Source organism: Triturus cristatus, chromosome 7, assembly GCF_964204655.1.
Source record: "Triturus cristatus chromosome 7, aTriCri1.1, whole genome shotgun sequence".
In the NCBI taxonomy this organism is placed as follows: domain Eukaryota; kingdom Metazoa; phylum Chordata; class Amphibia; order Caudata; family Salamandridae; genus Triturus; species Triturus cristatus.
The window spans coordinates 812,156,962-812,229,050 of NC_140590.1; positions in this window are offsets into that span (position 1 = coordinate 812,156,962).

A 72,089-nucleotide genomic window follows, 5' to 3' on the forward strand; every position below is an offset into this window, starting at 1 on the left:
GTGTGTGAGCTTCTCAACCGGTTGCAAGTTTAACACGCTATACCATTCAGTGGCTACAAAAGTATGGCAGTAACTAATCCTGCTCACCCAAGCTGGATCCACACCGGGTTAAGCTAGTACCACTTTGTTAGCCGGTAACGCTACCGGTTCGGCAGATGGAAAGACAGAAGGCTGCATAAACATGTTAAGCAGTGCTTTTAACCCCTAAACTGCTGCGCCCCCCAACCTTCGCCACTGGGAACTCTGCCTGCTCACGGAACTCCGCGGATGTCACAGAGTTTTCCGTTAGCTCCGCAGAATTCCGCAGAGTGAAACTCCGCGAACTCCACCCAACCCTACTCACAGTGCATGGCGCTTAAGGACATTGCACATGACATGGCATTAGGACACATGGTCAGTGACTGGCTACCGCCCTCCCCCTATGTCCACACCACCCCCGGGCACAGCACCCTAGACGTGGTATCTTTGGAAGGCGGGAGGTCGAGAGACCCCCCGGCCGTATTTATTAAGTACAAAAACAATAAATTTTTAAATTTGCATGATAAACAATTATACAAAAATTCAGCAGGACATTAGATACATTATTGTCAACAGGTGTGAGTGACTATCCTTAACAAAGACTCTAATACAGATTGTTTCCTAACCGAGTCTAACATCCTCCTCTGCATTTTTGTATACTAACATTTCTGGGCCATATGGCAAGGTCGCTAACCGGTGTCAGGTCCTACTAGCTGCGCCTCCCCTACAGGTGTGCGCATGCGCAGCCGGGCCCGGTAATTACCCGGTCCACGCCGTGAACTCCATTTACCCACTGAAGGAGGGCCCTTACTCTGCGCCATCCGGTGACGTCATGAGTATGCGCGCGCGGGGTGGCTACCAGCCTAAGGAAAGCGTGACTCCCCAACCCGCGCCCCTTTGAAGCACCAGTTACCTTGCCCCTGAAGTTCTAGGAGGAGCCAATGGCCCCTCCCCCTGGGCGGGCACCTCCGTAGGATGATGCCCGCCCCCTCAGACCTTCAAATAGTTGCTCACCGGTCATGACCTTACCGCATGCCCCCATACCTAATAAATACGACGACCTATGGGAGAAAATTCTAAAGGACAACTACACTGACTAAAATCACACGTCATGTATAACACCATAAAGCTACAAGGGAAAGAAAGGCCTAAACACGACTGCATCAGTTACACATAATACAGTATCATTCACTACCTTGGGAGAACAAGGCCTACAAGAAAGCATAGTCAAAACATAACTGCACAATACCATATTGATCACTACAATGGGAGAAAAAATCCTAAAAGAAAACCTCATCAGAAACTAACATCTCATAACAGTTTCACGCGCCCAATGCCCGCTAGTTGGACTAGCAACGCATCAACCACGTACTCCAGGGATGGTGGGTGGGGAAAATTTACCGCCCTGCGCGCCAGGGCACGTCCGATGTGGGGGAGCGTCCAGGGAACAAGGGGGTCACCTGGGCGCTCCCCGCCGCTTTAACCCCCCAGAGGCCCGCCCCCCCCCCCTCCCCTCCGACCCGGATGTCGATTAACGTCATTCGGGTCACGTAGGCAGCCAATCGGTGGTAGGGCGCGCCCCCAGTGAACACGCCCCACCACCGAGAAGTCCGGGGGAGGTCGCCGCACTGCCATGCAGGCGGAGGGGCCAAGGGCCCCCCCTTTCCACATGGTCAGTGACTGGCTACCGCCCTCCCCCTATGTCCACACCACCCCCGGGCACAGCACCCTAGACGTGGTATCTTTGGAAGGCGGGAGGTCGAGAGACCCCCCGGCCGTATTTATTAAGTACAAAAACAATAAATTTTTAAATTTGCATGATAAACAATTATACAAAAATTCAGCAGGACATTAGATACATTATTGTCAACAGGTGTGAGTGACTATCCTTAACAAAGACTCTAATACAGATTGTTTCCTAACCGAGTCTAACATCCTCCTCTGCATTTTTGTATACTAACATTTCTGGGCCATATGGCAAGGTCGCTAACCGGTGTCAGGTCCTACTAGCTGCGCCTCCCCTACAGGTGTGCGCATGCGCAGCCGGGCCCGGTAATTACCCGGTCCACGCCGTGAACTCCATTTACCCACTGAAGGAGGGCCCTTACTCTGCGCCATCCGGTGACGTCATGAGTATGCGCGCGCGGGGTGGCTACCAGCCTAAGGAAAGCGTGACTCCCCAACCCGCGCCCCTTTGAAGCACCAGTTACCTTGCCCCTGAAGTTCTAGGAGGAGCCAATGGCCCCTCCCCCTGGGCGGGCACCTCCGTAGGATGATGCCCGCCCCCTCAGACCTTCAAATAGTTGCTCACCGGTCATGACCTTACCGCCACAGGCCAGTATTGTTAACCGACGATCTGGCCTCCCCCCCAATCCTACAACTCAGAAAGGTCATGCCCCTGCCTCAATTCCCTGACCACTCCTATGAAATTTCTCAACACTATGTCCTCACCCACCCTAGTCGAGTGAACCACGACTTCTATAAAGCACAATTCGCCCTGACACCCCCTGTAACCAGACTATGCTGCAGCCCTGTTACCCCTGTGCTAACCGGCCAACCTCGAAGATTACCTCCTCCCGCAAAACCCTTCTGCCTAGTGGAAACAAGCCAATCCTCTACTAACTATAGGAACTATTGCGGCGAAGGACTGTATCTCCTCAGAATATCAGTCCTAAAGAAAACCCCGAGACTGACTGAGGCCAAGGACCTATACTTGAAAAAACCCCCTGTTCTCAGCTCTGTCTGTCTAGTGTGCCGGTGTAAAAAACGCTAGCCAGCCTCCTCCCTACTGGAATCGCTGCACTCCATGCCGAAGTGTACCTCGGCATATTCATGTCGCATTCCCAACCCCATGCGAAGTATTTCCCCGTTCTACCCAGTGGGTAGGGTACGCAACCCCCCACCCAGTGTGGGGCAACACAAAAATCCCAGAGCTGACTGAATCTGACAAAACGACATACCGTCAAGGAGCCTAAAAATTGGTCTTGATTGACGCATCGTGATATACCACGTTGGAACCCAAACCCCCAGTATTATTAGCACCCTGCTCTAAACCTACACAGTTGACCAGCCACTCACATAACCCGGTATTCATTCCTAATGTAATTGAACAATTTGTGATACAACCCAGAAAAGTGCCCCCCGGGTCCCAGATAATTCCCATGAGCATCCCCCAGGGCCTCATGTACTGCTGAAACTGAACCAATATGCTCTAAGCTATGTTCTGTGTTGGCTGCTGCCCCTACTCCGGAGCCTCCCAACCCACCCAGTGACTAATGTAATTACAAGGTGCGTTGAGGAATAATTCCACACCCGGGCACTCCCATTAGCAGGACAATAATGCTACAGTGCTGGATTCATCATAGGGAGTGAACCTCCCGTTCAGGACCCCCTAAACCGTGAACTATCTGCATCCAAGCCCAAGGTTCTGGGATAGGCCCCGTGCCTGCCTATCCCCCTACACGGAGCATCCAGACTCTACTCCATGTCCGCATCGATAGGCGCCCGCGTGCATGCGCCGTAATGGCAGTTAACCGTTCCATCACACAGGAGTTGTGTCACCTCTGCCCCTGATACTCGTGTTTTTTACCATTGCTGTCATGCCCATGCAAGTATTGGCCACAGGGTTTGGTCTTCCACCGTGCTCTGTGTCCCGCATTTGTGGTTCACAAAGCTCAAGAAGTTTGTTAAACTATTTTAATCGTAAAAGGGTGCCCTAACGGTACATATTGGCCTGGTGACTGAGTTGTGGCCTATGCCAAGTGCCCATTGCGCATGTACACAGTATCTAGAATGCCATTGCTATGGAAGCTTCCCATGGACATTACAATCCATTTCAAATCTTAATACTGTATAAACTCTCTACTAACCAAGCACAACCAAACAGCAACCAAAGGACAGGCAATGTCAAATGTTACATGGATTTTGTTGGGCGCCTACGCGCATTGCACCGAGTGCCCATTGCTGCTGTACATGCAGACATCACTGTGGAAGTTCCATTGTTTTAAACTATTTAAGTGCTTGAACCGCCCCGTTCCCCGCAATGCCCTCTCCCACCTCACACTTTCCCCTCCAGCTTCGGTGTGTGCCCCATCCTTCCGTGGCATTTATATTTTGTGCAGCCTGTCTGCAAATTACCCTAATATGTTTTTATCTTCCATTAATCTGTTTGTTACACAATTGGCAATATGTGTGTACATTTTGGGGCCCCGATTTTTTTTCAGAACTGCTCGACGAATATATGTGTTTTTAAATGACTGCGATTGGTGTTAGTAATGATGTCATCGCGCAGCTTAGCATGGGGCATGCATCCAATAGAAAGTCTTTGTTAACATTTGCATAATTATTATGGGGCGGTGTATTCTTCTCCTAAATGCTTCTGCTTTGCAAGAAATGAATCGCCCCGTCCCTCTGCTGCCTCTCACTGGAGCAGCGCGTGCCATCTGTGGGATCCCACTTCCAATGGGGAACTCAGAGGGAGGATTTCGGGCCGGCTCGCCTTTTATCTGAGTCTATTTTTGGAAACACTGTCATTTCCATATTTAGAAGTCATACCAGAGAGGGAGAACGACAGTAAGCCCGGGTTACAAAAGGAGGTGTGCGTGCGTATGGGTGCGCGCGCCTGTATGCATGTGCGCGAGAATGCGCGTGTTTTTTCTGTGCAATATGTGTGTCCGTGCGTTTCTGTGTTTGTGTAGGTGTCGAGGGCAGAGGTTCCGCATTCCTACCTCTGTGTGCATGCTTCTTTGTGTGTTTATCTCTCCAGGGCTGCCTCGATGTAGGCTTTAGTGTGCGTGTGTGTGTCTGTGGACCTATTAATGTCTTTCTATACGAGCATTCGTTATTGCTCATCACCCCTGCGGTTCATTTGTGCCCACACGTGTTTGTTTGTGCTTGTATGTGCGTGTGTGTTTTCACAGAACCGGCACATGCTTGGCCTGGACAAATGCCTCTCTTAAATGCCGATTAAAGTGGAGTTAAAAATAAACTTCTTTTCCACACGATCCTTGCGGCCCCCGCCCAGATAGGCACGTTCTTGGCATGCCTCTGGCAGTGGGTGGGGGAAACGTCTGCTTACCCACCGCAGCCGCATACCCCTTGGGCAGCACAGGTGCCCCGTGAGAGTTCAGCTGCCAGGAGAGTGGGCGGGAGATACTTATTCAAACACGGTTCTGCTGCAGACCCCTCTAGACCTGGGATTTAGACGTTTCCTAAAGCCGCCCTCCTGCAGCCTCTGTAACTGGAGCAGACGGACACACACACTCTGTAATATATCCTCTGGGACAAAGATCTACCAGCACATAAAATAACTTGCATTTGTAAAGCACACATTCTCCTTAGTGGTGAAATATTAAATGTTTATTGGCATCCAACTCATTGGTGCTATCTCTTTAGACTCAGCAGGATGAAATCTGAGTGGACCCACCAGGATTCGAGTCTGCGGCCATGTGGTCAAAAACCAGATGCTTGCAATCAATACATTAGTCTACTGAGTTATCCAAACCAACACAATGCATCACTCATCCTCAACCCAGCTTCATTTCCTCTTTCTCCCTGACTTCATGATTGTCTTTAACCAGGTACTGTGTTCTGCTGCCTTTTGACTAGGTTCGCGCTATAGAAATATCTTATACAGACATACATACAGACCCGGTATGGAAGAGGAGACCCTTGCAAAATCTGACGAGGGGCTCTTAAAATGGCACGTGCCACCTCACAGATAAATAAAAGACTTGGACCCAGAAGAGGCCCCTTGGGTGGGGACACCACTTTACTGCACAGGGGCTGCAGGACGCCATGTTGTGCCACTAACAGATCCCGGGCTCAATTGTGCCTCCATCCTGTAACCTAAATCCAGGACTGATGCGCACAGCAAAGGTTTGCAGTGGAATGAAGCATGTCAGGTGCGTTTGCTACTGATATTCCCTCCATCTCTGTTGAACCTTTGACAGAAATAAGGCTGAACGTGAACAGAGTTTGGGAACATCTTTCGGATGCATTGCCAACCCTATGCTACATTGTAGGGTATTACATTTGCTCCTCTCCTGATACCTCTGCGCCGCAGCCCTGAAGCATGATATGGAGGCTGCTTTTCCACCTTTCAGCTGAGAGAACAACCAGCAAGAACCAGAGTAACGGTGCAAAGTGCATATTTTGGTACTTTGCCGGTGCCACGCAGACTATCCAACTATTGGAGGCAGGGCTGGGAATCCTCTGAGTTCCCAGTTATGCCCTTTCAGTTAGCCTTGTTGTGATCGCTATTGGATGCTCTGGGCACGGGGGTGGTTGGACCTCGGCTAAGCTCTCCATGGCTGCAGGCTGCACCAGGAATGCTCCAAATTCTTTCTCTGTTAATAGCAGTTCAGAAGTTCTTTCATTCTTTGCAACCACCCTAATGCAGCAGAGCTCTGAGCCGAAGCCATGAGCCATGAGCCAGCCAGTCACCAATTTCACCCCTCTGATCAGTATTTGTCATGAAGAGTCATCATTGCAACTAGCCTCTGGCTGATAAAGGATTCCTGATTACCACTGAGCAGGGCTTAATTTGTTACGGCCCTTGTCAGTAAGCCACTGCAACTTTCACTGCCCATTGCCCCTGCCAGGGCTTCTATGACTGTGCCAACACAACTACTAACCATTACACTCCTATAAGTGTGACAATTCAGACTATTACTGGCCCTGAAAGGTATAAGAATGGCTTGAAAGACAGCTATTCATTTGTAATGTATATTGAATAAATAAATAGCTTATCTCTAAATTAGACAAACAGCACCACTTTGTGGAAGACTTTCACAAGTGCCGGTGTTGATAATTAAGTGCCGGAGTGCAGCACAGGAAACCACAGTCTCAAATTTAACACCGCCACTGAGGTCTGACATAAAAATGACGCGTGTGGAAAGAGTATTCTGACTTCTTGCCTGACACCCCTCTTCCATAGGCACTCAAATACAAAAGCTCATGTCACCTGTATTAGTTAACCCTGCAAAAGGCTGGCTTCAACCGGTTCCTTGTTTGAGGTGCTCTACTACTTTTACTCTGACACCGAGTTGTAACCCTGCAATGAACATCCCGTTCTTCTGATATGGAAGCCCAGCAACCTGAAGTACTCCCTGAACGCTTCAATGTAAGGTCGGCTCCCTCCTGAAAGCCATCATCTCCTCAGGTTCTGGATGGTCGCAGCCTGTATTTCCTCTGTGACCGCCACATCTCCCGCGTGAACGCTGAGTTACAGGCATGATTGTCCTAATGCTTCCAGTTCATGAATCGCTCCGGCTGCGCTTCCAAGTCTCTCACGAAGGAGTAGGGTGCTTCGATTACCATACAGCGCTTAACATGAGCTTTGGATGCCCGAAAGCATACTCCTGCATCCCTGGAGAATAAGACGCATTCATTCAGGCTTCAATATGGAGCCCAGCCTCGTCCCCTGTTTCGCAGAGCAATGAGGATATGAGTGCAGCATAAGTGGGAGGTACTAAGTCAGCCTTCAGGAAGTGGGAGGGCTGGTCTGGGCTTTGCAAGCAAGGCCTGGTTTTCTGATAAATTGAACTGGGTAATACTGCTCAAAGGTGTCAGGCAATGGAAGCCCGCTCCAGACCCCTAGCCTCTCTGTTAACCTTGCACTTGGCAATGGACAAAACAATGTCCAGTGACAAGGACCCTAGGAAAATAGGTAAACAAAGCAAGTGAAGGATAGATTAAATTAAATACTGGTAGTAGCACCGACTAATCTAAAACAAAAAGTGGAAAGTATACATCACTTATTGTAAACATAATATGGCATAATCGTGTTAAACTCTTGAAATACTTACTTCTCCTGGTCCGCAAGGTGGCAAGGACCCCAAAAGAGATTGTCTCCATGAGACAGAATCTCAGAAAATCATCTAAAGAGCTAAAGGCACCACAGATGAGAGAAACAGAGGAGAGAATTCCCCACAAATAGGAGGCTGAGGGAGGGAAGTGAGGAAAACAACAAAGGTATAATAAGAAAAAAAGGCCTGGTGGGAACTAAACATCAAATTATTAAAATCCACCAACACACACTGTTGACAGGCACTGACTGAATGTGCATACCAGCCACTTATATTGTCTGAGCCTCCCATGACCCGGAAGAGGAAACCATTCGGCTTTCCCTATTCAGGAAACCACTGGTGGGGTTATACCGGAGTGATGACAGAACACTTTATGACATATTCTCCAAGATGTAAGTTTACTTCAATTTAAGACGGCCTCCTGAGTTGGATATGGCACCTTAAGTACCATGTTTACCATGTGATAGATGGTATACAACCCCTGGCCTCCAGAGATGCCACGCCCTAATAAGTACTGAACTCGAGCCAATTGCCTCCTTTGGAATATAATGTTACTCTGCCCTTAAGAGGTGAGTTTATGGTAAGTGCTGCTACCACCCCTTAAGCAAGGGTTACGAGGAGTTTTCCAGGTCCTACTCACAACATGATTCCTGAGAGAAGGTTGAAATAGTAACTCAGCAGGGGTTCTGTGGCTGGCTACCACGTGTAGTGAAGTAAGTCTCCCACAAATGTGTCTATTAAAGGGCCCTTTTCAGTGAATTACATGTTTCATCCAGCAGGAGCTCCTCAGGGTCTCCTCAGACACTCTCACCCATTCCACCAAGATCCATTCACAGACCTACATGGACCACAGCACAGGCACTACATGTAACATCATCTCTGCAGACAAGCTTGACACCTTTACAAGACACAGCACACCTGCGCCATACACAGCACTACGGTGCCACATCTATGCCGTGTGGGCGTTATAGCAATGTCAACAATAATGACAACATATATGCAGGGAAAAAACAGCAACTCATACAGATTATCACTAGACAAAACACCTCTTCTGGAGGCTTGTGGGAGGCAGAAGGATGTATGCAGTACTGACTAACAGAGTAGAGGTCCATTAAACACGATCCAGACAATCCAATTAAAAAAAAAGTAACATTTAAAACATTTCAAACAAAATGTAGTCAACCCACAATAAATAAGGATATCCGAAATATATAAGAATAGAATATGTTTAATGTAAGACCAAGCGGGTGTCAGGAAGTTACGTTTAATTCTTAAAGTCAGGAAAAAGTAATTTACAATATAAGTAACAATCCCTAACATAATAAATACATTCATAAAAAACCCTGTAATTTTGAAGTATACATTCTGGTGAAAGAGTAAAGCAGGAATGCATTAAAAGGATTGGGACCTTCAAACCATCTCAAAAGGCACCCACAGAGATGAATGAAGCCGGAGTCGCCGAGGAACATATTTATGTCGAGACCAGGTCTATGGGGCATCTCTTCTTTCCTTCAACATCCAATCCCCCCTCTGGCATCTACTTCCCCGTCCTATCAGCCAATACAAAGCTCTACATTTCAAGTTATCAGCAGGGTACCCTGTCTCACCCAAGCACTCCCTAACAGCAGTAAGCGCCCAGTGCAGACGGCTTTGCTAATACACCTTTGCAGGCAAACACAGACACAACGGGCATCACATCTAGCAAGAGGAAGCCAGAGACACACTGCTTAATATGTCATGTAGTGTGCATCATGCACAGTCCTTATAATCATTAGTACCAATACCTTGGTTGGTGGTAGGAGAGCTCGTGGTTAATCTGTAAACGAAAACCCAAGCTAAGCTATTTGTGCCTATAGCATTGAGGCTGCCAACACAGTTTCTATAAAAAAACAAGCATTTGCAATGCAATAGGTCTCGCATTTGCGAGAGTTTAAGTTATTGGCATTGTAATATACAATGCCTTTTATTTATGGTTTGATAACTAACACATAAATAAAAGGCATTGTCATTTACAAAGCCAATAGCTCAAACTCTTGTAAATGGGAGACCTCGGTCACCATTGTTCCTGACTGCTTGGAAAGTGAAAGCGTGCAGCCAAATGCGATGCAGCGCGCGCAACGAAATTCGTTTTATTAATTTTTTTCGTAACTTACCTGAAATTGGCCGTTTGCCGCATTTTGCAACCCCCCACCCTGCCCCTCCTCTGCGCCACATCACCGTCCCAGTAAAACGCCCTATACGGGCCGTCACTGATTGTGCCCCACAGATCTTGCCCACTGCGACAAATGCAAGCATACCATGCATTACCAAAATTAAGTTTTAAAACCAAATATTACTATATGCTTGTGCAATCTAAAAACAAACAACAATAAAACCGATGTTCTGCTGTATCTGTAGTCCAACTGAGAAATATGCATTTGTCTGACTGAACACCTGCAGGAAGTTAAAAATCCTCTTTGTTTTGCTAATGCATGTATTGATATTATTGGAGTGCTGACCATCTCCCTCTTAGCTGTTTAAATATGGGGTAGAGTAGACATTCATATTTTCACAAAATTATTACCCTTCCATCCCCTGCACTTAACTGTTTACCTATTTTCAAGTTAGACTACTTTGGTTCATGAAATAATCGAAAACGAAGCATTTTGCTGTGGTGGTAAAAGTGAGACAGGGCGACATTAATCTATTGACTCAGCTGCACAATGTGCAACCACAAATCTTGGGGTCAGTCCCCACTTCCTCACTTGACTTAAGTGTGCCTCATTTTACTTGAGCGTCAAATCTGAACCCACCTGATGAAATTCAGGTCACGAAGTGTGCGATATGAAAACCTCCTCCGCAATACGGACAATAATGAGGCCCCACCTGGAACAGTACACATGACAAACCTAACTCTTAGTTTAAATAACGGAAATATTGTCAGGGCACTTCAGGTGGGAAAGCATTCTCGTTTAAAAAGTATTAGTTTAACGAATTCCAGTGTAGTGATATATTCTAACGAATTACAATTAAATAAAGGAGATAACCTATTTTACCCGGAAAGATTATTTAAAATACTTTCACGTTTCCTGTATCATTTACATGCTGAATCGTTTTATGGCTCGCTCCTGCTTTGGCACTTACACCCAAGCCAGACTTGAGGCTCAGCTCTGCTTGGATCTCGCTATGAATTTACGGGTTCGCTCATCTCTACCGTAATATCATGCTAAGGCCCGCATTGCCCGAGTTCTTCAATTTTGTGTAGGTCTGGGGGAGGGCAGAATCGCAAGTTCCTGCTAATTCTCCTGCCCCACGTCCCCCCCTCCCTCCCCCAACTCCCAGTCGTGTATTCACAATCTTTCTCCTCGGAAAGATTGTAAACCCAGAAATGCCATGTCTTTTTATGCGCATGTTTTCCTTAGCCCGGGGAGAAAACTGCTGACATTTTTCGCCCGGTCAGAGCAAGTGCAAAGTGTCAGCAGGGCTGCCGATGGGGAGTGAGGGGTGAGGTGGGGACAAGAGTGGGGGTTAGGACAGTAGGCGGAGCCTGGCATGTCCACTCTGACTGATCATGTCTCATTTAATGCCTGTCTGCCTGGGCTGCCTGGGGTCCGCAACTGAACGGGTGACTGCGTCAGCACTCGGATGTTAGGTGAATTTGAATGAGCTGCCTCCTCAGCCTCTCTGGGGTCTGGATATGTACTGAGTTTGCCAAGACAACTCTGCCTCCGAGAGAGGGTTTAGCAGAAGTGATGATAAGCGAGGCTGCGTTCACTGCCTACTGCATCCGATTCCCAAATACTTTGTCGTCTTAATCTCGGTCTGCTGTAAAGGACATTTCGGCGACTTTAAATAGTGATAAATCGGCAGCACAGTTGAGAGTAATAAACCCTTACATCTTTGAAGCCTTGCTTTGAAACATGATATTTGTGGGTTCCTTGGAGCAGCGCTTTAATGGATTTTCTGAGAAGAATCCTTTGTAGCTGTTGGAAGCAGTCCTAACACAAGCATTTGCAATGCAACAGGTCTCGCATTTACGCGAGTTTCAGCTATTGGCATTGTAATGACAATGCCTTTTACTTATGTTTTAAAAACGAAAACAAAAATAAAAGGCACCGTTATTTGCAATGTCAATAGCTCAAACTCACATAAATGCGAGACATATTTAATTACAAATGCTTGTTCCTAAAGTTAATACTTGCGGCCTCAAGGCTACAGCTGCCGACTTTGGAGCTGGAGAACCAGGTTCGAGCCTCGGCATCGACTAAGAATGCCGTGATTCTGTACAAATCACTTAAAATTCCCTTGCCTACCATAAATGAAGGTGTCCTCGTGTAATGTAACTGGTGCAGATGTAAAGCGCTCCACTACCGTGTTGTGTTCGCGTTGAAAAAATCTGCAAAAAAATACAAAACCTGCACCGGAGACGCCAGTGATGTCGATACTAGTTGGTTTCAGAATAAGGACTGGAACTGCGACAATTAGGGACGTTGTTATTAACAGTGGTGCGTTGCAGTGCCACTAGCTCCCACGGCACTCTCTTGATGTCTACTGTCTGTCTTTTACTATTCAACAAGGGAGCACGGGGGAACCCATTTTTCTGGGCTTTCCTTAGAGCCCATGTCACCGCCATTAGGTTGCTAGGACAAAGGGCTGTTGTTTTTAGCCTGGAAATAAAAGTTTGATTGGATGCTTCGGTGCATTGAATCCTTCTCACGCTCAGGCTGACAGGCCCTGGTCCAGAACAACGCTGCTGCAAGCCCGCCTCTTTCTGACATCACAACAGTGCATCCCTCCCCCCGTGACATCACGCCGTGCTAAAAAAGAACACAAACAGTATTTGCCGGTGAAGAGAACGGGAGGATAGAACACTGCGAGAAGCAGACCCCCTGCTGGTGGAGCAGAAATGGTGTCGCCCGTCACTGTGGTGAGTAATTCCGGTTGAAGAAGCGAGGATTTCAGGCGGGGCTCCTGTGAGCATGACGGAGCCCCGCGTGTTGCTGCGCTAGTGACCAGGTGAACAGGCCCCCCTGCCATGGGAAGCGCGTGTGCAGCGAGCAGTGAGTTCCCGTGAAGTAGCATGTTATGCGTCTGGGGGAGGGGGAAAGTGAAAGCAAGCCATGGCGTGCTGTGTTCATGCTGGGATAGGAGATGTGCACGCCTACGGAGTAGGGGACAGGAGATGTGCACATCGCGTGTCTGTAAGTGCGTGTTCACGGGCGCGTTCACATTTTCAGTCCAAACTGCGCGTGCACATCTCCTGTCTCCCTTCCGAAGCAAGTCAGTAACACTAGATCTTGCTAGCGACAGCGCTTTCGCGCTGCGTCGCTAGGCGAGACCTAATGAATCATCGAATGATAGGGGCAGGCAGACGCCAGAGACGGATTTTTACTGAAAGGCACACCTTATTAGGTTCAGCATAATTTCCAGAAATTAAATGAACAATCTATAGCAGCTCTGAATGTGTACCTTTTTGCGGTATTTTAAATAAGATAGAAGGTTCTTTGTTGTAAATACTTGTACCTTGATACCATATACATGCAAAAACCTTTTGTGATGTGAATTATCGTATGTGGGCTGAAAGGAGAACACATTTCCTCAGCCGCCCTAGACTTCACAGATCTGTGCCTATATTGTACCTCTCATTCACTGCTAATATAAGGATGCAGCAAGGTTAAAAATAATGCCCAGGAAAGCCGTATAACCCCAGGGCTGCAGGGCAAGGATTCCTGGCATTCTGCACTAAGAGGCATAATAGCTCCCTCGGCCGCCGCTTAGCCCTAGAGGGGCAATCAGGTGTTGGACTAGATTAATTGTGGATATGTTTACTGACTGCTGATGGTACCCTGCTTCCTCTTCCAAAGGCTCTTTTAACCGCACTAAAGGCAGAGGTCGGAGTGTGCGGGATCGGAGGAGTATGACATGCCCATCATTTTTTAATTTATGCAAAACCGTTCCCTTACTTTTGGTGAAAAGACAACTGTCCCAGGACAGTTAATTCTGGCAGTTAAAATGCTTCAGCTGAAGTGTAAGGCTGATAGTCTCCTGTGCTATGAAACCGATGGAAGGGCAGACAGCTAAACAAGCCATCTTGCCAGGGTGCCTGCTTGCCTGAAAGAAATGCAAATGTGCGCAACTGACCAAACTGCAAATGTAAAAGGTGATTGGGAGCCGGTACTTTATTTAATTGATGGAACCACTTGAAACTTTGCGATGACAAAGATTTATTCTTTTTGAATGGTAGTGCCAGAGAGTTACCAGCTGAGCTTTGAAGTGTGTGTGTTTAAGGGACAGTTATATAAAAAAAATCGCATTACCTATAATCTGGATAATACTAAAATCTATATTTTGGAAGCACCATTTTATCATAAAACGTTATGTGCATTTTGTAGCATTCCTTCTAATACGGTGTGTAATGCAAGTTAAAAATAATGACTTACATATTCACAGTGCTTTTTGTCACAGGCTTGGACCTCGTAGCACTAAAATACACACGTCTCTATTCTCTACTGCATCAACCAATATTTAAGACTGTTGCTCTCTGGTTACACACAGACTCTGCAGTGCATTAACTGATAGAGGTTTCATAATGTACTATAGTGCATTTTCCACCGATTAACCTAACCTTTTAAAATGAATTTCGCATTTAAGCTGCACATTATTTTAAATGTATCTACCTGAAGGTGAAAGACCAAAAAAATGTACATAATATTTTGGTTTTTTAGCCACACCTTTGAACCCGCCCCCATGGTCACTACCCCAGCCCCCATTGCATGCAGTATCACAGCTCCCAAACTTTTTTAATGTACGTCAACCGCTGAATAAAGGCATGTTTATTTAATGAGGATTTGATCTTGCTGTAATCGCTGTGTTCAGGGTTTGCTACTCTGTAACCATATGGGTTATAAATAAGGCTCCCTGTTTTCAGTTTTTATACAGATTTTCCCAGCTAAATACAGACAGAAAACAATGTGGTTTTTGTCTGCATTTATTTTTAAAAGTGGATAAATACAGAAAATTGTGCTTCTTTTAAGTGATTCTCCGTGCAGTCTTTCATGAATTATAGGCCAGCAGCTGAGCATATGGAGAGCAAGGGAAATTAAAAAAGAGGATGACATTTCTTTAAATAACACCATATGTCAACATACATTTATGGTATAATGCTAGTATTTACCAATGGATGTACTTTCATGTAATATTTGGCATCTGAAATAGCTAAAAAACGACAGACATCAAAGAACGAATGTGCGTTTATCAGTTAAATAGATATGGAAATCTACAGTTTTACAACTTCATTTTACACAAAACACTAAATAAATGTGGATAAATACAGATAAAATGGCGAAAAAATAAATATGGATAAATACAGATGGAATTGGCCCAAAAATAAATACCATAAAACCGGGAGCCCTAGTTATAAACATGTGGTTTTTTTCTTAAATTAGGTTCTGACCTCCTTCAACTCCAGAACGGTAATAGTCTCTATGGTACACCATTCGACATATTCACCAATATGTAGGAACAACCTGGAGGGAACATATCTACTGCTTTCTAGAACATATGCATATGACCAGTGTAATATCGGAAGGATCCATTCTGTTATGGCAACCTTCCTTCTACACATGGAACGTCAGAAAGCATTCCTGGTTGGCAGGAACAACAAGACTCACCAATATGCAGAGAACATGTAGCTTGACTTTAGGACCTCAGATTCCATGGATGAAGACCAGCTGAAAACCCATGTCATCCCTGAATACCTACACCACTGGGTAGAGATGGGTGTGCTGCCAGTGAAAGGAATCTGAGAAGAGATAGGGAAAGGGAGAGAAGGAAACACTGGACTGGCGCTCGCTCCTAAATGGAATTGTTCAGTCTAGAGATGTCACAGCACAACCTCTATGTAATAAAGATAGTTTACTCTCAGCAGCTGGAAAACAGAGAAGGGGAGGTGAATATATTAACCAGCTGGAGAAAATGGTAATTACAGATAAAGATACAAGCTTACCAGTTTTGGTAGCGGAGGTTGCCGTGTAGGGCCTTGGTTAAACCAGGAATCTAGCCATAGTCATAAGCCGCAGGAGGCTGCCATAAACACACTGGTGATAAAGAACTACAAAAGGCAACACACCAACAAAAGATAACGAGGCAAAAGGGAACCAAGAAGGGGAATAAATTAGAGAACTATGAAGGGAAAACAGAACATGCACAGGGAACAGCAAAGGGTGCGATCTGGTACATAAACAGAGTGAGCTAATGCAACTAACAACACATTGCCAGGTGAAGACTCTGGGCCCTCAATGATCTTAAATATGAGTCTGCCACTTTTGTCCCAGTAATGACCTTACCACCAGGTAGTGTGCAGGCGATTTCATGAAGTTAGTGGTTTAGAGTTCCTGATCTCATGAGTTTCCACTGACCTGTATTTCACCGATTCCAGCCCCGAGCATGATATACTGCCTGCTTTACCCTGAATCCTGAGAGACATCAACCTCCTGTCCACCTTTCAAGTCAGAATGTTAAAAGTCAACTTGGAGCTGAAGCACCAGAAAACAGAATTTGTCTTGATATTCAACAACAACAAACATGCCTAAGAAGGGATTACTACAATGAACCATGAGGCATAACCTCCAACTCATCAACATCGCTGAGTGCTTAGGATTCTGAGTCAAAAGCCATAAGGCGCTTATTGCTAAGAAGACACAGACAGCCTTCCACCAGCCCATACTTCTCTGCAAAATTAAAGTATACCATCCAGATCAAAATCACCAAGAACCCGGTGGTGTCACATCTAGACAGCAACAATTCAAGAAGAAAGAGAAACTTTCAAGCAATACGACTATTCAAGGGACTGGGAAAGTATGAGCGGATCACAGACCCATGTGAGGAAAAAGTTTGGATCCCCTAAAAGCCTGGGACATTGTCAGTCTTGAATCAAAAAATGAAAGAAGGAAACTATAATAAGACAAGTCTTTATTTGCTATGCACCGTGGATCAGAAAGTGCATCCCACTCAGATGCGATAAACGCCTTCACTCTTCTTCTTCAGAAAAAAGCTACAAATATTCTTCAGACCTCATTCAGGAGTATCCCACTTACTTATCTTGCATAAGTTCGTACAACAAATATAGGACTAACTCTGTTTTGGGTGCAAACTTCTCGTTGAGCCACAAATGAGATTCAATGCTGGGTGGCATTTTGTTCTTGTGCAACTTGAATGCCCAGACCTACTTGCCCACAATGTTATAACAGGTAATTCATGGGTGTGGATCTTGATGGCAATTATCATCAAATTCTGATTTGCGTACCCAGAATTGCATTCCAGGATGCAAAATTCCTACTTGTGCCATCGTGGAATGATTTACAAACTGTTTCCAGATTTTACATGCTGGGAATTTGTGGACAAATATTACAGGGTACGCAGTTTATACATTGGCAAATAGCACATTTCCAAATAGAGTATAGGCAAAGGCCATCATACTTGTAACCCGAGTTTGGGAGCAAAGAGAAGTTTTCATTCAAAACGGAAGTAACTGGTGGTGCCTGGTGCTAACCAGGGCTCAGAGAAAGGGTTGGGCGTCAGGATGTGGGGGTGTGAGTTATTATTAAAACTTATTTTTATTGTGGGGGTGTGAGTTAATGTGCTGATCTGTGTTTTAAGTGCTCCACAGGGAAGAAAGAGAGTGTGCAACGTAGCATGAGACAAGGGGACATGCTGAGGATATCGTTTAAGCCTCACACGGTATTTGGCCAAAATATTCAGTTGTAAGTATAGGGAGACAGAAGTATCCGAAAAATAATATTATGATACAAAAATATAATGATGCAGAAATATCAGTGTCAAGAATATCATTTTTTTAAAGTCAGTAATATTGATGTTAAGAATATTACTGTTAATATCGTTTTCAATAACATAGTTGTACACATTGTTTTTTAAATAATTTCAATATGTTTAGTTCATGTATTAATTTAATGTGTCACTATTGTTTGTATAATGGTTATACATTTTATAATAATTTGTAAGTTTAAGGGGCCCATTATGTTCACGGGCAGATCGCCACTGCCAGGTCGGTGGTGGTCACCGCCGGGCCGGTGGTGGCGATCCACCCGCCAAATGACAAATCTTCACCACCGCCATATTAGTATAGTGAGGGGCACCGCGGCGGACGGAAAGTCCGTCCGCCTCTTTTCCACCAGTCGGATTGCTGGCTGGGTGTAAAAGGGATTGGTAACGGTGGCGGTGCATTTTCAGGATGCATGCCTTTCCTTGGCGGAGACTCCGCCATGGAAAGGCATGCGGGAAATCACCGCGAGGGCCCATTGTGGGACCCTGGGGTGTGGGGGGGTAGCTGCACTGGGGGCTTCCCATGATACCCCCCATCATTGAGATGCACAAGGTGGCAGGCTCCGTGCGGTGCCTGTCATGTTGTGCATGGCAATGCACAGCATGGGCTTCAACATTGCGGCGGGCGCTGCTAACAGCATTGTCCGCCGCAATGTTGAAGTCGAGGAGGCGCCCGCCAGTGTGGCGGGCGCATCCTAATTTGCCTAGCGGGACCACCGCAACTTCGGCGGTCGGTCCCGTGCTCCATTGCGGTGGCGGGCAGACGGACTTTCGTAATAGGCCCCTAAGTGATTTAGAATTGTTCATTTGATGCTGGTAGTAATTTAGAATTTTGTAGCAGGTTGTTGGGTTTGTAGGGAAATCGGATGAGAAGTGAATTAAGTAATAACTAACTATTAATTTATTATGTGATTGATATTATTTATGTACATTATGTAATACTGATGTATTTCACTTATATTTTAGGTGAGGGTTGCTACTTTTGTAGAGGTAGAGGATGGAAAATTAATTATGAAATAATTAATTAACAATTAATTATTAATGTATTATTAATTATTGATTTATTTACTATTTATGCAATAATCATATATTTTGGTTATACATTAGGGTGCCGATTCCGAGCGGGTAAAAAAAGTTCCCATACGTCTCGTATCCGTATATTTTTACGTACGAATTGTACAAGTCCCGTCCCACCGGTGAAGTACGATTCGTACGTGAAAAATACATACGAATCGCTTCGGGAAAAGGTCTACGAGACGTACCCGGACAGTTTTACGTACAAATTGTAAAACTGAAGTACGAGCGCACAAGTACGATCCGTACCGCCCTTCCGAATACACAAGCGTATGGAAAATGTCTCGTACGGAGCGAACTCCGTACCACTCGTATCCGGGTAAACTTGTGCCTGGGATACGAGTCGTACAGCCCCCACCCCTCCCCCGCATATGTCCGCACGTACCCCCAAATGTCAGCACCGTACCCCCGTATGTCAGCACCGTCCCCCCCATGTCCGCACCGTACCCCAGGTCCGTACCTCAGCCCCGTACTTGTACGCACCGTACCCCAGCACCGTACCCCAGCCCTGTACTTGTACGCACCATACCCCAGCACCATACTCCAGCCCCGTACTTGGACGCACCATACACCAGCACCGTACCCCAGCCCTGTACTTGTACGCACCATACCCCACCACCGTACACCAGCCCCGTACTTGGACGCACCATACCCCAGCACCGTACCCCAGCCCCGTACTTGGACGTACCGTACCCCACCACCGTACCCCAGCCCCGTACTTGGACACACCGTACCCCAGCACCGTACCCCAGCCCCGTACTTGGACGCACCGTACCCCACCACCGTCCCCTTGCCCCGTACTTGTACGCACCGTACCCCACCACCGTACACCAGCCCCGTACTTGGACGCACCGTACCCCACCACCGTACACCAGCCCCGTACTTGGACGCACCGTACCCCAGCACGGTACCCCAGCCCCGTACTTGTACGCACCGTACCCCAGCTCCGTACTTGGACACACCGTACCCCACCACCGTACCCCAGCCCCATACTTGGACGCACCGTACCCCACCACCGTACCCCAGCCCCGTACTTGGACGCACCGTACCCCAGCACCGTACCCCAGCCCCGTACTTGGACGCACCGTACCCCACCACCGTACCCCAGTCCCGTACTTGGACGCACCTTACCCCAGCACCGTCCCCCAGCATCACGTATGTACGGACTTTACAACAACATTGCATATGCGAGCACGGTACAACAACATCGTGTATGTGCGCACCTTACATACGTGAAAACGACTCGTACTGAACCAGGACACTGTAAAACAGCACAAGGAGGGTCAATTCGACTCGCACAACACCACAAAACACGTCTACAGTAGAAAATACATCTAAATGACTGACCTGGCCCATCCAAACAGGCAAACAGAGGCCCAAACTCACAACCACCTCTTATAACACACTCACCAAAATTTCAAACTCAGGCACACCCACAAATGGACCAATAAAAAGGACCCACACACACAAACCATGAGCCTTTGCAACAGACTCACTGCAGCTACAGAGCATACCCCAACAAATGCACCCATACACCTTAACATATACACCTTCACACACACTCCTTCACACATACCCCCTCTTCACATTCCCACACACACCTTCACATTCACACCCACACACCCACAACCATCCACACCCTCACCCCACACCATGCCCACAGACAAGAATCCAAAGTTCACAAGGGAGGAGCTGGACATCCTTGTCAACGAAGTCATCAGAGTCGAGCCACAGCTCTTTGGAACATTGGTCAGACAGACCAGCATAGCCGAAAAATCACGCCTGTGGCAGAGGATCGTCGATAGGTTGAATGCTGTTGCGCCCATCAGAAGGACCAGGAATGAATGCCAAGCCAGGTGGAATGATCTGCGGAGGGCAGTCAAGCGCAAAATGAACGAGGACTACGCCCAGAGCAACATCAGTGGAGCTGGGCGGCCCCGCAGACCGGTACATTACCATCCCTGGGAGGAGAAGGTGATGGCCTTGCTTCCGCTGGTAGGAGTACACGGAGTCGAAGGAGTTGCAGAGTCTGGTGAGTACACAAACAACTAACCTAACATGGGGGAAATGGCATCCACACCCCAACTACACCAAATGCACGCAACTACCCCCAAGCCCTCACCGGACACAACCACACTCAAAAACAACGCTCATGCCACTAACATGTGTATGCCCCATTCACAAAGCAAGGCCATGCCATGTCCCAGGCTACACGAACCACAAACCCAAGACTGGATACCGGGATGCTGGGAGGGTGGGGCTCACAAAACACATTGTTCAACTCAGAAGCAGACACCATTGCCCTCAGTCCATATGGCCCAGGTACATACCCATGCACCATTCTCAATGCACAGGGACTGGTTAAGTACTGACAAGGTAGCTGATACTTGGCCCTGCTGTAGGCAGCACAATGCCCTCCTGTGACCACTGTAAACTCAAACACCAACACCACAAGCTCAGATATCTAGGACAGGAACTCACACTCACTGTCATGGCAGCATGCTCCATGAGGGGACAGATACATCACCTGGGAGACCCAATGCCAAATCACACTACACCCACCAGCAGGCCCTGTCACACACACCCCTTACACAAGCACACCCCCTCGGGGCAGGGAATGGATTTACCCACTCTCACAATGGACATGTGACACAACAAGACCAATCCATAGCCAAAGAAGCATCCAAGCCAAAATTCTACATGTCAAACCCTCATGAGAACATATCAATCTGTCCCCCGCAACATACCCATCCACAAGTGAACATTGGGGGGAATGCTAGGCACATACAACTACCTGAAGGAACTGTGCCAACTTGAATATGTATGAAACATGGATGCCGCATGAAACAGCATCAATATTGTCTCTCTCTCTCTCACACAGGGCAACGTCATGGATCTCCCCCCAACAATGGGGGGGAAGAATCACAGTCCCAGGCTCTGGAGGAACCTGATCCCACCGGCAGCGACGCCTCTCAACACTCCGTGGATGACCCCCACCCACCTGGACCCTCTGGTGCCCCAGCCCCTGCAGCACCTGCTTCAGGTACATCTGTGCCAACCACCACCCCATTACTGCCACATCCCAGGAGACACCCAGGAGCCCTGCCCACACAGAACAACTGAGCCAGTCTGACCTGGAGGGACAAGGTTCTCCGGGCACCCAGGAGGAGGCAGACAACCCCGCAACTGCCATCCCTCAGGGGTCCCGTAGACCCGATGTGCCCACAACGGCAGGCCAGGCTCGTGTGGGCAGGGGTGGTGGGAGTGGAGGCAGGCGGAGGCGAGAACCTGACCAGCCAGCTGAAGAGGCCGGTATGTCACACATACGCAACATCATGGACGCATACCGGCGTGACACCAGGGCCATCATCCAGGTAGTGGAGACCCTCACAGAGATTAAGAACCAGCAGGCCGAGCAACACGCCAGTCAACAACAACACCAAGGACGGATGGAGGCAAGACTGGCTGAGCTTCTGGCGGTGCAAACGGACATAAGCCGTTCACTCTGTCGGATCGCCGACAACATGGCCAACGCTCCCTGTGCCACCAGGCGAAGACCACCACCAGCCACAGGGAGGGAGGAGGAGGAGGATTCATCCGACGGAGCGTCCCAAGCATCGTCAAGGCCTGCATCTGAGGGTCCCGCGAGGAAGGTGGGTCGTCCACGCAAAAGACCGTGAGAGGCAGCGGACCATCCACATCTCCCAGGTCACCTGGCCTGGCACCTGGCCTTCATGCGCAACAGCAGCACCTCATTCACTGACATTCTCTGCCACATGGACTTGCTGGTCACAGTCTGACCAATGATGACAAACACTGTGGTCTGGACTCTGATGACTTCAAATGCCTAGGATCCCATCTCCCCCTGTGAACTTTGGATTCTATGCACACTGTATAACACCTATTTTTTCCCACCAAACACACCCCCCACGGAGAATAAAACTACATTTCTTTAATTAGATGTTGCAGTCATTTTGCATGAGTCCACAACATACGTGTGGGGAAATGTCAAACTATGCCTGAGTGTTGAACTAACTCCAGCCATCCATACCCTGGGATCTGAGTCGAGTACAGGACATACATGGGTCACAATGTATCATCCAATACAGACATGGAGCACAATACTCACCCGTGATGGCCTCAAGCTGCTGAGGGGGGGGCTTGTAATACTGTGCGGACAGACCAATTTGGAAGAGTATCATTAAGGCATAGAGGTCATGGATCATGTGGAGGTTCCCGGGGAGGGAGTCCCAGGTATGTTTGGCCAGGTGGGAGAACTATGTCCTGCATGCTGGAGTTCGGTGGATGTGAAGAATGGTGGCCAGGGCAAGGTTGGATGCACGGAGTTGGCCCAACGGTGTCTCGGATGACAGACGTCCAAGGTTGGTTTGGGGTCTGGAGTTGTGGACTGCCTCCTGAGTGTGGGTGAGGAGTCTGAAGGTCATCCTGCAGCAGACAGTGATCCATTGCAGCTATCTCAGGTGGACGGTGATGCGGCTGGGGCGCGGGATGTTGCAGCTGAGGTGTGCAGATGCACCCTGGATGTGGACAAGTTTTCCGGGAGTTTGGCTGTACTTGCTCCGTAGAGGGTGGGGCTGTAGTTGACACGGCTGGTGTTGTGGACCTGGGGTCTTGCCTTGGAGTGGATCTATCTGTGGATCATGTGCATCATGCGGAGGGTGTTGCAGCATGAGGAACAGATGCTGGTGAGTTGCATGGCAATTGTGAGCGACGAGTCCATGATGCACACCATCTTGTGTGCGTGGCCACTGGGTGCTGGTGCAGTGTCCTGGCGGGTGGGACACAAGGAGTTGACCCAGCTGTAAGGGGACAATCCTCAGATGATTACCTCAGTCCTGTACAAGTCCAGCCTCAGGTGGCTGATGTTCAGCCATTCATCAACGGACCTCATGCCTTCTTGAAGGTTGGAACTGGCAATGGCTGCGTCTTTGGTGAGGGTGAGGAGCAGCTGGCTGTCAATGGCATACGAGATGATGATGAGGTTGTGTGCGCATGTGATGGTGGAGAGGGGGGTCCTAGACATATTGAAGATTGACACGCTGAGAGATGATCCCTGGGCTATGTGCCAGATGACGCCACTATATTACATGCTGAAGGCTTGAGTCCCACTCCCATGGCCTTGCTGGTGAGCTACTTGGTGATTTCATCCTGGTCCATCCCCTGGATACCAGTGTTCGAGATGTGTGAGCTGACAGTGTGTGAGCACATCGTGCATAATGCTGTGGAGAGGTCAAGGGGGGTGGCCTCACCATTGTTGAGCAGGGCAAAGTTGTCGGTGTTGGTGGCAATGATGACGGTTGCAGTGGGGTGATTACTGTGGAAGACGGTCTTGTGCAGGTTGCCTGAAGCTCTTTGCGTGGAGGAAGTTTGTCAGTTGCTCGTTGACTGTCTTCCTGATGACATTAGCTGGCTAGGGAAGCACGGTGATGTTCCTTGAGAGCCAGCGTTCCTGCCGTCCATTGTCTAAGAAGGGCCTGGGTCACTGCATGCCTCTATCTACCATGGAATGTGGCTAACTCAAATGATACATACATGACATGCTGGACGGGGGCTACAAGGATGGGGAATGATGTGGTTGAGATGTTGTGTGGGAAGGTGCCTGATGGAGATCCCCAGGGGATGTTGCACATGAGCCGGGTGTTGTATCTGCTGAGGATGGAAGTCCAAAACCTTAGGGGGTTTGTCCAGCGTATAATAGTGCGTTCTGCCTCTGTGTGCCAAGGCTTGCGTGTATGTCCATGAGCTTGCAGTGTTAGAAAGTTGCAAGGGATTGGCTGAGCCTTGCAAGGGTGGGGTGTCTTTTGGATGGAGAGCTGATGTCAGTGCACACACGATGCTGATGAGCTCCTTGATGTTGTGCGGTTTTTTGGCCTCGGCCCCATCTGAAGGATCTCCAATTGTCCTTGCTGATATGGTGATGGATGTGTGTGCCGTTTTCCAGGGTTGTAAGGCCACTGATGGTTATTTGTGTTGCAAGCTGGGCACACGAGTCCTGCTAGACGTGCATGAGTCCAGTAGGTCTGCCTTGTCCCAGGTGGCTTAATTGTTGAGGTGCGTCACAGGAAAGTCCTTCAACATGGCTAGATTGTTGCCTCAGTTGCTGATCCAGTGTGTGAGGTTGCCGGGTGTGGCGGTGGTGTTGGTTCCAGTGTCCCACACAGCATGTCTGTGTTGACTTACATCAAGCATCTTTTGGGGATTGGTAGCGGGGTGTGTGTCACTGTGTTGCTCAACGGAGATGTGGATGCTAATGTGGATGGACCAATGATGGATGCTGATGTGGTTCTCATCCAGCCAGAAGTTCCTGGCCCACAGCCACATGTATCCTGTGGATGTGAGGGCGTGCGTGACGATGGACGTGTTGATGGCTTTGCGGAATTGTGGATGTAGGCCTGGAGATCTGTAGATGAGTGTTACTCTGAGGGTCTTCAGGGGGTTTGTGCTAAACCGGATTTGGGACCCTGAGTGCGTACTTGGGAATAGATATCAATTCATCCTCCGGGATTGTTAGTGCCGTCCCTGCGGGTGGTCTTGTATCCGTCTGAGATGGCAATGAAGAAGTTGTGTGCTGAGGATGCTTTCATCCAGGTCACTGTCATGAAGGTGATGTGTGGGCCTGTTGTGTTGAGGAGGTAACAGAGTCCCATGGCGTGCTGGTGGACGGTGCCGGTGTGGAGTGGGAGGGACATGACCTGGTTGGTGTGACAGGGTCTGGAAGGCGGGGCAGCGCTGTGTAGGCAGTTGGAGTTGCACACTCAGCATGCAAAGGTGTCGTGTGGGCGCTTAGGGTATGCCTGAGAGCAGGTGGTTGATTTTCGGTTGGACATTGCTTGGAGGGTGGCTGCAACATGAGACAGTTGTGTGCTGTGGGTCATGCAAGGACATGAGGGTTGTGCAATGTGCACGTTGCATGCGCTGACGGTCCTGCCTTTGGCACCGCGTGGCCGCAACAGTGGCACATACAAGCTGATGACAGCCGAATGAATGGGTGGAGGGAGGAAGGGAGGAGCATCTTGGAGGCGTGTGGGTTGCCGAATCCGGGAACTTGGTGGGCCCTTGCTGCAGGGGCCACAGCAGCAGGTGGCATGTACTGGATACTAGGCCGAAAGTAGCACACAAAGACAAGGATGTCAGAAAGGACAACTGCAACAGGCGTATGTAACGGAAGGAGTGTCCGGTTACTCATGGCACACCCAGAGAAAATGGATGAACAATCACCAAAGATGACTGACACAGGATCAGGAAACAGAAGGCCGAGCTGCGCACAGGAGACACACCCTCAGCAGGCATTGACGGCCCGTTGGGGGGACCAACCGGCCCAAATACATCCACAACCATGGACTTCATGCACAATAGAGATTATAATCCATGAAGAACTGCATGCATGTTGCCAAACTACACATAGACTCATATGCACAATCTTTGACAACTATGCCAGAGATGACGCATGCAAAGTGGCAAGAGACCTGCATTGACAGAGATGAGGCACTTTGGAGGGTGAGGAACACCTTTATTACTCAGGCTCACACTAAGGGAAATGCATCAATATGAACAGACTCACAGGTCATTTTACTGAACATGTGGGACCTACGCTGGACACCCCCTTCACAACACGGATGTTGTAAATCCAAATGAACTGGCACACAAGTTAAGGGGATGAGCCAAACACCTCCTGCTGCACACGGAGAGGCTGCAATTCCCCATTGAGCCTGTTATGGGGATGTCCCACACTATGTCCACCTGTAGCATCCTGTATGTTTCAGAGGGAAGTTTTACACACATTGATGCCTTCATCAGAATCCAAAAACCATTACAGATGACTGTCACGAAGGGTGTCTATCAATTCATGGGAGTCATGCTACAAGTTATGTGCCCCATGATGAGTCGACATGTATGCATGGTAACACAACATGCAAAGGAGCAGTCCCCACACATTCAAAACACGTACCACACCCAAAATGCCTTGCTGCAATCCTTACCCAAAATGACATTTCCCCATGTCCATGTATGGAACGCTGATTCAGCACACGTTGCAATACTCTTGAGGAATAACAGGAAGACAACGATGACACGAGCAGACAACATGCGCAAGAAACTGGGAATGACAGACACACAAGACGTCAGCTAAAAGATTTTTCTCCGCATACATGGTCATTTACTCAACAGGAACAATGTTGTCCCCATGCTAATTTAAAAGAAAGTGTCTCCGCTAAAATGTGTGGAATGACATCATCACTCGAGTGACACATCAGAACACACATCTAAGTCACTTAGCATACAGTCAGCTGGACACACACATTGCAACACATGCCACCCAAGGCTACAAGCGTGCACACTCAGACCTAGTGACTCACCATTATGAGAAGAAGTTGCGTATGAGCTGACTCTGGATATCCTCCTCCTCCTCCTCCTCACTTGCCTCGTGACCAAGCCCTTCATCCTCCACAGGTGGATGTTCCTGCTCATCCTGCTCCAGGATGAGTGGCACTGCCTTCTCCACTGCCATGTTGTGCAGCATGCAGCACACGAGGAAGATTTTGCAGACCTTCGCCGGTGCATATGGGAGGGACCCGCCTGACTTGTGAAGGCACAGGAATCGGCTCTTCAGGAGGCCAAACGTCCTATCAATCACTCGCCTGGTCTACCCGTGTGCATTGTTGTACCGGTGATCTGCAGCTGATCTTGGGTTGCGGAGAGGCGTCATCAGCCATGGCATGTTGGGATAGCCAGAGTCCCCTACATGGAAACATCATGTAAATAAGTGGGTCAGGAGATGCCGTAAGAGCCAAAGATACCGCAACACACAGGACAAACAGAGTATTCCCACCTACAAGACATGCTCGTTCGTTGTGCAGCCGCAGCATGATTTGTGGCACCCTGCTACGCCTCATGATGTAGGCATTGTGTGCTGACCCTGGAAATCAGCATGTTAGGAAGACACACCACAAGGGCATTTATAGAGTGGTAATGTTTACGGTTGCGATAGGCTACCTCCTGTGCCTGTGGTGGTACCAAAGCCACATGTGTCCCATCAATGGACCCAATGACATGGGGCATCCCTCCCAGGGCATAGAAATCACCCTTGACACCTGTCAACTCCTCAGGAGTCGGAAAATGGATGAATTCATCCAGGTGCTACAACAAGGCTGCCAAAACATCACGCAGGACACGGCTGAACATTGTCTGTGACATGCCACCAACATCAGCTATGGTGAATTGAAACGTACCTGTGGCAAAGAAATGTAGGGCTGCCATCACCTTCATCTTGGGGGTCAGCGCAGTAGGATACCTGTGCCGCGGTTGGAGGTGTGGTGCCACCTTGGCGGTCAAGTCCTCAATCAACTGTTGAGTGAATCTGTAACGTCGGATGCAGGCACGTTCCCTCATGGCACCCAAGTCTGGCATTGGTCGGGGGACAGGCGGTGCCCTGCAGAAAATTGTAATGAATAACGAAGATTGAGAGCATAACAACATCAATGTCAATGAACAGAGCACATGCTCAACTGCTACTACACATCTGCTAAATACAGAGTCTGGTCTGTGCAATACATCCAGGACACGTATGCCAGCTTGGTGATACTCCTATGGAAAGCCACATACAGCCGTTGATTGGCAATTCTACATGACATGCCCTGAAACGAGCTTGGGGCCAGTCTGAGTGAACAGCCAGAGACATCACAGGAGTGACATACATCCACATAGCTGCATTTGAAGGATGTCATCTCATACAGACAGCTGACGGCAAGCTAGACGCACAGGTCACATGGAATGTCAAATGTACAGATTACACACATTGCGATGAAGGGGTACACATGAAAACAGAAAACACAGACATTGAGACGACGCAGATATGTCCTCATGTCAAAATATCATGTTCGATGCACACAGACACTGCTTACGTGGGAATCCACATGTGGTATGGTGTGCGTATATGTGTGCCATGCCCATCTCCACACAGACACATGTTGGATGCAGCAACAGCAGATGTAGTTGACGGAACACCAACAGCAAGCTCATGGGAACACATGACACACACATGACATAGTCACATCGGGGCATACTGATCGTTAAATGTCAGTTGTTAGTGTCCCTGTCCCTGGCATCAGGGGACAGTTGTGGGTGGTGGTGACTGTGCCATACCAGTGATGCTGTGCTTGACACGTTTGTACTACAGGCACACATGTGCAAAGTGTGAAGGGGAAGTGTGCCACATAGTGCCCCATGACACATGACATGTGTACACAGGTCATCACACATCAATTGTGCAACTACATGAGGAGACATGTGCAATATCACTGCCTGACACACCTAGGCCCTGCACATGAAAGTCTGCAATGACAATGACTTGATGCACAGCCTTGTGCGAGTCTGAGACCTCCATTCCTTTCGTGTGCGCCTCCTATCACCATTGTAAGCGTGTGAAACGCACCATACACACGCTCCGAGAGCGTGTGTACGGTTCCTATCACTATTGTAGTGGTGCCGTAGGAGTACGCGTGGTACGGACCGTACACACATCGTGTGTACGGTCCGTATCACTATAGTAGTGGTGCCGTAGGAGTACGCGTGTGTGTACAGTCCGTACCATGCCTACTCCTACGGCACCATTACTATAGTGATACGGACGACGTGTGTACGGTCTGTATCACTATAGTAGTGGTGCCGTAGGAGTACACGTGGTACGGACCGTACACACATCGTGTGTACGGTCCGTATCACTATAGTAGTGGTGCCATAGGAGTACGCGTGGTACGGACCGTACACACACGTGTACTCCTATGGCACCACTACTATAGTGATACGGACCGTACACACGCTCGGAGGGCGTGTGTACGGTTCGTATCACTATTGTAGTGGTGCCGTAGGAGTATGCATGGTACGGACCGTACACACATCATGTGTACGGTCCGTATCACTATAGTAGTGGTGCCGTAGGAGTACGCGTGGTACGGACCGTACACACGTCGTGTGTACGGTCCGTATCACTATAGTAGTGGTGCCGTAGGAGTACGCGTGGTACGGACCGTACACACACGCGTACTCCTACGGCACCACTACTATAGTGATACGGACCGTACACATGCTCGGAGGGCGTGTGTACGGTTTGTATCACTATTGTAGTGGTGCCGTAGGAGTACGCGTGGTACGGACCGTACACACCTCGTGTGTACGGTCCGTATCACTATAGTAGTGGTGCCGTAGGAGTACGCGTGGTAGGGACCGTACACACATGCGTACTCCTACGGCACCACTACTATAGTGATACGGACCGTACACACGCTCGGAGGGCATGTGTACGGTTCGTATCACTATTGTAGTGGTGCCGTACGTGTACGTGTGAAACGCACCGTACATGTTTTTTGGAATCAAAAATTGCATAGGGGACAAGTATTAGGCCCAAAATGCATGCTGGTTGTCATGGATACAGAGATTTCAGTTGCAATGTGGCCATCATGTGGACTGGAAAAGTCAGTTGGCCCAAAAATGACAATGTTGCAAAGTGGGGTTTGCCTTGCTATGATGCTCAAAATTTGAACCATGCAAATTTGTGTCATTGGTGTATGTTTAAAGGGATTGGAGGAAACTTAGGATGCAAATGAGTCTGACCAATCACACTGTACTCCTGTAAATGAAAGCCCCCAGCAAGACAGATATAAGTCAGCCAGAACCCATGAGAGGGCACTTGCCTGCACAACTTTCCTGTCGACAACACTGCTGCTGTCTGTGCTTCCTCTGGCACCATGACAAGGTCTGTGGAGAAGGCCCAGCCATTCACACTTGAGGAGAATGAGGCTTTGCTGAATGTCCTCCTCCCACAGTACCCCAGTCTGTATGGGAGACCAGGGGAGGAGGTGAGTGCTGACTCCTCTACCTTTGACTGTGCACCTTTTTTGTAACTGTCACTTCTGACATTGTGTCCAGGTGTGACAGACATGCAATGTTGTTTAGAGTGGGTCCCGGGGGGGGGGAAAGGCGTATGTCTCTCATGCAGAGCATGATGTAATTCATGTGTGCAGTCCTCACTTGCATTGTGCTTACTGTGACATTCACTGCATAGTGCATGACACATTCAGCCTGGCAAATCCTTTGTGACATTTTTGGTCTATTGTCCTGAGGTGATTCAGTGGTCCCCCTGGTGTCACAGGTGACTGTACCCACAGATGTGGGTGAGTTGAGTAGAGCTGTGATGAGAGTGTCCAAGTGATGTGTACGCCCCCTGGACATTGATGTGTGTGAATGTTCCTTGTCATGTGAGTGAGTGTCTATGTGAAGTGTTGCACCACAGCTGCATGGAGGAGGCAACAGCTCTACCCATCTGATGTGAGAAGTAAGCCGTGCTGTGTGTCTGACTTGCTGAGCTAGCCCGACACCTGTGACACCCCACAGGCAAGTGGCACATGTGCAGAGTGAGGTTTGTATCCGCTGTTGCCAATGGCAGGTGATTGATCTGTGCCTGTGTGTGTCTGTGTACTCTGCTGAGGTTGTGTCAGTGGCCTGGGGCATGTAACTGCTTTGAAGTGCTGTCCATCAGCCTGGTGTTGCATGTGATGCACACTGTGTGCCATGATCAGGGAGTGTGTCGCACCCCTCATGCCACCTGTGTACTTTCAATGTCATGTAGCGCATTGGGGCTTCCACAGAGGCCAATGTCCATATGATAAAGATGCAATTCCTTGGCAGCATCCTATGCCCTGTTCAACATATCAAAGATGTTCAAATGTGTGTCTCTGTGACATGGAGCAGGTGTAGTGATGTTGTCTCACTTTGTCATCCTCACAGGTAACTGCCTACGAGAAGGGGATGATCTGGAAGCGGATCATCAGGGCCATGAGATCGGCGGGGGATCAAAGTCGGCGCCTAGCCCAAGTCAGAAATCGGTTGCAGGACATCCGGTGCAGGACCCGGCGGATCGCCCGGGTCCAGCTGGAGCTCTCACCTCCACACCCCCACGGCGGGTGCCGACGCCTGACCCCCCACATGACGGGTGTCCTGGCGGTGGTCTTCCCTGACCTGGATAGGTAGTTACAGGAGAGACAGCAGCAAGGAGGGGGTAGGTACATGTGTGTTTGTTGTGTTGTGTGTCACCAGCTTTTGGAAGTGCTCTGTCACCTGGATACACTGCAAGGGTTTATATGTGCAGTGCATATTCTGTTCCCCAAAGTCAACCGGTGCTCTTATTCATCCCTTCCCCTCCTTGACATGTGTCCCCTGGTCTGTGTGTAATCACTATTGCACATGGTCATCTAGGCTGCCAGTTAATCCAAGTGCACATTGCTTTCTGCATCATGTGTGAGGGTGGTCTGTGACATGTGTTGGTACCTTGCCTGTGCCCTGTCCTGTTCAGTCATTTGGGGGTCCATATTAGTTGGCACTGATGCTGAGTCTCAACATAGGAGTGTGAGGTTTCAAATCAAACAGACTTGCAGCACGCATGACCGATGTTGTGGCCTCAGACATGATGTGCATGAGTGGGAGATTTGCATAGTGCCAGGACGGTTGCTCATGTTACAGTCAGATCATTCCAGGAACAAGGAGCAGTGTGCCCACTACAGTCCCCTGAGACACCCTTGCCTCGTAATCATGTGTGTCATCCAACACTGTGCCCATTCTCTGTGTGTTCAGCATTGGTTTGCCTCTGTGGCATTGTTCCCTGGCCTCATTTGTATTTATCCAAAGTGTGCTACATGTGTCCACTGGACAGGGAGACCCCATTTGGCTTGTGCATACTCACACTGGGCAGTGCCTGTGTGTCTATTCACAACTATCTGTTGATGGTTGTTTGTCACAAATATGTGTTGGCAGCCTCACGAGGTGATGTGGAGTACATTTGGGAATTCTTGCTGCACATTTTAGTAAACCCTGATTAAGAGGTGTCACTTCTTGATCTGTCTCAATCACATTGTCTCAGGTATGGGGGGTTTGTGCGGGTGAGGCCTACATGGCCAAACCTTATGTCTCCTTGCCCGGTCTGACCTGTGTGTAATAATTGGCTGGACAGAGACTCAACGTGCAGTGACCCAGTCATGTTGTGCAGGGTTTAATGTTTGTGCTTTGCAGCATGTGTCAATAGTTTAAATACATGATTCCTGCTCATACATTTTTGGCACCAGTGTGTGGTCCAGATGCTACGTAGTTTTGTCTTTGCGTGCTGACATCTGTGTGGACATTCTGGCTTGTCATGAGGGTGTCTCCCCAGTGCAGGTATGCCTTTTTACAACACAATTGCAGGCCCATTAGCTTATGCATTGTCCTGTGTTTGGACATCTGTGCCACTCCACATGACAGGCAGTGGGTCAGATGTGTTACCAACTGTGTCATCAGGGAACGGATGGCCATGTGACAACTGGCATAATTCAAGTTGTTAGTCAAAAAGTATTGTACCTTGGCACTAACTACACTTGTCAACATGTCTTCATGTTTTAAATGCGTTAGTTTGATGTTTTGTTGTGAAGAACAATAATGTGCCCGCATGACAGTTGTCTCCCAAGGAACTGCACAATAAACCACCTTTACACTTTCAGGGAACACGCTGGCACATTTTAAAGAAAGGCACTGTTCGAATGAGACTGTTTTTCAGATTATACATATACATGTTCCCACAGTGTTGTGGAATTTGGGTAAGTCCTTGGTTGTTGGTGATACCAACTTACGAGTGTCAAGTCATCCAGACCTCTGTGGGCCCATGTATATGTACTTTCTGCAACACAATTTCTTTCTAACAGTGGCTTCTTTAAATAAGGCTGCCTGCTCATACAATGACTGGGTAAATGTAGTTTTGTGTGCACCTCCTTGGAAGACATCTTTTATACAGGCACATGTGTGTTCTGTTCACAAAATGGCACATTCCCACATTCTAAACCTGTCGAATGTGTAAAGTAGTGTGATTCCCAAGGGAACAAAATGTATTTCGTTTTGGGTTCCAAAGTACTTACAGGTCTCTGAGTGTGGGGCTACCTTTAGTATGGAGGTCTGTTATTTAGCCTTGGGTGCACCAATACTGTTTCTTTCCGGGTAAACAAGAGGTGGCATGACTTCATTGTATTGCTGTGCTCAACTGTTCCCAGACACTAGCTTCTCAGTCTATTTCTCATTCAAGTTTTTGGCTGGTGTGTCCTATTTTTCCTTGTGTCCAAGTGGCATGGTTGGTCAACCAACTGGGGAGTACAGGGCTTACCTATGTGCAGAGTAATCTAGATGTTACTCATGATGCATTGCCTGATATGCACTGTGACCTACTTTTTTTTGTACTCATGTGTCAGATGTATACCGCAGACTGATTTTTTCTGTAACTTCTCCTTGCCCAAAGCATCATCGGAGGAAACCGCGGGAGACACCTGCACGGACCTGGAGGAGGGATCCAGCGCCAGTGCCACCAGTGCTGGCGAGTCTGCGGGAGCCAGTGGCACAGAGGGCGAGGGGAGTCAGTCGGAGGACCTGTCTGGTGGCGAGCACAACTACGACGCAGACGGGTCCAAGGCTGACCTCATCGAGGGGGCGGAGGCTGCTACAACACCTGGCAGCAGCCCAACATCTGTCCCCGCCTCCTCCATTCCCATCACCGCCCTCCCAGTTGCTCCGGTCCCTTCTGTCCGTGCCGGGCACCACCATGTCTCCTTCGGGACAGGCACCGCACACCCTGCCCCTGTCACCCCTGCTGCCCTCACTGCAGAGTCTATGGACATCCAGCGGCAGTTGCAGGTTGGGCAGACATCACTGCTGAATGTCCTCCATGGCCACACCAGACTGCTGACACAGATGGTGTCGTTCATGGAGGGCATGTCAGCAACGATGTCTGACCAACGGATGTTTCTGTGGTCCATGGACTCTTCACTGACGGCAGCAGTGAGTCTCCTGCAGCGCTTCGTCCCCCCCTACCCCAGCCCCATCCACACTTCCCACTCCCATACCTGTCCCATGCACACCCAGACATTCCCAAACACGCACCCCACCACACACAGGCAGCACGCCACCAAGTAAGGGCAAGCGCACACCTCCTGACACGCACACTCAGGGGGATGTAGGCACACCCACTGGGTCTGGGGCAAAAAGTCATGCACGCAGCCACAGTCTGAGTCCGCATGCCTCACAACCCAGTCCCTCCAATAGCACTCCCCTTAGCTCCCCTGCCAAAATGTCACACAAAGAGATCTACAGGGCTTAGCTGGCCCTCAGCCCCACTGTGACACCACCCCGCAAGCGGGCGAGGAAGTCCTCGGGCATGGGAGTTGAGTCCCCCCCCCATGTCCACCCCCTCCCCCAAGAGCGCTGCACCCCATCCCGCGGCCCCCCCCCTCCGTTGGGCCTGGGGTTTCTTCCGGTGCAGGGGTTACTCTGGACACCCTGGCAGAAGTGTGCAGCGCCGAGCTCACCTCCACCTTTGGTGCTGCCCCACCCCCTGTGGTGGAGACGTCCACCCCTGCACCCACCACACCTACACTTACACCTCCTGTCCCTGTGGTGCCTGGTCCTTCCCCACATGATGCCCCCCCCCCCCCCCCCGTTCGACGAACCTGAGGGTTCCACTGTGCAGGCGAGCTAGGGGAGACGCGTGCCCATGTGTCCCCCCAAGGACTTCTATTATGGACTGGCCATTGGCCTTTGTATATAGTGTTATTTCATATTTTTTGTTTTATGCTGAATAAAGCATTTTCTTTTTACTTTGAACACTATTGCATTTCAGGTATTGATGTTGGTGCGGACGCTCCTGGAGTTGTTGTTGTGGTAATGTGTTATGGTTCTGAGAAATGTTCTAGTCTGATGGTCATGAGGTGGACCATGGTATCTACGTGCCATCACAAGGTCTCTGCAAAGAATCATTGGCAGTGTGTGTTATTTTGGTTTGGAGACATTGTCCCAAGGAGTGTTCCTTCCTCTGTGGCACCTGACATCTTCCCTGCAAAGAGTTGCCCAATTATTGTGCTGACCTGTAACCACATTTCCTTTGTTGGTGACGGATCCCTTCAACTATGCCCATGCCTGCTCAGCAATGTCTCCGGCTGCATCGTCTGTGCCAACCTTGCTAGTCACTGTACTTGTGTATTGAGTATGTTGAAATGCCTTCATGGAGAAATTCTCCCTTTTCAGCACCATGCATGTGTGTAATCTCGGCCTAGCACACATATGGTACTTGTTCTGCAGGGTATTTGGGCACCTGACTCACAATTGTGGGCATTCTATCTGTGGGAACTCCACCCTATTCCTTCCATGAGAGACAACATCTTGGTGGCTGTCCCAGCACCTGTACATTCCTATCAGTCCTGGGATGTGCGTGACAGTGTGTGTTCCCTTTGGCTCTCTTAGTTTAGTAGCCAGTGACATGACTATACAGTCTTGTGGCATGATCTCAGTGTGTGTATTGTGCTGCATCCGCCTAGGGTGGGTATGCATGTGCTATTTGTCCTCACACCCACATGTGGTGTGTCATGCAGTGGGGGAAAGACATCCATCCTCCTGGGAGTGGGACACTGCTGTCAGTAATGTGTTGTTATGGCACTATCATCACAGTCCAAATTTAGGGATGCGTACATACACCCATGGAGTTGTGGTCATATGATAATGATGTACACACCCCCATGTCTCTGTCCACTGCTGGTAGTGATATGCACTCACCCCCATGGCTCTGTCCACTGCTGGGAGTCCTCTGCACCCACCCACATATGTCTGTCCACTGCTGGTAGTGATTTGCACCCACCCCCATGTCTCTGTCCACTGCTGGGAGTCCTCTGCACCCACCCCTCCCATGTCTGTCCACTGCTGGTGGTGATATGCACCCACCACCATGTCTCTGTCCACTGCTGGTAGTGATATGCACCCACCCCCATGTCTCTGTCCACTGCTGGTATTCCTCTGCACCCACCCACATATGTCTGTCCACTGCTGGTAGTGATATGCACCCACCCCCATGTCTCTGTTCACTGATGGTATTCCTCTGCACCCACCCCTCACATGTCTGTCCACTGCTGGTGGTGATATGCACCCACCACCATGTCACTGTCCACTGCTGGGAGTGATATGCACCCACCCCCATGGCTCTGTCTACTGCTGGTTTTCCTCTGCACCCACCCACATATGTCTGTCCACTGCTGGGAGTGATATGCACCCACCCCCATGGCTCTGTCCACTGCTGGTAGTGATATGCACCCACCCCCATGGCTCTGTCCACTGCTGGGAGTCCTCTGCACCCACCCCTCATATTGCAGGCCACTGCTGGGAGTCATATACACCCACCCCTCACATGTCTGTCCACTGCTGGTGGTGATATGCACCCACCACCATGTCTCTGTCCACTGCAGAGAGTGATATGCACCCACCCCCATGTTTCTGTCCACTGCTGGTATTCCTCTGCACCCACCCACATATGTCTGTCCACTGCTGGGAGTGATATGCACCCACCCCCATGTCTCTGTCCACTGCTGGGAGTCCTCTGCACCCACCCCTCACATGTCTGTCCACTGCTGGTCGTGATATGCACCCACCCCATGTATCTGTCCACTGCTGGTATTCCTCTGCACCCACCCACATATGTCTGTCCACTGCTGGGAGTGATATGCACCCACCCCCATATGTCTGTCCACTGCTGGTAGTGATATGCACCCACCCCCATGGCTCTGTCCACTGCTGTGAGTGATATGCACCCACCCCCATGTCTCTGTACACTGCTGGTATTCCTCTGCACCCACGCACATATGTCTGTCCACTGCTGGGAGTGATATGCACCCACCCCCATGTCTCTGTCCACTGCTGGGAGTCCTCTGCACCCACCCCTCACATGTCTGTCCACTGCTGGGAATCCTATGCAGCCACCCACCAACCCACCCGCCCCCTTGGTGCAGAACACTGCTGTCCTGGGCCTACACACACCCCAACATAAAGGTAATATGCTGCACCAGGCCGTAAGCCAACATTCGTGGCGTGTGTACGTCTTGTATCCCAAATGTACTGGTGCCGTAGGGGTACGTGTGATACGGACCGTACCCCCGCATTCATAGGGTGTGTACGGTCCGTATCACTATAGGAGTGGTGCCGTAGGAGTACGAGTGGTACGGCACCACTACAATCGTGATACGCACCGTACACACGCTCTGAGAGCGTGTGTACGGTCCGTACCATGCGTACCCCTACGGCACCACTACAATCGTGATGCAGACCGTACACACGCTCTCAGTAAATATATATAAGATATATTTTTTTATGTTAAGTAATAATGTATATATTATGAGTTTTATGTTTTTCCAAAATGAATAGGGTTATTCAAATATGTAATGTGTTTGAAGTGAAGTAGTTTCCTTACTGTTGCTTAGACTGTCATGGGAATAGAAAATGTAACCCCTCCAAAGTCCAACGCTTTTCCTACTATGGCAAAAACTGGAGTGGTAATAGTAAATTTAAGCCCTCTTAAGTCCAACGCTTTTCCTACTGTTTCACAGACTGAAGTGAGAATAGTGACTCTTCACCCTCCAAAGTCCAACGTGTTCCCTACTGTTGCACATACTGGAGTGGGAATAGTTAATTTTATCCCTCCGAAGTTCAATGTTTTCTCTATGGTTGCACAGACTGGAGTGGGAATAGTTAATCGTACCCCTTCGAAGTCCAACTCTTTCCCTACTGTTGCACTGTTTGGCGTGGGAATAATAAATGTAACCCTTCCGAAGTCCTATACTTTCTCTACTGTTGCGTAAACTGGAATGGGAAAAGTACATCTATTATTCCCAGACTCCAATACTTTTCCTAATATTGATTAAATATATTTATTATTAATGTTTACTTATCATTTTTATTTGATATTATTTGCTTATATTTTGTTTGTTTTTACATTTTTATAAAACATTTTTTTGTATTTGTTTATACTTTAATTTGTTTGGTAACTTCTTTATTGTTTTGTAATTTAATTGTTAATATTTTTATGTTTCATATATATGTGTGTGTTCTTTTTATAGTTGTAAATGTAAAAATGTGAACAAAAATATTACTATAATGTAACATTTATATTTTTAATAATTGTGTTACATTATTTTTATATATAGATATTTGTATAGACATATACACACATATATGTCTATTATCAGTATTACATTTTACTGAGATTTATTTAATTCATATAAAATATTTAAGCTTTACTACTTTAAACTAAACGTATATTAAGAAAAATTATTTTTGTATTTTTTTATGATAGTGTGAAACGATTTTTTCAGTTTTTAAAAAAATATTCAATTATAAGAATAGGGGCGCAATGTTTTAGTAAACTATATTTTTGACACGTTATTTGTGTATTACGATATTGTTAAATTGGACATTGTGTCAGTGATTCTCTCACACAATGCACCAATAGCATAAACACTGTTCCAAATGCCAATCATTATATTGTATTGTAATTGCATTTTTATAGCCCTTACTACCCCTGACGAGGCATCCAAGCACTTTTTTCGGTGAGTAGCATGCTACTTTGGAACCCAAGAAAGATTAGTGTTGAATTAGTATAGTGAAATATGAAAGTAATTTGAGTGGTGGAAAGGTTAGTCAGTTATTTGGATTCAGAAGGATAGCGGGGGAATAGAAGAGGGAAAAAGGTTTGCATTTATATAGCGCTAGTTACCCCTGATGGGGTGTTGAAGCGTTTTTGGGGGTTTTTTTAAGAGTAGCACGCTACTCCGGTACCCATAAAGGATTAGTGGTGAATTAGTATAGTGAAATATGAAAGTAATTTGAGTGGTGGATATTAGTCAGTTATTTGGATTGAGAAGGATAGCAGAGGGATATAAGAGGGAAAAAAGGTTTGCATTTATATGGCGCTTGTTACCCCTAATGGGATCTTGAAGCACTTTCTTGGTGAGTAGCACGCTACTCCGGAATTTATAAGGATTAGTGGTGAATTAGTATAGTGAAATATGAAAGTAATTTGACTGGTTGATATTAATCAGATATTTGGATTGAGAAGGCTAGACGAGGGATAGATGAGGGAAAAAGGTTTGCATTTATATAGCGCTTGTTACCCCTGTTGGGTGTTGAAGTGCTTTTTTGGCGAGTAGCACGCTACTCCGGAACCCATTAAAGGATTAGTGTTGAATTGGTATGGGGAAATATGAAAGTAATTTCAGTGGTGGATGATATGTTAGTCGGTTATTAGGATTTAGAAGGGTAGCAGAGGGATAGAAGAGGGACAGAGGCTTGCATATATATATATAGTGCTTGTTACCCCTGATGGAGTGTTGAAGCGCTTTTTTCGGCGAGTAGCCCGCTACTCGGTACCCATAAAGGATTAGTGGTGAATTAGTATAGTGAAATATGAAATTTGATAAGTGGACATGTTAGTATGCTATTTTGATTGAAATGGATAGTGGAGGGATAGAAGAGTGAAGGATTTAGATTTTTTTGTAATTGCTTTTTTTGTAGACGCCATAGCAGTCGTGGAAGGCTTGGGATAAGTAAAAAGGGATGTGGAGGGGAAGAGTCAGAGGGAAGAGTTTAGAAAGGCTTGTTTTGGGGGATCAGTATAGTAACAAAGATGTCAAATGGTGCAAGGAGGGGTAGAGTTGGGGAGAGTTTAGAAAGGGCTATTTTGGGGGTCATAGTAGTGGTATGGGGTTTGAGATGAATGAGAGAGTGGATGTAGAGTATATATTAATAGAGGTATAGGGTGAGAAATAGGGTAGTGCATTGGAAAGAGTAGTAAAAAGAGGATTGAGATGAGTCAGAGAGTTAAGGTAGAAGATATATTGAGAGAGGTGTAGGGTGAGAAATAGGGTGGTGCATTAGATATGCTGAATTAGAAGAAAGTAATAAATATTTAGATCCATAACTACATGGAAAGTTTATAGATGCATAAAGGAAGTAAGTATATGAAGATTAAAGATATTGATAGAGGTATAGGGTGAGAAATAGGGTAGTGCATTGAATATGCTTTTTTTGTTTTTGGAGGAAAGTGATAAATATATAGATCCAAGTACATGGAAGGTATATAAATGCATAAAGGAAGTAAGTATATGTAGATTAAAGATGCATTCGATAAAATCTGGTTTTCATGTGTTATACTTAAAAATGCATTTATTTATTCTTTTTTTTTAAACATAATTATTCGACATGTTTATACAAAGCAATACATATATATAGGTTCATATCTATAGCACAAATAAATGCTTATATACAGAGGGATATGCTGTATATTTCTGTTTGCGTATGGTGCTTATGTGGGGAGGAGACAATTCTTGAGTCATTTTCTGAAGATAAGGCGGTTGTTGGGGGATCTTATGTTGTGGGGTAAAGAGTTCCATATTTTGGATGCTTGAACAGAGAAGGATGTGCCACCCATGTTTTTTTTTTTGTATCTTGGGATTTTGAGGTGAGGTGTCACTCTATGGCGGATGTTCCTATGATGAATGTGTTTGGTGATTTATTCCTGATGAAGAGCGGTCCCATTCCATGTATCGCTTTGCGAGTGATACAAAGCAGCTTGAACGTGGATCTTCTGGCAACCAGTAACCAATGCAGGGCTTTCAAGGCAGAGGAGATGTGGTCTCGCGGTTTGATATGAAAAAGTAGTCTGGCAGCCGAGTTCTGAATCAGTTATAGTCTTTTCATAGTCGTTAAAGGTGATCCGTGGTAGAGGTTATTGGTGTAATCAAGTTTGGACAGAACAAAGGCGATGGTAGCTTGGACCTTGTATGGAAATCCCAAATGAGGGAAGATTTGTCTCAGAGTTTTTATAATGCCAAAGCTTGATCTTGCTAGTTTGTCCACTTGGGAATTCATCGACAGCTTGGAGTCCATGGTCATTCCGAGGTTTCTTACTTACTTTGATACTTTAGGCGGTGATCCCAGTTCATCAGGCCAGGCGGCAAGCCGGTCATAATGTTTCCAATCGCCACACGTTTCCGTTTTGGAAGCATTCAATTTGGGATGGCTCCACGTCATCCATTGATCCACGGCTCTGAGACAACTGAAAATTGGCGAGTTTCCAATGTCTTCGGGGCATTACAGTTGAAGGAGTACTTGCGTGTCATCTGCATAGTTATAGCACATGAGGTGAAATTGATTAATTAGTACCAGTAATTACTTCATATAGATGTTGAAAAGCATGGGCGAGATGATAGAGCCTTGAGGGACCCCTGCTTTTGTGGAGTACGGTTTGGACAAGAAATGTGGGGTATGGATGACATTAGTTCTGTTTCGAAGGTAGGACGTGATCCAGTCTAAAGCAGTCCCCTCTATGCCGGCTTCGTAGAGTCTTTGTACCAGAGTGTCATGGTCAACCGTGTCAAAGGCAGCCAAGAGGTCCAAGAGGAGTAGAGCAGCAACCCTGTTGCGGTCCACTGTGTTCTTCAGGTTATCCCAGATGGCAAGGAGGGCAGATTCTGTGCCTCTTCCCGGACTGAATCCCATTTGGAAGTCTGAAAGTATGGCATTGTCTTCAATGAATTGTGACATCTGGGCGAATGCTGCTCTTTCTATCTTGTTTGCCCAGGAAAGATCCATTTGTAATGGGTCTGTAGTTGTCAGGGTTCAGCGGGTCCAAGTTTGTTTTCTTCAGTAAAGGACGTATGTAGGACTTTTTGAGTTCTTCTGGAAATATTCCAGTAGTTAAGGAATTGTTGATGATTCTTCTTACTGGATTGGCAGCAGAGGTTGTTAGAACAATTGTCTTGAAAGTTTGCGGTGGACACGGGTCAGAAGGGCTGCCGGCAAGCCTGCTTGCTTCGACTAAGTCCATAAATTCATCATGTGAAATGTGTTGGAAGGAACGGAGAGGCTGAGATAGAGTATTCTTGGATTGTTGTTTTGTAAAAGGGTTAGTGCTGGTGCTTTGTCTCTGTTTTAAGTACGAGTCCAACGTGTCTGCTATGTCCGATTAATGATTTGCCAATTTGTCTGTGAAATCTTAAGTAACTGGATGAGTTCCTTCTAGGCAATTTGGTTTACAAAATTCATTGAGTATTTTATAGAATTCTTTATTTGCACATTTAGCATTTTGAATTCTGTCTGAATAGTACATTTTCTTTACTTTTTGATAGCTGACTTGTATAATCTGTTAATTTTCTATAGGTGAAGTTTGTCTTGTTTGTTTTTTGTTTTGAGCCAGGCACGTTGCAGCTTTCTAATTTGTAGTTTTATGTCTTTTATCTCTGTATTTCTCCAAGGTGCTTGTTTTCTTGTGTTCTGTTGTGTGGTTGTGACTGGTATCAGGATATCAAAAGCTTCCTGTAGCCACTCATATAGTTTTTGAACAGAATTTATTGTTTCCAGATCTGTACTGGATGTTAGCTGTTTTTCTCAGTGTCCCAAATTGAGTTTGTTCCACGGTTGATGGGTGGATGCATGTGAGGTGGTTTTAGGTGAATCATACAAGCAGAAAGCAGAGAATTCCTCAACCTGCAAAAAACAGGGTTAGGTATAATCTCAACGGTTGTATGACAGAACAACACAAGGAAATACTCTTCATGCTTTTACCATTCATTTTTTACTCCACATTTTTTTTAGAACGCATATGCTTTTACAAGGTATGCCTTTACCACGCATTGTTTATATATTTTTATATATATCTAAACAATGTGTTTGTGGGGGGAGACCTCCCACACCCCTAAACTTACCTTAAATGCATGGTAAAGGCCAATGTTGTAAAAGCATATGTGTTCTAAAAACATGCGTAGTAAAAAATGCGTGATAAAGGTACAATGTGGTAAAAACCACGTTGTAAAGGCTGTTTGCCATCTCAACAACTACGTAGATGTTAACGGTTAGCACTAACCATAAAGAATACACTCTGTACACCTCTAATACACAGCTCACGTAACTGAGCAATCAATGATTTCAAGGCACAGTTGATTCCTACTTCTTGGTGGCAGGTGGAGTTGATGGGTGCCTCGATGAGCATAAGTTTAGCTGTAGGTTTTGGGGATAGGCTGGCAAATACACCCGGTTTCTGGAATGAGACTATTTGGAAGGTGTTGGGATATACTAGGAGTTGGGTAGGAATGCTAATATGGACAGATCCTGGCACATTGGGTTGTTTGTCTCCAGTGGTCGCACTTAGTCAAAGACGCAGTGAGTTTGGGGAAAGCCTGGAAGAATCAAAAGTTCCTTTTAACTATTCAGCTAAACGGCTGAGTTTTTGGGTAGTAGCTGATCATCTCATAGTGCACGGGGTAGGATCATTGAAGACTTCATGTGAACAAGACATTATTGAGCTGTTGGCAGTCTAGACCCTTTGACCTGCGTGACCTGGTCGAGTCCCTTTCCAGCGAAGAGATTGTAGGCGGATTTGGGTCCTCCACAGCTGGTTCAAATTTTTTTCCTAATATGTGTAAAGATGGGCATTCTTTATCATAAATAAAGTAAACGAGGGTTCCCTCAGTCTGAGTGGAAGCAGCAATGAGCAAACCATACGGTGGAAGATAAAGAGGCAACGCAGGCTGGATGTCGAGTAGGAAGTTCTCTGACGTTCAGGTTGAGGGGATCTGAAGTGGTAGGAGTTGCCCTTAAACCAACTGGGTATTTCTCTTTCGTAGCAACCATTGAGGCCACTGGAAACAAGATAAGATAAAGCACCAGACAAACGAGCAGAAGGCTTTACTTCAGCATCGCTCTCAGTGGCCTGCTAAGGGTGCCATGAGCTCTCGTGCAAGCAAGGGAAAGGGACCCCCTGAATGGGTAATAAAATCCGCTATCGTTAGGGTGCAGAGGGCCCCTGACTCACAATGGCCCCTGTGCACTACACCTGATGCACCTTTCATCGCTGTGTTCCTGATCCCTCTCAGCAAAGGTCTTCCTAGAAGAACCGACTCAAGCTCCCTCCACCGGCTCCGCTCCGCAGCATGCTAGCCAGGACGGCGCAGCCAGTCTCCCAGGAGGAAGGCAGTCCAGACAGATGCACACCGAGCTGCCCCCACTGGAACACTTCCCTCTTTCCGGGTGTCAGCGCGGTGTGACAGTGCCATCTCATCTCTGGAACCAGCCAGTCCCATTTCATGTCCAGGTATAAAGTAAACGGGGTTTAGCCTGATCTATGTTAATCTAAGACAGTGGCTTATTTTGGTTGTGGGTCGAGCAGCCCATGGGGTCCCCTCGGTGGGCTGCTCAGTGAGAAGCGCAGTGAGAGGTAAAAATACAAACACATTACAAAACGGGGGTCGTTGCATGCCTCATCTTTATTAGCCGAGGTGAGTTGAAGAGGAAAACAATAGGTCTAAAATCAAACTGGGATCCACCCCCCCCCCCCCCCTCCATACACCTCCCCAGCTCCGCACCATCTGTGCATGTCATTGATGGGGGTCCTTGTTATTCCAGGTGTTGTTTGCTTACCTTTCGAAGGAGGCACTTTACTCCCAGAGGGGTGCGCTCTACCCCGACGGAAGGATAGATGGAGACATGTGCTCTCTATGAAGTGGGGTGTCACAAGATACACTACGGGAGTTACTGGTGCTAATGACCTTGTAAAAAGGAGATTTTGTGCTGACAATAGTCTGAAAATATTCTGGAAACGTCTAAACATTTTAGACACACAAAATATACATGTGCTTGCTAGCACCTGCAAAGAATGCACTATACTAAATGAACGTAATATATTTAATAAAGAGCAAATAACAAGGTAAACGAGCACCGAGGGCATAATTGTTCGAGGCCCAACCCTTCGCACACACACACATCCTGCCCAAGTAGAGCGTGCTTCATTGTCTTAGAACCGCACAGCACCGCAGAGGCAGACACCGCTGCGCAGACAAACCGCCCGAAACCCGCTGACCGCGTACACACAATCGCATTGCATCAAGAAACCACGCAGGTGTTGTCTGCCCCACTCAATGCGTAAATAGAGGTGATTCATAAGCCTGTCCTTTCTTGGGTAAGATTTCACAACCTCTCCAGGTAGGCCTGCAGAACACGTTTTACGGCGCGGCCTGGTGAAATCTGAATCATCACTCGTTTCAAGTGTAATCCCTTCCAGGAGGTGGATACAAAATACCCTTTAATCCACCTGACACAGCATGGAAGGAATGTCTAGTAAAGAGTGCTGCAGAGGGCTGTCACTGAGCCCCACCAAAGCTGACCCTCACTCACAGGGCTGACAAAAACACGCCCAGCATCCCTGCCCTGGCTGTGAGCTGCAGACAGCTTCACTTTTTTTTAAATAATAAAACTAATATTGATTTCCAATGTAACAATTTTTGCTCTCTCAAGACAAGCACAATGTATACAAAGCTTCACACTGATACCCGACACCTCCATTAGTCCCACAGGGGTAAAATAGGGAGATGCTTTATCCACCCATATAAGTCATGACCTTCTAGATCATTGTAAGCCCACCACTTGCTCCACACCTTGCCATACCTGCAGGGACACCTCTGTGCAGTACATATTGCCCCTTCCAGCTTCATACACCAGTCCTTACCTGTTGTTCATAACTGCAATGTAGGGAGCGTTAGAGGAGCTCCTGTTTTTGGCTATAACTCTCTTGGTCAACAACATTCTCATCCCCACCAGCGCCCTATCTCCCCGGGGTCCCCCCATATCCTCTAGAATGCCCAGTATAGAATCTGGGGTTTGCCTCAATGTGCAATCCCACCACCTTGGAGAGTGTGGAGAATGCGCTTAACCAGGAATGTTGTATGACAGGGAAGGCCCAGACAGTGTAGTAGAAATCCCCACTGGGCTCTGGACATCTAGGCATGTTGTAGGTGATGGATGCACCCAGGCCTTCCAGAGGCAGCAAGGTGTGAGATACACTTGGTGGAGATATTTATACGGAATGAGCATGAGCCGTGCAGAGATTGCCAACGTGCAGAGCACCATACAGGTGTCCTGCAAGTACATCTCATCCAGGGGGCCCACCCATTCCTCCCAGTTTGCTCACAAGGTGCCCATTAGGTCAGGAGAGTGTGAAACCAGGGTTTTTGTTTACATTTGTAAAATCCCTCCTTTCCCCAAGGGACCTATAAGTACTCGCTAGTGGGCTTTACTCTGGAGAGGGCGTGCTTGACTTGTAAGTATTGAAAGAATTGGGATTTTTGCATGTGGAACTCAGTCTTGAGGTCCTGGAAGGACGGAATAATATCCCTGTCCCAAACATCTACCATGCGTGAAATGTCAACTTGGTCCCACCAATGAAATTCTTCGAGGCTCACCACTCGGCCCATCCAGCAGCCCCATCTTCAATTATCTTAATGTCTTTTACAGTTTTGCATTTATCGTACCATAGCTTGACTAAGCCTTGCAAATGTTCAACTCTCTTCATAATTATCTCTTCTCCTAGTTGCATTGTAGACGCTCCTCAAACTGACCATGGCACACCGTGCTTTTTGAGTTGCACCCACATAATACTACAACAAGGCAACATGCACGTCTTCCCTTCTCACAGTATGCCTCTTGCACTGTTCCTCTGAATCCCCCTCTCCCCCTCTAGAAATTGTTGTGAAATGTATGAGTTTAGATTTGGATGCATATTGAACAGAAAAGGAAGACCTTTTGCTGCTCACTGGGCCTCGATCATGCAAGTTCTACCAGGTCAGCCAGTGACTTGACAAGAACAAGAACTGAATAAACAAGTTTCCCACTGACGTGGTCAGAGCTGCACAACTCATACAGAGTAGATGGGCTGCTTGACCAACTCCTGCATCCTGTGTTTTGTGCTTCTTGAGGTTATATGTTGGAACAATGGTTCACCATGGACTCATTTAATACTAGTTCATACTTTTTGTGATGTGCAACACATGAAGAAATATAACTTAGAATGTAAATATAATTTTCGTTCTCAATACAATTTGGTTACTAGTCAAATACTAAGAAGTACAAAAGATGCAATCAACTGTAAGCAACAGTGAGAATTGAATTTAGCGCAAACACTTAGATGCAATTTTTGAGTCCCGTATGTGGTTAGATGGATGAATTTCGACCTAAAAGTGTGGTTCCAAAGTCCTCATCAGGATATACTATTTTATGAACCCAGTAAGGTTGCAAGTAATGTGCCAAGGTCCGCCAATCAGTATGAATTTCTGGGACCAAACTTAGTGAGCACGCTTTAAAAGGTAAAGGCATAATATCAATTCAGGGTCCACAAAGGAGCAGCTTTGTTAGAGAAATCATGGACACAGAACCAGGGCAGTGCAGATCTGTTGCTGCCGGAGTTGAGTCGCTACAGGGATAGTGTCTTTAAGCAGCACACAATCTGAGAGTGCCAGTTTCACCTAATAATGGGAGCCATGTAGAGATGGATGACTGATAGGGAAATGCACTTCTCTCTAGTTGATTTGCCCCAATCATTTGGGGTTAGCTTTGAGTTTGACTAAACATTTGTATTAAGGCCAGCTGCCCAAGGACTGGGTAACAGCTGCAAACACCAGAGCTAGAATACTTGACTATCTCTCTTGGAGAATAGGACTCATATACCCAGGAGTGAGGGAGAAGACCTGCTGTGTGGAGACCTGGCCTCAGTTCTGCCTTGAACTCTAGGCCCAGTGCGACTCTGCTGCTGTGTGGAGACCTGGCCTCAGCTCTGGCTTGAACTCTAGGCCCAGTTCGACTCTGCTGCTGTGAAGGCATCGGGACTGAAGATGGGCCTCAAATGCCCAGCCGGACCTGTAGGTTTTCAATATACACAGAAGAACCCACATCTGTAAATGTGAGTGGTGTGAGAAGAGGCGTGTTTAGGTACCATTATGTTCCTGAAGTGCTTGCTCCCCACTCCACATTGCTGAGCATCGTCCCTTGTTGCCGCCGACTCGCTGATTCGCTGTGCAAAGAGGTAAAGTTTTCTTAGCAACTACGCAGGGGCTTCGGTGAATGTAAGTGGTCTGGTAAGAAGAGTGCTTCGGACCTTCCTCCAGTTGGCATTGCCTATGCGCACAGGGTATGCAGCAGCCTGATCAGCAATATTGAATCCCAGCCGTGCTTGAGGTCTGGGGAGATGCCTGGCTTCCTCACTGCCTCATGCATCCTTTCTAGGCAGCAGCTACTCCCCTGTGCTCAGCCACAAACAGCTGCCAGCTCTTGACCTCCGGTGCCCCAGCTCATGTATGCTGGCACAGTCGACCCAGACAGAGGCTGAAGAGCTGTGGGTATTTCCCAAAGTATGCCTGAGCAGCCCGGCAATGCCCCCTGCCATGGGATCCGATACCGCCCCTCCGAAGTGACCCATGTGTCCCCCTGAACCAGACACCAGTCTGCACCAAGCACGTTAAGACTGAACTGTTGTCACCCTCAGGGCCGCACAATTCTCAAAGCTATACTTGGCTCTGTCCCAAGCAGTGAATCCCTGCCCAGAAGCGCACAGACCTGCATTTTGATACAACGTCTCACAGAAAGGCTCACTCAGTGACATCTTAAATGCCATAAAAACGGATGAAAGTTACTGAGAATTTTCTCAAAATAAAATTTGTTTATAAAGCTGCACCACTGCCTGGGCCTTAGATTTATTGTAAATGATACACGAAGCGAAGTAGTCCTTCTAAGGAACACCATCCTCCAAGAATAAGCCACGGCTGTTCATCTTCGCTACCCCTTGAAAACCTAAAGAGGAGGCACAGTAACTCCCAGCATGATCAGGGTCCAGTGTGTCTCAGAACAGCAGCATTGTCCATCTGCCCTTCAGTAACACAGGCCTTGGAAAACTGGCCTGACTGGAGTGCTCGATTCTTCCTCTTCTAATGAACAAGACAATATTCACCTCACAAAACAGACGTTTCAGGAATTAATGGGGTGTTGGAAAACCTGTACCTTTTGCTACTAATAATATACTCAATGCATGAGCAAACCAATGTATTCACCATCTTGTCCATTCCCGGCTACCAGTAATCACCAGTACTCTCTGCTTGATCCTGGTGATACTCATATCTCTCCTCGGAGGTAATGTGACAAATGTTCCCTTCACTCCTACTGCTGGTTTTACTCTGTACCCTCTAGTAGGGAGGGGATGTGGTCCGTCCGCTAGACTGCCGACTTTGGTGCAGGAAACCAGGGTTCGAGCCTCGGGGTCGCGTCCACATCCTGTGATTCTGGGCAAATCACTTAATCTCCCCGTGCCTGAATGTGTAATGTAAATACAGTGCTCGTGTAAAGCGCTCCAATACCTTCGGGTCGAGTTGGCCTATAGAAATATGCAAAAAAAACCTTCATTAAGCCAGAATGTCATATCCAGTCCTCTATAATGTTTTCCACTACAATAAAGGATACTTAGCTGGACAGTTAAAGCTAAATTATACTAAGAAACATATTCAAGTTGAGGATACTCTGAACTGGCCTCTTCCCAATCCTTTTCGTCTAATCCAGCTTCCTAAATATGAAGTACAAGCCACATCTTCCTGTTTCTTGTTCCTCATTCTCAACTTCCGCCTGGTATCCTTGATATGCAATCAGCTAATAAAGTCTATAGGGCCAGCACATCTTCAGCACCAACAACACATCATGAGAGCATCAGCAGCTGCCCCGAATCCCTTCTGGAACATCCAAGACAACATGATCATCTCGTTTGTGTGTGAGTATGAGGGGTGATCTACCACTTCATTCTGTTATAAACACACTCACACACGCACTATTCCACCAGATGAGCTTTGACTGAACAACACAGTGTAACACAAAAGCATCAGCTCCTTCACTATAGCTTTTTGCAGGGTTACTTGGATAGTACATATCTGTCTGACACGCTGGGCTTAACACGCTGCTAAATCCAGATTTTATTAAAATAAAAACACTTTAGTAGAACACGTTACAACATAAATTCATCTGGAAACAAATAAAACTAAGCTAAGGAAATTCTGCAGTGCCTGGCAACGGCCACCCTTGCTTTCTGCTACTGGGGCCCAGCACTGTTTATAAACCTGCTGTTTAGTCCTCCCATTTCGTATTCACCTTTGTTATTTATCTTCAGAGTCTAAGTAGCTATTGGATCTGATAATAACCCATCATCTTTAAAGGGGTGTCTTCATAACCTCTGGGCATACAGCAAAAGCTTTTAAAATCAGTTAATCTCCATAAATCTCTCTTGCAGTCTTCACTGACATGAAGGTATAGCAAACTACCACTATGTACACTGGCCATCTACAGATGCACATTTCTCCACAGGGCACATTGAGCCAGCACGAGAGCTCACCCATGTTTCACCTCTGCCTGCATTATGTTTCCTGCCCTGGGCACAGCTGCATGTTGGCCTTATGCTGACCGCTGCTGCAACTCGATCAATGGAAGGCTAAGACACCCCCGCGCTGTCCAATCGCATAGCTTCGTTCAACACAACTCGCTTTGTGCTTTTTCCTCGTCCCATTCAAACAATCATACATGCTCTGTCTCACTCTATTGGTTATGTTTTGTCCTTCATCTAAATTTCCTTCCTCATCTTCCTGTTTGTAAACCTGAGCATGACTGGCCCCTTATGCTTATGTGTTTATTATGCAACACCGAAGAAATCGGGCTTTATCGAAACCACGGAGCTCGGTGTCATTACCCTCCACTTTGTCCTACTCTCTTCCAGTTGGCCAACAATACTTTTCTTCCATCATAGACCATAATTTGGGGTAGCAGTGATGATCAAACTCCATCCGATAATATTCTTTCAGCTCAGATATCTTTTCAAACCCTCTCAAGCTCCGGCACACACCACACACACTCTAGGACACAAGGGAATCCTCTTCAGCGCTAAAATGAGGCCAAACCCATGAACTGCATAATCAAAAAATCCCTGATTATGCTGCCTCATTCAGTACAGGTCTGTGGACACATCCAGAAGAAATGCTGGTGTGCATGTAGAAGAACCCACTACACCAGAGAAGAATCAGAAGGCAGAAGAAACATCCTCACAATTACAGTCACACCCAATTATGCAAAATGGCATACGCCCTCAAGTACATAACACAAAATTTCATTTTTGTAAAACACCTACATAGTTCCACGCCAGAGTTACGAAAACCAGTGTGCAAAACAACAAAGGAATTTGTAAATAAACACATACGTTACTGATCCCAATTCCCGCGCCCAAACACCTAGTACTGTGGTGCAGTAATGCATCTGTAAACCGGTGTGGAATGACATTTTTAGGTCTTCTGAAAATTCCATGCTTCTGACAAAATCAATTCGTAGTGTGCCGTATGTACGAAAGAAGGTAAAGGAATGACCACCAGTAAACTCCAGAATGAGAAAGAACAAAGCTCAAAAACCAAATTACACCAGTTTCAAAAGGCGGCTGCCTTAGTAAACTTCATCCTGGACCCGGAGAACCCAACATAAGGCTGGAGCACTGCAGTACAACACTCTTTCCGCCGAGATGTGATGGCCACTTCCTTAAACCAGATCCCTTATGTTCCCGATCTATAGCTGCATACCTATGGCTGGAATAAGAGATACAAAGATGCTCTGCTCCATGTCTGTCAGGTCTTGATCATGGCACCACCCAAATATCTGGTTATAACTCGACACACACTTTCGAGTAGGCGCCACACCAGAGGTATTTCCACATGGAGGAGCAGCTGAATTGTACCTCATGATGAATAGGTTCTGGTTTGTGAAAGACAGTTTTAATGGTAAAAATTTTTTCACAACAATATTTCAAACAAATTACACAATGACAAAATACAAAAATATAGCATTCCAATTACCAAACCAAGAAAATATAAAAAGAAAATGTATACAATCAATTGCAAATAGTGTCCTCGGTTAATACAAAAGGGTCAACACATTAAAAAGTGTATAGGGTTAAACATTGTGGAAATATTTTTAAAAGAAAAATAGAAAGCCAGGACATAAAAGAGTATATGGTCTAGATCTTGGGTCTGGCAGGTACAATAGGGACATCAGAGAGGCTTCGAACCACTGATGCAAGTAAACCAAATACTTTCACCTACTGATAAGTTCCCCAACGTAACATCCATAGACATCCTTCTCACATAATGTTCTGCTTGGCTTTTAAAAAGAATTGAGCTAAAATTTTCTGAAGGTATTTGTTTTTTAAACATTGATTAATACATTTTCCAAAACCTATCTTTTAAGCTGTTTTTAGTTATACTTTCGTATTGATTGTAGTACACGGATTCAGAATCTCAGGATTAGTTGCACCCAAAGTCTTCAGGATAGTATGAAGAAGTTTAGAAAAGCAGTACCTTAGAATAAAATTACTTGACAATTCATTGCAAAGAGTATTTTTTAAACCAGAGGGTGGAGCCTAAGAGAAATGATAAACGTATGAGACAAACTGAGAGAGTTCACGATATTGCACAATAATTCATCTAGGTTGATTGGCTTCGAGCAGCAGACATTCAATCAGGATTGACCGTCTTCCTTCAAATTAAGCCTTCTGGAGTCGAAACTGCCCTAGGTCCAACTCATTCATGATGGTTGATGTTTTGCCTTCAATAGACTATACGCCCGTTGTTGGAATTTTGCAAACATAGAGGCCCAATAGGGCAGACTTTAGTCCGGCCTGCCACCCTAGCGGTGCTGGGACCGGCCGCCAGTGGTGCGGCGGTCCCTCACCGGCAATTAGGATGCCTCCGCCACCGTGGCGGTGGCATCCTCCATTCCCAGCATTGTGGCGGGCAGTGCTCACAGCATCGCCCGCCACAATGCTGGGAATGCACGTCGTACATTGTCATGCACAACGAGGGGCCTGCCACCATGTCCATGACAATGCAGGGAGGAACCATAGGTACCTCCCCACCTGTGCACCCCCCACCCCCGAACACCCTGGGGGCCCGCAACAGGCCCCCAAAGCCAAAACCACCTGCCTTGCCATGGCGGAGTCTCCGCCATGGAAAGGCAATTCCCCGCCATCATCCAAATATGGATGGCAGTGCCTGCAAGGCACTGCCACCATATTCCTTGGCTTTTCCGCCCGGTAGGCAATCGGGCGGATTGCCTACCGGCGGAAAACGTCTTTCCGTCCGCCAGGGTCCCCCCCATACTAATATGGCGGGGGGAAAATGGGTGGCGGGCGGGGAAGGATGTAGGGTGGATTGCCACCGCCATGCGGGCGGTGGCGATTCGCCCTACATCCTAATGGACCCCATTAACTCTTAATAATATCACAAATTTCTTGCATAAGGCTTTGAAAAATTGTAATAACCTCATTCCTACTGAGGTTGCTTTTACTGACTGCAATGTTAAATTAGTTAACCATGATAATTTATTAGAAACAATAACTACAAAATATGGATAGTCCTTTATAATTTCGAGGCGCTTATCGATGATAATTGATGAATATAGCGGGGAGCCATTAGCCCTCGGTCACCCATTACCATAATTTTGTTATTTTTTTATTAGTCACCAAGCACTGATATGTGCCATCCCACAAGGTGCAAGCGTGTTGTGGGAACAATCCTGGAGTACGCAAATGGGGAAACATGATGAGAAAGAGAACAAAAGGTGCAAATCTCCAAGCTGAAATGTAAACACAATTTGGAAAATGAGAGCTGGGTACGGAAAAAAGACAACCTTCATATAAGTGTGCTGGGGAGGAGTGAGTATTTTTCAGTGAGTGGTCGTGTGATAGTTGCTATTGAGATTGAAGATGAGGTGGTCTAGAATCATGAGCGGTGTATAGGGTATTACAAATGCTAACGTCATCAAGGAGCCCAAGCCTACATGTGGTCTGTAGTTAGATACACACACCCACACACAAATGCACGACACATGCGCACAAAACCACCATGGTACTCAGTGAAGATTCATGCCCTACAGCAACCAATGTTTTAACACATATACAAACACACAGACACTAGGCATGGTTTACAAATCATGATGAACTTATCACAAGAGCAAGAGAAACACAGCCAGTAAGAAGATGGGAGGTTGCCAATGGTATGGGCTAAGGGTGGGTGTGCTGGGGTTAGAGACAGAAGAGGCGGAGGTGTATCTCCAGTGAAGTACGTATGAGTTTGTATTTGATCATAGGCATGGTAGATATGTTAAAAGAGAAATTATACATGAAAAAGCCATGATCACCCAGTCAAGTTCTGAGTCTTCACATTATCCCGACAGCTTCTAAATGCTTTCAAACTCGACCAAACTCTTGTCAGGCTGAAACCCCTCAATGGAGCAGTGATTGAGACTCTGGGCAGACCTAAAGCTCTGAGTTCTTGGTAGCGATAAGAGGTGGGCAAACATTTGACGATAATGGGCAGAATATACCTCCAAGCATTTCTTTGGAGACAAGGAATTCAACTGCTTTCTGTACTTATAGTCTACCCTTCTGGACTTAAACCAGCGCCCTCTCCCCATCCTGGCGCACAGCTGGGCGCGCCATTGTTCCCCTTTGGCTAACCTTGCATTCCCAGATGTCAGAGACTGTTCAATAAGCCATAGGATGCCCAATCATTCTGATTGTCTGCACAGCAACTACTCAGAATGGCCTAATACAAGACCAATTCTGATTGGCAACCTTTCTACCAGTCAGAATGGCTGAGCAGAGTCCTGCAGAGTGGCATAGACCGCCTATCAGAGTAGAAATGGTCGGTAGCCGAGTTCATCTTGAAGTGAAAACATGTGCTTTGTGGGACCTAGAAGAAGTCTGGAAAGATGTGTCGAGAACCATTCTTATTGGTTAAAGATTTTCTAGTTAGCTGCATAGCAGACACTCAGAAGAGACTAAACACTGGGACCAGTTCTAATTGGTGTAAAGATGGCCACCCTAAATAGCTGAAACACTCTGGTGTTTCAGCCATTCGAAATTGGACTCAGACAATTAATTGGGCACTCGGTGTAGAATATTGATATTGCCTGCTGAGTTCATGTATTTTGAGGGGGAGCTGGGCAGGGGTGGAGAACGATAGCCACCCAGCATTGACCCCCGCTCCACTGTCAGATTCTGCCTGCCATTTCTGCCAAATTTTCGGGCTCTGAAAATGGTGCACCTGCTATCCATAGACTCAAAAGAACAGGTCAAACCTACACCAAGACAGGACACAGGGGACAGGGAGAGATCCAGAGAGTGCTGCTCAACCTCTTCGGAGGGCTTATTACTCAAATCCTGATTTCTATGTGCCCCCAGAAACCCTACTCATCTAGACAAATAAGGATACATCTACTTGAAAGCCCCCGGCCCTGTTTGACTCAAACTCAAACTCCCACTCCAACTTTATTTTCATTTTTGGTCTCTGTGGAAAATTCACCAATTATTTATTTATTGGTGATTTCTGTGGGGTACATGCTGCAAGCAAGCGACGTCTGGGGTCTCTATGAGTGATGGGCTAGAAAAAGATCAGAGCAACAAAGAAAACAGGAGATTAGATAGGACATTATGGCGGGCGACAGAAAACTGCAGAGTCCAATGAGTAAATAGGCTCTCTTGCTGTATCTCTCTAAACCCCCTCCCCAAAAAGTCTTACATTTCCTATTAATCACAAGACCTGATTACTATCATTGTCATCCTCTGAGTTTTAACTTACTATCAGCTCCTGATTCCCCTTAGTTTCTTGTCCAGCATTGCCTTCCAGATGGCCATGCCAAGAGAAAATCCTGTACCTAGTGTGTGCTTCACAATCAAACAAGCAACTAAAAAAAGCAAACATAAAAAGACTGCAAGATTAACCTCTGCTCAAATCTTGAGAGAGAGGGAGACCCTGGCAAAGGTCTGCGAGAAAAAGAATACTGCTGAAAATGGCATCCTACAACATATATGCAATACAGATGTGTTCACATGGCACCCACTCTCAGTCACACCCTGTCCAGTACTTTCCAAAATTATGTAAATGAAGTACGAAATTTGTATTTCTGACCACCACTGAACATCAGAATTTCATGGGATGAAAGTGCCCAACTTGCATAAGTGTTTACGTGTCTATGAGAATGCCAGCCAGCAGTGCCTTAGACCAAACTAATCCCTGTATATATAAAAGATTTTTATCACATTACTTTATGTACATTTATTTTATTTGCAGCCTGAAATTCAGTCATTAATCTGTCCCTTCTAGATGTACAAACATAAACAAAATAGGGAGTGGAGAGGTACCACTCATCCGAGTGGTGGAGGTGGATACTTCCTCCCGGTCAAATGTTCATAAACATATGGATCCACCCGTAGGTTGAGTATATTATGAAAATTCCTCAAGAAGACGAAATGTATCCCACGGCCGTGGAGAATACAAATCAGTTGTTTAAATACCCCTCACACACCAAAAGGGCCCTTGGTGTCATGCTTCATCATAGGGGTCTTCCCGCCCCTCTACGGGACGGGGCATGCTGCGACCTACGTCTACGCGGGAGCACTGTTATAAGTGAAACCACTATGTGTGATGCAAGGGTGTGAGAGGAAGGGTCAGGAGTGAGTGGAAAAGTGAGTTAAAAAATACCTGGCTCTTCTGGTTGAATGAACTTTATTAAACCGTATGAGCTGGTATTAGTAAAATAGTGGGGGGAGGAGGAAAGTATGCCTCAATGAGCTAGACCTCCTGATGGTGCCGACATGTTTCGAAGCTTCCCCAAGCTTCTTCTTCAGGACCTTAAGGATCCCTTCCTAAGACTCACAGTGATGTATTTACAATGAAAAATTAACTCCCCCCACTATTTTACTAATACCAGCTCATACGGTTTAATAAAGTTCATTCAACCAGAAGAGCCAGGTATTTTTTAACTCACTTTTCCACTCACTCCTGACCCTTCCTCTCACACCCTTGCATCACACATAGTGGTTTCACTTATAACAGTGCTCCTGCGTAGACGTAGGTCGCAGCACGCCCCGTCCCGTAGAGGGGCGGGAAGACCCCTATGATGAAGCATGACACCAAGGGCCCTTCTAGATGTACATCAGCACCTTTGCAATAGAAATATTTAGTCTACCCCGATGTGAAGAATCTTCCCAAAAGGCAACAATGTACGTGAAGAAACTACTTAATGTGTCTAATTAGTGTACCTGAAGATTCCACCCAGGAGAGATCAAGTTACAGCAATGCATGAGATGGGACCATAGACACAGACAGCAGAGTTTCAAGTAATAAATAAATACTGCATATGTAGAATCCACCCAACAAACAACAGTGCTTGTGGGAAATCCACCTATCAGGCAGCAGAATAAATGCAATGAAAACAGACTTTAAGCACAGACTCCGTCCAACAAATAGACTTACATGCACAGAGACAAGTCAAGACAGAAATGCACAGACTCAATCCAGCAGACAGAAATGTAAGCACAGACTAAATCTAAGACTTCTATGCACAAGCACACTAAATCCAACAGGTAAGCATGCTTGCACATATTCAGTCCCACAGGCGTGGATATTCACAGGATCAAGCCAGCACACCCACATTCAGGCACAGCGTCAATCTAATGGCCTGGTGTGGATGCTCAGGCTTATTGCTATAGAGGTGCATGCAGGCACAAAGTCCAGTCCAAATCACGCATACAAATTCACATAGACATGCATATGCACAATCCATGTACCAGTCGTGCATGTGCACGGAACCAGTCCATCAGAGACACAAATGCTTTAATAGTTTCTATCCAACCAGCAGACAATCATGCATCAACTGAAGCCAACAGGCATGCATGCACGAGGCATTCCTACTGAAAGATGTGCCTGTGATACATATTTACAACACACGCAGAGCTGAGCTGACTGCAGGAGCGCCAGCCTACACATCACATTCTTATAAGACGGTATAAAATCCAAAATAACTCATGTTCTGCTGAATCCTAAATGTCGGTGCCCCTCCCTATACAAGTCGTTTGACCTATCAATTCAATGAATAGGCTGAGTGACCCCAGATAGAAGATGCAAAGCCCAAAAAATGGAACTGCAGTCAAAGATTTGGAGAGACAAAATGGCGGTCAGGCAATATGTGAATGCTATATATAATACCTTGATTACAAAATACAGACTACTGGGTTTATATATTGCAAGTTGTTTCTGATTCAAAATGCAAGCCTCAATGGTGCCTCCTCTGATCCCAGCGGTCAAAGTAAAACATTTTTGTGAGGTCTTTGATGCACCTAGTGCTGGTGTTTAATTTGAACCGGTGGCTGCAGGTGAGGCACACAGTCACTAATTTTTGGGGATTGGCGCTTATTTTACCTCAACAGACCTTGATTTAGAGCGAAAGAGAAAAAACACAAAAGGGGGAAAGAACGAGGAAAAGAAAGATGGAATAAAAGTTCCAAATGTAGAAAGCAAAAATGAAAACAACTTGAAAGGGTGAGATAACGAGGCAGGGAGTGTCAGCGGCGGATTAAAGAGGCATTAGGTGGAATCAGAGCTGCGCAGCTTAGAATCCGGCACCGCTTTTATTTGTAGCGCTTATGAGCATGGGCTCGGGTATATCATTCCTTTACATATTCAGCACTACGTAGTGCCCCCAAGGTCCCAAATTGCAGGTTCCACATGAGAACGCTGAGGCAACTTTTTTTTAAAGTTTTTATATTGTTATCAAAACTTCACAAACATGTTGGCTTTTTCGTGCCCATATAATTGTAAAGAAACAGATGGTGGAAGATTTAACACTCATCATCAGTGGAGGACGATCTACTGCTGCTGACTATGAACGTGTTATGTGCTTGAAAGGTGATGAGGAACATGCATATGATACAATATCGACCGTTCTTTAAGCATTGCATGCTAACTGAGAGTAAACTCTCTTTTTCTTTCTTATTTTTTTCTCATACCCACGATTTCTGTATCTATCTATCTTGCTATCAGTGAATTTTGGTTGTTACGCAAATGTTCAGGATAATATTATTTTCCCAGGTAAACAAGAATGTGTAAATTGAGATAATGGTACTACATTCTTAATGGATTTATTTTATAGTATTGCATTGTATAATCCATTAAATAATTTAAAAAAAGACTTCAAGAAAATAAAGATAGGGCATGAATTCAAAACGAGAAGCACTTCTTCAATATAAACTTTCACAAATTATTGTTCCTGATTAACAAGGAGACAACGCTTGGAATATATAAACTACAATTAGTCAGTGGATGTGTTTGCAAAGTCGACATCTAGGTTTGGCTTTGCCAATGACATCCTTCTAGGGCTGCCTAAATTATTTCTGAATAAACTCTAGAGGTTTCAGTCAGAAGCTGTCCGTATACTGCCCAGACGAGCCACTGTCTGTGATGCACTGCACCAGTTGGGCTGCACACAGGGCCCATTACAAGGCCCTCCACGTGGCACATCGGGCATTTTATAACCACAACCCTGAGTTTCCAAGACATACATTTATCATGTGTGGACCCGCTTGCAATATGCTCTCTTCGCTGTACCTTCTGCATGGGTGTCGATTCACAAAAATGGCAGTGGTAGCAGAAGTGACATCACATTCCCTTTGGCCTTGATGACATCATAGGAAGTGACATCAAATGACCCATCAAAAAGATTTTTTCCAAGAGGGCATATCACATTACTCCAACATCATAATCACAATCTCTTACACCCCCTTACACTCATTCTTATTCAATCTCGCTCACTTGCATTCGCTCTTATTCTCACTCATTCTTACTACACTAAGGCCCAGGTTTACTAATGCTTTGCACTGTGTTCACGTCGCTTTTTGGATGCAAACCCAGTGCAAAGTGTTAGGGTGGGATTTACTATCCAACACTAATCCTGATTTGCATTGTATAGTATCCCCAAGTAACATAAAATTGCGCTATGCACTGCATTGAGTTTTTTTGCACCAAGCAAACATTACATGGATGTTGCATGGGCATCCCCATGCAACCTCCTATCAGTTTTGATGCAAATACAAACATTGGTAGAGAGGAATTTGCACAAAAATCTTATGACTGAATGAGGTAGGCATAATGAGAAATATTGTAAATTCTCCTCACATTTGCAACTTTGCATAGCGATCGCCAAAATGATCCTAGTCCCAAGACTCCTATATCTCTTTTCCAACCTCCCAATGGTTCCCCCACGCTCGTTTTCAACTAACTAGATACCCTGCTGGGGACCCTAATCTGGGGCTCTGGCCGCAGGCGCATTGCCCTGGCAAAATTGCAGTTACCTCTCGACCAAGGAGGGCTAGCTGCGCCATCCTTCGAGGCTTACTTCCTGCCCGCCCAATTACAATGGGTGTCCCGCTGGACAGCGGGCCGGGCGCAAGGAGAACTGATCACCACGGCTGGACAACTTCAAACTCCCGCCATCCATCACATGCTACTACCAAGAGCTGCGCCCCCCCGACCAAGCCACTCCAGCTGATGACAGCGCGCGCCTGCCTCGCACGCATCTACAGAATGCATCGTGCGGCACCTCCATACTCCCCTCTCCTGCCGTTGGTAGGGCTTCCCAAAGGACGCACACACTACAAGGAGAGAATGCTGCACATATGGACGGAACACGCCCTGACGGAAGTTGGGGAGCTCTATTTTGACGGACAACTGCAGACATTTGAGACACTCTTGAATGACTTTGAGCTCCCTAGGGGACAGTTCTTGCTGCATAGGCAGCTCTTAAATGACTGCCGTAAACATTGGCACACAATTGAGGAAGAGCCCCCTACACACCCGGTCCTCCACGCAATCCTACAGATGGGCCCAGGGCGACACCTAGTTACCTGGATATATAAAGCCATACGATCCCTTAAGCAACCCACACTTGCATCCCTCAGGGAACAATGGGATGCCGACTTTCGCAGGCCTTTACATGATAGGGAATGGATCAAAGCACTAGCATATACCAAGAAGGTATCCCGCAACTACCGCTTCAAAAACATACAATTGCATATCCTGCATCGGGCATATCTCACTCCTGCAAAGCTCCAGAAGTATTTCCCTGAGGGTACCTTCGCCTGCCCTAGACGTCAGGAGCCCGCTGCCTCATTTTAAGGTCTCGCCTGACTCAGCGCATGCACTGGTCTGGCGAGACTTATTGAGAGGGCTCCAAAAAGTTCTACCAGGCCAGCCTAGAGCTACAGTGCATATGCGCGGGCGCGCGTGCCGCGCTTGACCACGCTTACTTTCACTTTCGCGACTGCTTTGATGTTTGATCACGATCGCCATCACTGTCGCGGCCGCACGGCCGCTTGGCATAGCCAATAGCTCTCGCTTTTGTGACCTTATAAGTATTTAGTTATGCAACTGTTGCATGGCTAAACACTTATAAGGTCCAAAAGGCGAGACCTATTGGCTATGCCAATGCTTGTTTCACATGCTGTGGGACTGTCCGTCCCTCCACAGCTACTGGTGCACCATCCATACTACCCTTGGAACGGTCATGGGACTATGGGACCTCTACATGTGGGAAGCTAGCGCCCTTGGTATCTGTAAGCGTCACAAGCACATGAAAGTAGAAATGCGCTTTGCCTCCTTAGTGCTCCTCCTGGACAAACGGTGCATAACTATGCATTGGAAGGCACCAGACGATCCCCCCCTGGCGGCCTGGGTGGGTGCAGTCAAGAAGTGGGGTGCAGCTGAAGAGGGAATACTACGATGGGAGGAAGGCCAGGGAATTCGCAAGCATCTGATCTCCATGCCCTGGGCCATGCTCCTTTACACTTTACACAAGAAACGGCGACAGTGGCGGTAACGTGGGGGGTGGGTCCCCCAGGGCCCCTATAACCCCTGAGGATGCTCAGGAGGGTATGCAATGGGCCCACACACCCAACGGGCCGGATCTAATGGCTGCCAACGACCCATCACCACACCCTCACGCAGACAGCACCTAGCGTTGTCCCTCCCGCTCTCCCAATCCGCTTCGGCGCGAATACACCATGATGTCCCACAATAGTGCAGCTCTCAGGCGTTCACATACACGTAATCACAACAAAAGACACAGTGCATCCCAGTTTTCTACCCCAAGTTTGTTCACGGTTAGAATAAGGCTGATATTTAAAAACCCCTACGAGCCCATATGCGGGGAAACAATGCACCTCACACTCCCAGCGCGACGCGGCGGGTGGCATGTGAGAAGGTTACCTGTAAATGGACACAGACCCGTGAGGGTCATCACCAATTAATAGACTGGGTGAAAGGGCTCAACAACCTTCAAACCATATGCTCTTATGTCACAATAAAGTCCCTGTGTGGGATCGCTTGTACGCCAAAACCATTGGCGATGAAAGATGTGATGTATGTAATGATATCAAATGCCAATAAACATTTTTTACAAAAAAATATTTCCAACTTTGCATGTGTGCTGCATTGTACAGCACACATACAAAGTGGGAAATGCCTTGAAGCCTAGTTTTGTAATTAATGCACCCCTCCAATACAAAACCTATGCTTCAAAGAATAATCACACTCCAGCACTATGCCGCAAGGGTGTGTGCATTGGCATTGGGCTGCCAAAACTGCGCCAGCTCACAGGGAGAGAATCAATGCACCATATCTTAAAGGATATGGTGCATTTCTTTCTCTTCCTTCGATTCAAGAAAGCACAGCATCTTTGGTGCAGAGTTGCCTTCCGTCAAAGAACACAAAATTTGGGCCTCAATTTCACACAGTCTCACTCACTACCTCTCACTAAATTTCATTTACTTTCGCTCACACACGGGCTTACAAATACAGACACATGGTCACACATACTCAGGCTGTTATCGCATATAAACAGTCTCACCCGCAAGCACGCACACAACATGCATTTCAAAGTATTTTTACTTTCTATAGCTGCCACCAAAGATTCTGTGCAAGCGAACAGTGCTCCATGTTTTAGTACAATAATATTGAATAATACAATATCACTAACTATTAGTATAAAGGAAAATGTGCTGAAAATATGGAATGTGGAGCCGGTTTTGCCACCCCTGAGGCCAGGGGTCACAACGCCAGTTACAAGAGGTAAACCAGAGGTCACAGCCGTGAACCCTGGTGACCCCTGAATAACGTCCCTGACCTGCTGCCCCAAGTTCGGATAGTTGCAAAAAAACAGTTGATGGACAGAATGCAGAACAATGTCATACATTCACCCCAGTACAGAGATCTGGGCCTAAATCCATCGTTTTTTTGCTCACCATGCCATTCCAGTTTGAACCCAGCCATATGCAAATCAGTCTTGACCCTGTGCCTCATGGGAACAGTCCAGCCCGAACTGCCAAGCCAAGTCCTCCCTGGACTGGAAACAAGCATCCTAAGACCGGTTTCAGTGTTTTACCCCTCTTCAGCCAGGATAGCTTGAATCCAGTGGCATGGAGAGCAAGGGACCCACGTCTGGGCATACCCTTCCCATTCGGGGTGACAAATGCAAAAAAACAGTTGATGGACAGAATGCAGAACAATGTAATACATTCACCCCAGTACAGAGATCTGGGCCTAAATCCATCGTTTTTTTGCTCACCATGCCGTTCCAGTTTGAACCCAGCCATATGCAAATCAGTCTTGACCCTGTGCCTCATGGGAACAGTCCAGCCCGAACTGCCAAGCCAGGTCCTTCCTGGACTGGAAACAAGCATCCTAGGACCGGTTTTGGGGTTTCACCCCTCTTCAGCCAGGATAGCTTAATTCCAGTGGCATGGAGAGCAAGGGACCCACGTCTGGGCATACCCTTCCCACTCGGGGTGACAAATGCAAAAAAACAGTTGATGGACAGAATGCAGAACAATGTCATACATTCACCCCAGTACAGAGATCTGGGCCTAAATCCATCGTTTTTTTGCTCACCATGCCGTTCCAGTTTGAACCCAGCCATATGCAAATCAGTCTTGACCCTGTGCCTCATGGGAACAGTCCAGCCCGAACTGCCAAGCCAGGTCCTTCCTGGACTGGAAACAAGCATCCTAGGACCGGTTTTGGGGTTTCACCCCTCTTCAGCCAGGATAGCTTAATTCCAGTGGCATGGAGAGCAAGGGACCCACGTCTGGGCATACCCTTCCCACTCGGGGTGACAAATGCAAAAAAACAGTTGATGGACAGAATGCAGAACAATGTCATACATTCACCCCAGTACAGAGATCTGGGCCTAAATCCATCGTTTTATTGCTCACCATGCCATTTCCGTTTGAACCCAGCCATATGCAAATCAGTCCTGACCCTGTGCCTCATGGGAACAGTCCAGCCCGAACTGCCAAGCCAGGTCCTTCCTGGACTGGAAACAAGCATCTTAGGACCGGTTTCAGGGTTTCACCCCTCTTCAGCCAGGATAGCTTGATTACAGGGGCATGGAGAGCAAGGGACTCACGTCTGGGCATACCCTTCCCACTCGGGGTGACAAATGCAAAAAAACAGTTGATGGACAGAATGCAGAACAATGTCATACATTCACCCCAGTACAGAGATCTGGGCCTAAATCCATCGTTTTTTTGCTCACCATGCCGTTCCAGTTTGAACCCAGCCATATGCAAATCAGTCTTGACCCTGTGCCTCATGGGAACAGTCCAGCCCGAACTGCCAAGCCAGGTCCTTCCTGGACTGGAAACAATCATCCTAGGACCGGTTTCGGGGTTTCACCCCTCTTCAGCCAGGATAGCTTGATTCCAGTGGCATGGAGAGCAAGGGACCCACGTCTGGGCATACCCTTCCCACTCGGGGTGACAAATGCAAAAAAACAGTTGATGGACAGAATGCAGAACATAAGTTGGCAGGGTATGCTCAGACGTGAGTCCCTTGCTCACTTTGCCACTGGATTCAAGCAAGCCTGGCTGAAGACGGCTGAAATGCCAGAAACCGGTCCTAGGAAGCTTGTTTCCGGTCCAGGGAAGGCATGGCTTGGCAGTTCGGGCTGGACTGTTCCCATGAGGCACAGGGTCAGACTGATTTGCATATGGCCATGTCTGAACTGGGGTGGCAGAGTGGGCTAAAGAACGGTGATGGATCAAACCCAGATCTGTTGACTGGGTGTGAGTGTTTGATTGGATCTGATGCCCCGTCCATCACCACCCCCTTTTGTACCGCCAAGTTCGGATAGTGGCACATTTAGGAGCATGTATGCTGCTTCTCTTCAGAGCATGCAGTCCCCATGTGCCTTTCCCCAACCTCATTAAATGTACTCATTTGGTCAGTAGGTGTGAAATCAGACAATTCTGCCAGTCAGACTTTGGCATTGAGGTGTTGAGCAAATGTCGCACATTACAAATCTCTGATAACATGACATAACATAACATAACACATAGCACATAACAGAGTCTATGTGGTGTAGTAAGTGCAACAGCATTCTGTATTTCCGGGCTTCTGCATGAATGCTGAATGGTCGTATAAAGATTTTGATCATCTGCCTTATTTGTAGGTCTGGCCTAGAGACAGCTTTAGCCGTGTCTCCAGTCTCATTTAATCAAACAAAATCTTTAAAATGACATACCTATCCGCATACATGGAGGGGCTTTGTATCAGCCCTTCTCATTCCTTGGGCTGCTCAACTATCATTCATATTTTGCTTCCCCTAATCACAGCATGGGGCAATGAGTTAACCAACATCAGCCCTTAGCTCTCTTCATTGTGCGCACATCTGCCCTAAAGAAGGGCATTTGAGTGGCAGGACCGATGAACCTATATTTTACTTTACTAAAGCTTCTTTCTTACATTATTTATTAATTTTTAAATGAAAAAAGCAGAGCTAGAATCTGTTTCAGGCATGTGATGGCCGGGGTGTGGAGGCAGCTACTCTGTGTACATATGTGTCGGTGATTGTGTGCGTCAGTGAGGACACAAGTAGGTGTGTGTGATGGAGTGTTGAAGTGAGCAAGTCTGTCTACTGGCTTGTGTGGGTGCATACCTGTTGGTCTATCTGCGTGCGCCTTGGTGGTCCTGGCATATTGTGTCCCTCCGTGACATTATGATGATCTGAACCTCGTATAATGGTGGCCCTTGCATATCATAGCCCTTTTTTTTGTGCAGAGTTTAATATAGCGCAAACTTGACCCGAATCTGGTATCAGAGCGCTTTACATAGCACCAGTTACGTTACATGAGGACACACATTCATTCTTGCTAGGCACAGGGAGATTAAGTGATTTTCCCAGAATCACAGGATGTTGAGCGTCATTGCCGAGACTCGAACCCAGTTCCCCAGGTTTGAGGTCGACCGCCCTAGCCGTTAGGCCAACTCAACTCCCCTCCCTCTTCTTTATGTAATGTTGGCCTGCCCTACCATAATGGCCACCCTCCTTGACACAGTGGTTGCCCATCCATGGCATAATGATGAGACTGGCATATTTTGGCCCACTTCTGCTGTAATGGTCGTCCTTGTAAGTTGTGGCCCTTCTTGTCATAAGTTTGGCTTACACCTCATATAACGAGGACACTAGTATAAGGGCAGGGCACCTTGTATAATGTTTATACAGCTATTTACCTGCAAGGCTGTGGTGAAAGAACCTGGGCTCGACACAGATTTGCATGGGCACTGACTCGACAAAAGGTGCCACAAAGTGGTGTAAACAGCACTTTTTCGTATGCGAAAGGTATTGTATGTAGCTGGTTGACCCGCACAGTGCCTACTTTTCTCTGTGTCATGGAGTGCCAAGGAACAGTGCAAACACCCATAGGTTTTTACACAAAGCCACATTTACTAACATATCATGACATGGGTTTGTGAGACATCCTAATGTTAAACAGGCAATCAGAATATTTGTGTGCTATTCCTATGTATAATATGTAACTTACGTGAAATAACACATTGTACACGGCTTACACTTGGGCAGTTGTCCTCATAATAAGCATTGCGCCTGAGGGTGTACTATAAGCATACATATCACTCAAGGAACGGCTGGTTCACCTTTGCGCCTTAACACAACGCATGACGTTACACCAAAATTCCTTTTTCAGCATGATCACAATTAGATCATAGGCTCACTACTCTCTCTAAATATGGCGCTGCACAACTGTTCGTGTGGACGCAGCACATCTGGTGCTGTCTGAATTTGAGTTAATCTGGGCCATGATCTATGGTTATAAAAATCCAAATCTATTGCATTAGTAAATACTTGTTTCCATTTCAGTATCCGATCTGTTAGCGGATGGGTATCCGCAGATGTCTGGTGAGCTCACCAAAGGAACTTCCTGTGCTTGTAAGAACTTGCTTCTGACACGACTCCCACGCTGGGATTAGCCAACTCTCCATTACAATAAATGCAAATGCTATCCTAGGGAAGTTAACTAACCCTTCGCCACAGTGCTCTTATGTGGGAATAAAATCTAATTGTGTAACTGGAGCCCGACAGGCCTGAGCGCACGCTCTCACTGCAGATCACCACAATTGGGACATGTGCTGTACTTGCCCAATGTTTAATTGGAGTTGAACCTGGTCCCACAGAGCGATGCCCAGGGAACTAACATGCGAATAATGCCCTTTATACTGGGGCTCCTTCCATGGGGCCTCTCTGACGCTGAGCCAGTGTGGCTGGTAAAAAACACAAATATTTTCATTAAAAAGCAATCTTGGTGAAATCCCCCTGTCTCTGCCGATCTCTGAAAAGAATGCGCGTTCAGCGGAACGTATAACATTTGACACAATTGCATTGCATGGAACGATTGTGTAACCAAGCCGCTGAGAATCCGCAGAGTCAGCTGCTGGTGCTTCCGGGCATTACAACAGAGGAAAGACTCCCGGTCTGTGACTTCCATCCGATGAGGAACGATGCTGCGCGTGCTGTGGGAAGAGCAGGGAACTGACCCGAAATAACACGAGTGCGTCCGATTTCACACTGCACAGGAGCCATTGTTAGTCAATATTGACTTCGCCTGTTTTGATGGTGTGCAATCTGGAGTATTATCTGCGATCAAACTAAATAAACAGATCCACATCCGTGCATCAGGGTCATTTGTGGATGTCTCGCCGTTCTGAAGAAACAACCAATGGCCAGCGCCGTAACACAGGCCCCTGCAGCCCCTGAAGCTCATTCGAATGGGGTTCAGAGCAAGCCTCTGGATATTTGTGAGCTATTGAAGACTAGGGGGGGGGGGGGGCTATCACATTCTGCAGTAGGTGAAGCTGGCATCATTTTGCGTCGCGCTACTGCCATTGGCACTGCCAAGAGGTGTGGCTTGAAAATGCCAGCGTAATACCTTACCTTTAGATAGCACCTCAGGGCAAATGATCATGCGGCCTGGCAGCATGGCTGGGCCTGTAGAGAATGGCCTGTCTCACAGTGATACATGAGGGGATCTGTGCTGCACATGAGGGTTCTGTGCTGCACATGAGGGGTCTGTGCTGCACATGAGGGGATCTGTGCTGCACATGAGGGGTTCTGTGCTGCACATGAGGGGATCAGTGCTGCACATGAGGGGTTCTGTGCTGCAGCGTGAAACACGACCACAGTCAGCTGGGGGGACTTAGACTGAGGGCAGCAAGAGATCCCTGGATCCGGGCTTCTAATAAAAGAGCAATATGTACTCATTCAGAAATGTAACTCACCACTGCTGCCTTTCAGTTTCAGGCCGCTGCATTAGGAGTTAATGTTCCAAAACATGATGCCAAAAAACCATCAACCCTGACGGATGAGTTGGCGTGTTAGGATTCGACAGGATGGGCTGTAGCTTGAAAGCAGACATCGGAAATGTTCCATTCGCTGTGTCATCTAAGTCGTAGAAACAGGGAAGTGCTGAAGACCATGAAGGGGTTTTGCTGAGTTATAACCCTATGGTTTGGCATAGTCATGGTTTGTCGTCGCCTACAGACGCAGAAACATAAATTGGCAAAACAGAGAGGTTGGGCATTGGCTGCGAGCCTTTTAACTTTGCCAATGATTATTTTGTTTTTTCTAGAATGTTTTGTTGAGGAAGCTGCTGGCCCTTCATTAATCTTCAAAAAGCTCACTTTGCCATAGTCGTCCTCAGCACTGAAAGGAACTGCTTTGTGTGTGGATGTGTTCCTTGTTAAAGGGCAGAATGACGTCACTCGCAGTGAAGTTGGCCAATGGCTCTATGAAGGCAGATCAGTGTTTTGTGTTTGTTTTCTTCATTTCCAAAGAAATTGTTTTATTATGGACCTACACGGCAGTGCAGCTTGTTCATAAATACAAAATATCTTGAAAACACTTTCAAGAAATAATCACTGGAGTAGTGCATAGATTGCAGTGAATTGGGTTATTTCTACACTATCTTTAATTCATCAAGGAATCCACCATCCTTTCCAAGTCAGTATCATAAAATCAGGAGAGGAGTCTTCCGGCTGCCAGACTCAGGAGCTTGAAATGATTGCCGTAGGGAACACGTGATGGTCTGGCAGGGACACCGATCACTGAGCATCTCGGTTTATCCCTTATGCATCCCGCACACTCCGAGTTCAGATTGCTCTGGTTCTTGGTTGTGCCGCTGCTTCTTCTGGAGAACACTCTGGAGGCTGCACATTGTCACAAGCTGGCAAGATGTCTCTGCCAGTCAAATGCTCTCTGCTGATATTTTATGGGACCTGCTGGTCACAAGAACAAATGCAGACCCTTTAACCCTCTGTAGTTGATGCATAACAGTTCTCTTATTGAAAATATAAAATATATTTATATAATGCAAAGCAATTATACAAAACTGATACTGTTGCAGTTTTATGGACTGTTAGAAATTGGATTTCTGGCTGGCTAAGGCTTGCGCCAAAGCCAGGCAGAAAACCACCACTCTAGTCAGGTCAAGGGAGTTACACGCTGAAGATAACCCCTGCTCGCCCGCTTGGTAGCTTGGCACGAGCAGTCAGGCTAATCCCAGAGGCAATGTGTAAAGCGTTTGCGCAACACACACACACAACAGCAACACATTAGGCACACTACAAAAGTAACACCACAAAAGGATATATCAAAAATAGCCTTTGTATTACCATAAACACATTAGATCATAACCACACATGTACACTGTGCCAACTGACACCAGGTAATATTCACAGGGGACTATATACAGGACAGGGCCAATCGGGCCACTGTCAGAACATATAAAACACAACCAGTAACCACTGGTACCATACTGTACTTAGCAGTATTACCTGCAACATAAACACATTGGGCCCGATTCACAGAACAAACTTAAGACAAAATCCTAAACTTAGTACCATTTTGGTATTCACACAATGCACTTACTACTTCTGGTATTCACAGAATGAACTTACTACTTTTGCGATTCACAGAATAAACTTACTACTTTTGCTATTCACAGAATGGATTTACGACTCCTAACTTTACGTCCGCACTCGGGCCGGAAATTCCGTCCCGGAGGCGGAGCTTCCGGGCCGGAGGCGGGGCTTCCGGGCCGGAGGCGGGGCTTCCGGGCCGGAGGTGGAGCTTCCGGCCCGGAGGTGGGGAATCCGGCCAGTGGCGGATCTCCGCCACTGGCCGGAATCCCCACCTCCGGGCCGGCCCCGCCTCCGGGCCGGAAGCTCCGCCTCCGGGCCGGAATTTCCAGCCCGAGTGCGGACGTAAAGTTAGGAGTCGTAAATCCATTCTGTGAATAGCAAAAGTAGTAAGTTTATTCTGTGAATCGCAAAAGTAGTAAGTTCATTCTGTGAATACCAGAAGTAGTAAGTGCATTGTGTGAATACCAAAATGGTACTAAGTTTAGGATTTTGTCTTAAGTTTGTTCTGTGAATCGGGCCCAATATGTCTGCATCACTTTGGCCTAAACACACTACGCAATAGCCATATTAGGCATAACCACGTTATGCATAAACCTCATCGCATAAACACATTATGCAATATCTGTAGGCATGAAATTTGCATTAGGCATCACCACATTGTGCATAACTCATAAGCATAAACACATTATGCACAAATAACATACTATACCTCTCATTAGGCCTCACCATAAAAATGACCCCAGGCCAAGTGGCCTTCCACTGGGGGCCCAAAGGCCCTCTGTACAAAATGTCAGGGTGCTAAGCTGCCACTAGCAGCAAGAGCACTGTGCGTCATGCACTGGGGGCCAAGGGGTGCATCTCACCCTCCCTTCCTTATCCTCTAGAAAGAAAAAGAACAATATCCCGTGTTGCAGCTGCCCACGCTGGTGCAGTGCAGCCGTGTACCGAAATGCCCTGGCACTAACTGTGCCACTGAAGCCCCACTGGGACTCTCCAAACAATATGCCCCACTCGTTGCAGTTGACAGCGCTCTCGCGGTGCAGCTGGGAAAGGCCAAATGAGCACTGGCACCGACTGTGCAAAGTAGAGCCCCACTGGGACTCCTAAACAAAGTGCCCCTCTCGTGGCAGCTGCCCGCAATCAGCGGGGCAGCTGTGAAGATGAAGCTGCTGGCACCACAATGCCTAATGTGAGCCCCACTCACCGGGGCTCTTCATGGACACCTACGTACTTCTCCTCCGGCTGGTGTCAGGCACCAAATTGTGTTCTGCAGGCCCCGCTCACGGGACCTCTCCGCCCTGGTCTCCATACAGGGGCCGTCAACCCCCGGAGGACTCGCCTCTTCCTCCTCGAGACGGGGGCGGTGGAAATGGAGCCCGCAAGGCTTCGAATCTTCTGGCAACCCGCGGGGCTGCCACCGGTACACGGGGTCCCAGCCTTCCTCCAGACACGGTCTCGCCTCCAACAGGATCGGCCGCAGGCGGGACTCTCCTCGACCATGGGAGCCCCACTCACAACCAGACAGGACGCCTGA